Source organism: Polyodon spathula, chromosome 14 (genome assembly GCF_017654505.1).
Source record: "Polyodon spathula isolate WHYD16114869_AA chromosome 14, ASM1765450v1, whole genome shotgun sequence".
NCBI lineage: Eukaryota > Metazoa > Chordata > Actinopteri > Acipenseriformes > Polyodontidae > Polyodon > Polyodon spathula.
The window spans coordinates 35,518,575-35,590,663 of NC_054547.1; the positions used below are offsets into that span (position 1 = coordinate 35,518,575).

The following is a 72,089-nucleotide window of genomic DNA, read 5'->3' on the forward strand; positions in this document are numbered from 1 at the left end:
CGAAACAGCTACTATCCTCCACACTTAAACAGGAGGTTTTTGATATTGTTTCATCTATGAAACAACTAACGGCCAGGCAGGATATCACCAAAGCTGATCTTTGACAACAGAAAGACAAGATCAATCAGTGCAACGCTCGTATTGATGTTATGCAGGAAAAGATGGCGGCCCTTGAGGAAAGAAATCGTCTCTGTAACGTCAGACTGCTGGGGATTTCTTGAGGGGTATGAAAGCAATGACCCCATCCACTTTCTTCAGCAGAAAATTCCGCATTGGTGTTCTAACCTTAAGTGCTCTGTTGTTCACCCTTTTCTGGAGTTAACTAGAGCGCATTGCATATTCGCAGGTGGCCCTTGGGATTCCAATAAGCCACGCACCATGATATTTCAATGCCTTTGTTACACTGATCGATAACGACTACTACAGGCTGCTCGAAAATACGCTCTGGTCATCGTACAGGGGCAAAAGCTTTCTTTTTATGTGGATTACTCTGCTGTCACCTCAGCGAAGAGAATGGCCTTTGGTGAAGTGAGAGCGAAGCTTCGCTCACAGGGAGTGGACAGTTTCTTGGTGTATCCAGCTGTTTTGAAGATTAATCATGGAGGGGAGCATCTGGAGGCTAGGGAGGTGGAAGTAGCGAAGGAGAGGCTGAAATTTTGGGATTGGGGGTTAGGTAGGGAGCGGAATCTGCGATTGAGAGGAAGTACAGATGTTAAGTGTGGTTTGAGCTTTCTGATGTACGTGCTTCCTCTGGCTCTTCTTTATCACCTTAAATTTTTGTAACAGTGCACCCATCTCTGTTTATTTTGCTGCGTTTTTGTCATTGCTATGCTGCTGTCCTATAGGATATTGCTATATGATGAGTTCCGAATCGGATCTTTCTCAATGTCATATTTTCTTGCTCCCTGAATGTTACTTTTTTCTTGTTCATTCTCCCTTTTCTGTATTTTTGACCAGGGTAGTGCTGCTGATAAAGAGGAACAGTGTTGTTGTAGAGTAACCACAGAGCTTGTTGCGTACAGTATAATTTAAGGTGCCATCTCTGTCGTACACATACCACTCACTCACTGTCTGATCAGCATTTCCACTCTGTCCAAGCTGGTCCTGTTTGTTAGAAACACTAAAATTGTAAAACTTCTCTTAATTCCTGTATGTCATGGATGATTCGAGATCGGGCAGTAACGTTTTGGTTCGTCTTTTCTCAGCAGATTGTTGCTTGTGTATTCGGCAGACTTCTTTTGTCTTTTTTGTGTTCTATTTTGGTCAAAATGACTGGTGGTAAATGTGTAAATCCATTTGTGCACATTTATATATTAATATATTTTCTATTGCACACTACCTGCACCCTGTTCTCTGGAACAGCATGTACTTTTATAGGAAGTACAAATATAGAAATGGAGCTAAACGGCACACTGATTTGCAGTTTTAGGCAACCAAAAATTACATAGAACACTCTGAATTTAATACACACAACCACAAAGTATATAGTAACTTAGTGTCTTTGATAACTGTCTCCATGCCTGATTGCTTTCTGTCTCGCACAGGCGATGGAGGTTTTTTAAACCAGTAAAGATTTTACATTAACTGTTCCATGTTAAAAAAACAAAACAAAAAAACAAAAAAACAAAAAAAAAAACATTGTATGTGCTATAAAATGATTATTCCTCTTTGACTGGAGACAAGCTTAACAATGAAAAAATCTATTTTGACACTGGGGAAGTGTTATATGTCCATTGATATAAGCATTACACATTGGAAGGTCTGTTTTGCTGTTGTTTATTGCACATATATAAGTATGTAATGTGTGTTTCATAATTTAGATGCAAATGTTGTGTAATGCAGTGATATGACAAAATATGAACATGAAAAACCAAGAGGTCAGAAAAATTATCGCAACTTTTAAAAAAAGGGGCTTGTTGCAGGCAAGTTGGACGAATAGAGAAGTGTGGAGGCAGACAGTGCTGACTGCATGATGGAATTATGACAGAACTGCCTTAGTTACAGGTGAGGTTTAAGTAATGTTTCACATTCAGAATAGGAGTTATACATGTGGTACGTAGCACTAACATTTTTAGCTTAATCTTATCTAATGCCCATGCATTTCTATTGTTTTAATTTCCAAATAACCGATTTAATTGAATAATTGATCTCCTCAGTCGTCTCCCCACTCCCCTTACTGTTTTCGTGTTAATGTTAATATTATCCATTTTGGACTCACCTTTTTAATTTTTTCAGCTGGTGTAGACGGGCAGGTTAAAATATGGACAAAAAGTGGAATGTTGAGATCCACTCTGGCCCAACAAGGTAGGTATCCTTTATATTGGGTTAATTATTTAAAAAGCAAAATATAACGCATATACCCAAAAAATAAAGCATTTACAGTTATACAAAATTGTTTTTTCTATGTCTTAAAATTATACTTTATGCTCAAGAAATGTATAATCAACAAGTTAAAACACGTGTCATTTGACTTCTGACTCCATCGCTGTAAATGCTTGTAGCTAGGTGAGTTACAGTTTAAATATGTTGTTTTATTAATTACATTTTTAAATATCTTTATAACATGTCTGTTATACCCACCCCACACACACACACATCTCCCCCCTATCCAGATGTGTATCTGCCAGTTTCCTGCCTTTAAGACTTACTGTTAGACAGTGTTGTGTGTGACTACCAAAAGACCTCAAAACACAGTTAATTGGATTTGACAATGTGCAGTGCTTCTGTCAATTTTCAATACAACTGTAATATCAGGTGCTAAGCTGTTTTTGTTATGCTTTCACGCAAGTATGTACTGGTGCAAAGTTAGTCTTAACTTTTTTTGCATCCACCTTATTTTTAAAAGCAATATACATTTTATATGTTGGGTTTCTTATTTTTCTATAGTTGTGGAAGTTTGGACAAAAACAGTGTGGAAAATAAACTGTTGGATCACACAGGTTTGGCTTTTCAGCTGTCCTGACATTGGCATGTTTCTGTTTGTATAAAATCAGTAAACATGGATGTTGGTATTTATAGAGTTACAGTTAAAACTGCAGCCTTGAAGAGGTGGAACATTTATCTGAGCAGATGCATTTGAAAATGAATGTAATTCAACAGTCAATTTTGGTTTTAGAAAGTATCTAAAATACTTAACTGTTATTTTGAAAGATTTTGGAAGGAAAGAAAGCCTGAAAAATACAGAAAAGCATTTCAGTAGATCAATAGAATGGAATAATTTTGATGTTTAGGTTTATAGTAATGTGTACTATGTTAAAATTATGCTTAAAATAAGGGTTGTGAGTAGATGTTTTATATTAACAAAACGTACGAGTGGTATTGGTGAAATATACAGTAATAATGGTATTAAAAAAAAAAAAAAAAAAAATTAAAAAAAAAAAACTTGGTGTTACATGAGAATAGTCAGGTGGTGTCAGTGGCATATATATCTATATCAGTTACCCTCACATGAATGTTTTGTTTCTAATACAGTGGCTTCTGCCACATGTTTTTGAGCTTATTAAATACTGAATGAAATATATTAAACAAGTATATTCTATTATTCCTCATGAATAAAAGGCTATACTTACTTTCACTATTAAATCTTACTGTATATTGTCCTCCAGAAGTATCCAAATGAAAAGAAGATGTGTTTGGTTGAAAAGACCTTTTTAAAATCTATGCCAACCAGATGATTTTATATAAAAATATCCAACAACAAATTTCCCTTCTGGCATTAGCAAAAAGTGCACCATTTGTATTTCATTCTGGTACAGTTGGATCTAAAACAACTTTTTAGGGAACAGTAACTTGCCAAGCACGTTATACTAAAATTGTCAAACTTTTATAAGGATTAATGGTTAAAGTTTATGAAAGCTGTAAAAAATATAGTAGAAGATAATGTGACCAAGCCTGTGTGTTAGTTCTAAAAATAAGAGTATTTAAACAAAAAAGGCATATTATGTTAGTTTTGTTGAATAATTAAATAGATTGGCATTGTAACAGTTAGATACAATTACAGCATGTTTAAAGTCATGGTTGCAGTAAACAAAAGAAACATTCTGCTCTGAAAAAAACATGAAAACATTTCTAAGTGACTATTAAGAACACACATTTTACTTGATAAATCATCCTGATCCCATTGTAATAAACATATCTTATTGGTCTGTGATCCATACATTACGTACATAATATAAAACTTTATAATAAGTAAAGCAAAAAAATAAAGCTTTTCTAGTTTTTCGTGAAAAATACTAATATAGCCCCACACTCCGCCTGTTAACAAACATTTTGGGTTTTGTTCAGCAATGTACTATGCTACCATGTATAATTCAATAGAGTCCAGGGTTTTACTTATTTTTTGACTACTTATATTAAAATATAATTTCTCAGTTAGGCTAGCTTAGTGAATTTTGCAGGGATTTTTAAAATTTAATATCTTTTAGAAGACTTGAGTTGCTCTAAAGATATTTTTCTTGGCTTTCTTTCAAAGATGATGTAAATGTGACTTTTTTTTTTTTTTTTTTTTTAATCCGTGGTAAAGGGAGGAGCGTTTAGGCGGCTTAGCCCTGTTTTGTTCTATCTTTGTTAGCTCTGGATCATGTGACCTTTTGACATTTCTGAAAACCACAAGCACCTGGAACTGGGTTAAATGTCGAACCCTTCTGTATGTCTGAAGCAAACCTTCTGTGCCGAGGCGTACACTTTTTTTCAATTTCACAATATGTTGTGAGATACAGTAGTTTTAGTGTGGACTGCTAAGGTGTTTCACAAAAGTTGAATCAGATTATTTTCACCCATTTGTTCTGTAGTGTGCGGTAAAATTATTTTATTTGTAGTGCATCGTCTGCCTGCAATAAGATGAATGTTTGACCCTGGAGTTATATCGAGTGAATTGCAGTACACTGATGCAGCTGCAAGAACAAGAGTACTGTTATCCGTTCTGTAAAATTAAAAGGGAATTCAAGACCTAAGGCTATTTTATTTTTAAAAACCCATTAATGTTGTTTTTTTTCTTATTTGAACAGTTTCTAAAAGGTAAAAATGAAATTGTGGAAGTATTAGTAACATTCATTAAAATGTAGTATAATAAATAACTGATTTAATTGTGCAACCAATGTGTGTATGTTTATGCATTCTTTGACTTAGTCCTAATTCATCCTGTAGATATTGTCTAAGTTCATCAAAACTTGCTTGACTCTAATATTATGTTGTGTCACTTCTATCTTTGCCTTTTTTTGTATACAATCAGTGATAAGATTTTCTTTCAGGTTCAACAAGATCAAAATATTTAAATATGTTGCTGATGTGATTTATTTGTATTTTTTTAATATTTTCTTTTTAAAGGAAAATCAGTTTACCGGGGACCTGATTCTGACGAGATACTTTACACCCCAAGGAAGCAATTGAACATTAAACCGCTTCAGCATAGTACCAAAGTTTTACAGGTAAAATGCTAGTAAGTGTTTCTGTGTCCCTAAACTATTTTATATATCGATGTTCAATCTGTGTATTGTATATTTTTTATAGTTACATTCAAGACTCTTAACCATAAAAATCACTTTACTTTCATATTTATAAACCATATAACTAATAAATCATGTTAGCATTACAAACAGTTTTTAAGTTAAATATATTTGCTAGGGTCAAGTAATTGGGTATAATTTAAGTAACATTTTCCAGCAGATCTGACAGGTTCCAAATTATGTTAGTAGTGAACAGCTGAAAGAAACTACCATACTGTATTCCTAAATGCATATTTGAACAATTTACACCTTGCACTTTTTTTTGAAAGTTGATTGTTCAGCAATTGTGTCCAACAGCTAACTGAACATGTTTTCAGTTTTAAATCAGAACAGTTCCAAAGAAGTTATTGAAATTACTGTAAAGGAGAGCAGATTTTGTAATCTGTCAGCTGCTTCAGTGAATTAATATTTTTTTTTTTATGATCTGTGCTGTGAAAATGCATCTGTTTGTTTTTGCCAAGGAAAAGTTTCTTACCATAGCCAGTGTGTTGTTTTTTTTTTATGAATATGAATGAGGTGAAGGAATGCTGCACTTTACTCTTCACTTAAATTCATCTGATTTTAAATTGTGATAAATGTAAAAGGTTCTGATTATATTTGGAAACAAAATGTATGCAGTGGTTATTAACAGTGGAAAGCTCATGAAGGGGTCATCCTGAAAGTGGACTGGAATTGAGTTAGTGATCTTATTCTGTCAGGCGGTAAAGATATAAGTCACAAAGACGGTCACAAAGATGGTTGCAGTGGGTGACGTCGGACCAGAAACAGGAACCAACACAAAATAAACAGTGAGGTAGATTTTGCTTGCGCTCAGCATTTACTAAATGAACAAACAGAAAATAAAAGGTTGCAAGACAAACAAAACACAGGACACGGCACTTTAGCCAAAATAAAGAGACAAACAAAACGGACTAACACTAAACAAACAGTGGACTAACAGACAAACAAACACGGTGAGTCAAGCCAGTTCTATTTACAGTTTAAAAATGTAGTTTTATTAATTACATTTTTAAATATCTTTATAACATGTCTGTTATACCCACCCCCCCTCCACACACACACACACACACACACACACACACACACACACACACACTTCTCCCCCCCATCCAGATTTTACTTTGTTTACTCTCCTTATCCACACCCGTACTCCACTCACCAAACACACAACCCCGGGTCAGTGAAAACATGTTGATTTTATTACATATTACATCCCGTGTACCAATGACTATACACCAACACACTACACGCAACATACAACACAGAAATACACCCAGGAGCAGGAAACATTGCCACAATAAGGTACACTTTATTTAGCCTGTAACCTAAAATTACTTTACTGCATAACTCAATCAATAAACAGAATGCATTTGGACCAATATCTATTTTGATTGAGTAAATACAAAATCAGTGATGTAGTGAAATGAAAACTGATTCACACTCGCTCTGTTTTTCAAGACTATGTATTATCCTAAAACTCCTGTTTTCCAAGCTAAATGTTAATTGAGTTGGGCCCTTTGTTATGCTATTTTCATAGGTGCTCTTAAACCCCCTTTTTATTTTTCTATGACCCAGGTGCATCTAAATGGGGCCTTCCTAATTTTATAAATACCATCATAAAAATAGCGAGTGAAATGGTAAATTCTAAGATACAAACCCTTTTAATCATACTAAAATGATGAGTAAACTGAGTAATCTTACCACCGTTACAGGTAAACCTCACTGTTTTCGAAAAATATCTTTTATTCCTGTACCTTATGGCCGGATTTATTGTTAATTAGTATTTTATTTATTGAAATTTAAGGTGTGGTTTGGTTATGGACATCTTTACAGTTCCCCCTAACATGACTATCCCATTACTGTTTTGGCTTGGGCGCCTGATGGAGAATTATTTGCATTTTGAATACTTTGTGTCTTTGTGACAGAACAGAGTTAAGTAAGTGTGTCTTACTGAAAATAAAATGTATTATGTTTGAAACCATTATCACCTCCAAATGTGGATCAGTTTGCAAATTGTAGTTGGTCTTTAGCACCTTTTAAGGTCAAGACTACATTTGCCATTTTTAAATTGCAGTTAAGTTAAATATCTCCATAATTATTGCACTTTTAAAAAAGTGGAATTAAAAAAAAAAATCTGTGTAATTGCTATAGGTTAAAAGATGTGTCAGCTGTTTTAAAGATTAACAAATTATTTGAGTATGTACTACTGAAGTTTTTGTGGTTGTCTGTATCCTGGCTGGAAAGAGATCTTGAACCTGATTTCGGCTAGGATAATAATCTGTTTTCCCCTTATGCTTAACCTTTGATTTTAGCTGCAGTGCAATACTGTTAATTCAAGAAGTCTCTATTGTTTTCAACATAAATTGAGTATTAGTGGTATAATTATTCAGTACAAACTACTCTGATCTATCAGTCAGAAAATAATATAGAAAGTGAATATCAAGAAGCTGCTGGTTAAAGATTTAAAACTATTTGCCTCCGAAGATCTATGTTTAATCTGAATGTGTTTTTCATTTAGGTTCAATTACTGTAACATTTAATTTTTTCAAGTTCTAATAAGTGAGCCAATGCAGATGCCTTAGGAGGCTAAAGTAAAAATAATGTAGTTTCATATTTTCTGTAAAAAAATAATACAACCCTTGTACTTAATCAGGCTTAATATAACACATTGTAATCGTTTTCTTACTGGGTTTTTTTTCCCATCCATCACATGAGCCATTATCATTGCACACACTTTGGGTTTGATTTATCAAGCTGTTTGAGTCCTTTTTGAAGTTCTTTGTAAGAGCTGTGTTGCTGTTTTATTGACACTTGCAATTTATTAACACTAATTTAATTATGTCTCCGCTTCAATTTGTCTGCTGTGTCGCCTGTCATACTATTTAGGGGATTGTTTGCATGCATGTCACATAGAAGACACATTTTTATTAAAACGTGTCAATAGCATCAAGTGGCAGTAATAATTAAACGGTTTCTTTCAGACTTTATATGTGAAAATTATGCTTATTATTTGGCAAAGATGACTACTACTTTTGTTGTACTCTTCACAAACTGTCTGCATAATGCATAACAAAAACCTTGAGAGGAAAATATTCCCCTTTTAACTTTTCACCCTTCCCTTCTTTGGTCAGGGGATATTTATATAAAAGTAGCACATTTTCCTCATGGCTTTAATCATTCATGTTGCTCGACGGCATCAATTTACATATCCAGATGTGCACTTGACAGTTGCAGAAATAAAGCAAGCTACTTATGTTGCAACTGTCTAAATGAAAACCTTGTGTATGTTTAATAATGAATGTTAAAAACCTAACCAATGAACTCTGCACAGTTCCCTTGCCAACTGCCACCAACCCTAACCTCTAATAAGCATCTTGCTAATAACAAGTTAATGTTTAATCCTAACCTTAACCACTCAATGGATATATGGACCTATTACAGCTGTGCCAAATATTCATATATTTTTCTATTTCCATGCATTGTGTGGTTCCTGTCATGTCTGTTTTATATTTGAGTTCTAAAAATAAAATCTGTCACATTATTGCACCTCAGGAGGATCATCAAACCCCTGTTAGAGACAGTGTCTCAGAAATGCCTGTCTGTTACATGAGCCTAATATTATAAGTTATACAATAAGAGACACCCTTCACATGACATACTAACTTATTACAAATCACACTAACATTCAACCACCCCTTCTCCCCGTCTAATAATGGTTTGGTCCAGGATCGACTGTAACTGACCTACAGTAGCCGATCTGTGCTGTGTTTTCAGGCTAGTTAAACATGATAAATTTATTAACCCAAAACAAATGTACTCATCCAATAAAGCATGCAGCACTAGTATGTAAGTGTCCTGAAGCATCGTAAGTAACTGGAGAGTTGAAACTGGTGCTGTGATTTGGTGTAGGAAAGGTATTAGGCATCGCAGCAGGGGAGGGGGACATATTTCTGAAGACTTGTGTGAAGAATTGAATTTATTTCCCTTTCTCGCACTTCATCCGTGTTTTCCGTTTTGCTGTTTTATTTTTAAAATACTAATCATTCTATGCACGGGATGACATTTATACATAAGATAAGAGGTATAGGAATGTTTGGAAGTGCTGCTGTGTGATTGGCTGATTTTTTCATATGTGATTTATACTGATGTTACCAATGTCAAGAGATAGGAAGCTCTAGGCTCTCTCTAACAAATAATGTGCCTGTGGTTCAAATGAGCAGGTTCTGTGGGCCAGATTTATTTTACCCCGAGCACATAGCCTTTGATTTACAGTCCTGTTGGCTGCTTCTGGCACACCTGATTCGCCAGAAAAGGGGACACCTTCCACCTACAGCTGGTCATGAACTTGCTATGAGCTGTTTTCACTTGTGATCCCTGTACCTTGGCTTAGCTCCAGCTTTTCTTTACACTGAAGAAACTGTGTGCAGAGCCTTTTGTTAGTAACAGGTGTGCATGATATGGAGGATGGAATTATGGCAGGCTCAATAGCATGCATAAAGGGAAACACAAGTTGTGAATTTAATTTCAATGGCTTATATATATATTAGTTAGTAAGGGCACAGCCACTGCATTTTTAAAAAATATATATTTGAGGTGTAGGACCCTTTATCTAAAATATAGGATCCTGTATCTCAAATCCTAGACTCATAAACTGACATTGATTGCACCATTCTACTGTGTGTTCTTTATGTGGTGATGGTTTGAATGAAATTACATATTCATTCTAAACTATAGTGTGATTTAATATAGACATTGGATGCATACCAAATATTGGCTTTTCGCACAGTAAAGGGCCAGGGAGTGTTTAGATGACAACACATGAAGCACGATATTTAAGAACATCCATAAATACACAGTACATCAGTCGGAACATAAACTAAATGCACAGTATGGCTGAAAAAAAAAATCTTTCGTAAACTTGGATGTTGTTATTTTGTATTCTGAGTGTCCCAAGAGAGTTTGTCTTGCGTACGTCATGACTTCCTTTTTGACACATGAACTAAATTACTAAAATGCATATATCGTTTAAGATGACGTCAGATATAAGAAGAATGCAACTATCACAACATTAGGTTAACTGGGTCAAAATAAATGTTTTTCAGTTCCTTTTATCGAAGTAGCTTTGACAATTTTCAAGTTTGTTAAAGTGAACCAGCTTTCCCGAAATGTAATATATTCCTTAAATATTTAGTAACGTAAATACAAATACTTTCAGAAAACACCATATTATTATGAATACATTATTAAATAATAGTATAAATACTAGTTTGTGTACTTTTTCCTTTTAAGTAAACTGTATTTTCTAAGATTATCAGTTGGTTTAATCTACTTTATTGTCAGTTACTGTTTAATGGTTCTGCAGATTGAACACCTGAATCTTGATTTGAAAGAAACATTTGTTTTCAGCCTATGTTCCTAACTGTGAATGACGTCTACGTAAGTAATAGTATTTATATGTAGTATTATTAAGGTCATTTTATAAGGGTGTTTATCTTAAGTCCTGAAACAAAGAGGTATAACACCTGGATCGTGCTGTTATCAAATAAGTGACTATAAGGCAAGCATCAGGTTTTGCTTAAAACTTGCATTAATGCCACAACACATGGATGCAGTCACAAATACAAAGGATCAGGTCACAGAAAGTCCTTCACTGAACTAGATGGGTTCCAGATGAGATAAGTCTGAAATCTAATCACTGGTGAAGGTTTTAACTTTCTAACTCTTGTGTGTGTTTACTTAATTAACCAATGGTTAAATCATGATATGGTGGCAAATCTGCCAGTCAAATGGTCTGTAACATATGACACTAAGAAACAATGGTGTTAAAGTGACTGGTTCTCCCAACTTAATTGTAACACATTTTAACTCACAGTGAAACGCTTGATATACTGCTTGTTCAAAAGTTGAAAAAAAAACAGCAGTTTGATTCGTAAACACTCTGTTCTAGGGAGTATACAGTAAAACTGGCAAGCTTGCAGCATTAAAATAAAAAACTACACCAGTGCCTCTTGTACCCATCAGTAAAAGACTTGGTGTGGTTCTTTTATGCTGTGTGTGTAATATTTTGTTTTATATACATTGACTTTTTTTCCATCAGTCAGCTTTCCCGCATTCCAGAGACTTAGCTTCACTTATAAGCATGGAGTGGTATTTTACACAGAAAAAAATTAGCCTTTTTGGAACGGACACGAAATTGGCTTTACATTAGAAAATGTTCTAAGTATTTTAGAAACTATCTTTGAACTAAAGAAGCACATAAGGAGTTAATGACTTTGAGGCATCTGGGGATTACTACCGTGACTAATCTCCAGGAGTTTCATTCTGTATCTTGTACAATGAAACCTTGCACTTTAGAGACTGCTTGCTCAGCAGGAAAACCAAGAACTCATTTAACCCTTAACCTACCCCAGGACTGTAAGACCTCGGTCACACTACTGGGCTGGCCCAGGGCTGCCTCGGATTTAGGTGTGCAACACCATTCACATTTGCGTTTAAGGCGCCTTTGTGCATTCACATATGTGACTGAAAAGCAAGTCTAAAATGTGGCGAACTGCTTTTTAAAATTTTTTTATAGGGAACGATAGCCTGCATGCAGAATGGAAGCGCTACCGGAATATACAGTAATGTTTTTGTGAACGACAGCCACAAAACTGGTACATCTCTATGAAAGCACAGGTGTAGCTCCCTTTCAACTGGTGGCACAAAAGGAATAGACAGGTATTTTATAGTGAAGTAGAGGTAGATGGTTAATGTTGTGATGTTAAAAAAAAAAAAAAAATACCCAGACCACTAGATAAAGCTACCACGCTGTATCTGTGGAGAATGGTAGAGATCTCTGTGTGAATGTGAGAGTGTCAGTCAATGAAAGGACAAGGGTCAGGTTGCAGACTTATTGAAGCGGGTCGGTTCGGGTTGCAGGCAAGAAGACGGTGTTGCACGGGTTGCAGGTTCGGGTCAGGTCCTGTAGTAGGAGGGCCAGGTTGGAAGACTCTACAGCAGTACACCTTTGTATAGCAAATACACTTTGCTCAACAACATGCACCGTCTAGAATAAATCGCTGCCCTATAGCCAGTTTAATAACATTAACAATAATAATCACGATAACAGGCACTGAAATATTCTAGTGAGGGTCTCACCCTCACATGGTTCATCAGTGATCTTAATAGTTGTGGATGAGAACAGTATTTTTTTGTGTGTAAAAGCAAGCAGCTAAACAAATGATCGGCATTTTAAAGTAAAGAAGCACACTTATCTAGCCATGTATATCACTGCGTGCAAAATAAACAATAGTAGCTGAATATGCTAAGACACCAGTATTATTAATCATTATTGAGATCCACAATCCTGCAGTTTTTATGTTTATCGCATAGTTACTAAATAACGGGAAGAAAAGGTAATTGTGACAAGTTAAGCGTAAGTATGAACGCACTGCAACTCGTGTATTATGTGAAAGAAACAACCTGGATGTTAACCCGCTAGATTTGTATTTAATATTTTTATAATTGAAGTTGTGTGATTTAGAAATAATTTAATCTAATAGTGATCCACTGCTGTCTTGGCTAGCAGAGCAGTCAACTTTCTATCCACTTTTCACATGCGTGGGAGTATGGGAGTGTCTACTGAGCTATGCAACCACATTGCTCATGTGATACGAAAAGGCCGGCCCTAGTCTGATTTGCTTTCATACATATGGTCTCGGATTGCAGGCCCTGGGCCACATTGAAACAGCGGCCTAAATCTGGGCTGCCATTTCTTTTTTGGAGCATTCACATGTGAGAAAAGGCAGCCCTGGCCATCCTTAAATCACAAGTGTGAACGGGGTCTTTAAGTTAAAATGAATAAATAAATAAATAAGTAAAATTCTGTTGTTTTACCAAGATAAAATATATTATGTTTGTAGTAGTTTGGCAAGATAAACAATTTTATTGCTGTAATTTTAAAAAAACATTTTTAAAAGTGATTAATATTGGAAGCAATATGTTGTATTTGTGTCATTTAAAATATGAACATGGGCAGCTACACTGATTTTAGCACACTATCGGAGAAGTGCAGTTGAAATATATTAACTACTTTTTTGTATTTTTTTTTTAAAATGTTTTAATGTAAATCCCAGCTGTATTGGTTACATTGGATATATGTTTCACATTTTTTATGCTTTGTACAAGAGAAGAAAAGAGATGTTGTTTATTTAGTAAGAAAGAGGTACTAATTCATTCAATTCTTGAGTTATTAGAAGGGTTTCCTTGCATACACATACAAATATGTGGAATATTTGAATTGGGATTTTTGAACACAAATGTATTTTCTAATTAAAAAAATACATAAAGTAATCAAGTAGAAGTGTATTAGCTGAAAGAACTAACAAAATATATGTATACAGATTTGACATTTTATTTCAACTTGAATCATATTTTTGCATATATTATTGGATATATTTTGCGTGTCTTCTCTAAAAATGTAACTCATAAATAGACAATAAATAAATATTAAGTTGCGCAATATATATGTGTGTATATATATATATATATATAGATATGTGTGTGTGTGTGTGTGTGTATATATATATATATATATATATATATATATATATATATATATATATATATATATATATATATATATATATATATATATATAATATATATATATATATATAAATGAATGACTTCTTACATTTCTGCCCTCCTCTGGTCAACAGACTTATTTACACAAGCAGTTTTTATAAGCCTGCTTGGTTCTGCATGAATATTTAATGTTCTCCTAGAAAGGCTTGGACAAGCTTATTATGTTGAGAGACCAAACAACTTGAGCTCTTATCGGTAAGTTAAAGCAACACCATATATATATATATAAAATCGTGCATCCTTGTTTCGATAATCCGTGGGGTTTAATACAGTACATTATCAAAATGTATTAGTGCAGAAATCATCTGCTATATGCGGAAATGGTTATTTGGATGCTTTATTAGTGCTGAAATCAGCAATCAGCATATCTGTGCAGAAGCGGACAGTCTTAATGTCATTCTTTTAAATTGAGTACAGTATAGTGCAAGCCAATGGACAGTACTGTACTGTATTGTAGTTACTGATGTCAGTGACAAGCGAACAGAAAGCAGTCTTAAGACTCTGTTCTCCTGGCAGTATGACAATTAAACACTGAGCAAGATCAGTGACCGTTGTAACCAGCTCTCACTGATTATGCACAATATATATTTTGACCATTGTTGGGACATTGTATTTGTATTATTGCATTAGTTTTCAATTAATTGTGCAGGGATTTACCAAACAGTAAGTAAATAAATAAATAAATATATAGTTAAGTGTATTGTGTAAAATATAGCTAGTTTTTTTTTTTGTAAATAATAGAATCAATATTGAACATGATCCATCTTATTACAAAGTTTGTTTTGAAAACAAACAGTCTTTAGTTTTAAAACCACCTGGAACATAACAAGTTAAAGACTGTTGGATGAAAATGTCACTGGTGTAAGTTTTGACTAGAAAAATAAAATGTGTGGAAAAATAGCAGATGTGGAGGGGGCTGGACAGGACTGCAGTGAAACAAAGAGAGTCCTGAGTCAGCAGTAGCAGTTAAGTTTTCTCCCCAGGCATTAGGGCTGGGTTTTCTTTGCAATAGTGCTTTTAAGATTAGGTCTTGGGTTGCTAGAGTTCTCAAAGTACTTAGAAGTGCTAACTTCTAGTTTACTTTTAATACTGATGCCATTTTGTATACTTTCTTTTATCAGGTATGTGTTTATTTAGTGGTTATTATTTTAATAATAATTATTATATATTAATAACTATTAATAGTTATTATTTACATCAGTTAGACAAAGTGTCCTTTTAATTTAGCTTTCTGTCCTGGCTTGCAAAACCATTTTTTCTTCTTCCCTACGAATGTTTCCGTCAGTGACCGATTGTGCCTTTTACAAATTATGCATGTAAAGTAAAACATGTCACGTACAACAATATGTTAAAAAGAATACATACAAATCTATTATAAAGTTCAATGGAGTGAAACATGTTTTCCCTAATTTATGACTATATTTGTATATTCCGTATTGTTATACGTTTTACTTTTGTGCTTTGTTGCTGCCTTATACAAGTATAGTAAAAAATTTTAAAAATCCAGAAAACAGTTCCTTATTCCCAGGTTAGACTGTAACTTATACTACATAAAGGGATCATACTTTACTAAAATACATATTTGTTTGGTAAAGATAAAAAGTTTTATGGATCCTTGAAACTAGTTTTGCTTTTTGCACATGTCTTCCGGTAACAATCTGGACAATAATTAAAGAACCTTGGTTACTGTGCAAAGAGCTTTGGCAGAGTTTTTGGAAAAAGTTAGTTGTATGCAAAAATATGCTTTTAAAATTCAGTTTATTCAGCATATTGAACATATTTTAGCTCAAAATGAACAATACTTGTTGATGTGATGATATTTCTACACATCTCCCAAGCTTGGTTTCTGTTTTGTCATGTTTAAAGAAAGTGTGCAACTGTCCAATATTCCACATAACTTGGCTTTAGAAATAGCCTGGGTGGATTTCTTTTACTATAAATACCTGTGGTTTCCCTTCCCCCTCTATTCCCCAGCCACCAAGAACATGGAGAAGAGATAAATGACAGCCTCAGACACAACGGGGCCCAGCCAGGCCCTCTGGCAGAGTCATTAGTTTCTAGGCCATTAAATCATTACCTTCACAGACAAGGCAAACATGCTTCTGAGAGTACAGCCCATCTTCTGTGCCAGATTCCTTGTCTGACAGCAGATATTCTTCCTGATAATGCCAGCCACATGTGACATAGAAAAGCACTACCAGACATTAACCCTTAGTTATTGTACAATAGTGTGCAATATATACTGCCACTTTACTCTTTAAAAAAAAAAAAAAAAAAAAAAAAAAAAAAAAAAAAAAATGCCTATACGCAGCCTGGTTCATTTTTGGATTTGTCTTTGCATCACTGATGCATTGTAAATGAAATGGTTCTAAAACACACCATTACAAATGCTACAACCATAACTATTGTTCATTGTCTTGTAATGTGTAAAATATGTAGGGAGTGCGTGGATCTTGTAATCTAGTAGGTAGTTAATCCATAACTTTAAAGACTCACTAAGATATATGGTGAATAATAGTAATCTTGACACACTTTTCCACCAGAAAAAAAAAAAAAAAAAGTTCTAATTATGAAGCATTCCTTAAACTGGTTTATGATCAGAGTTCCATTATGCAGTGGATGTACAGGTTCCATGCATTGATACATGTAAGCTCTCGTTGCAGTAGGTGGGTAGATGGTGGTAGTTTGCACAACCCACAAAAGTTCTGTAATGTTATATAGGCATAACACTTCTGCCTATTTATTATTTAAATAGATGTTGACTTTTATTAATGCTCCTAACATTAATATTAATGTTTTGTTGTTAAATAAGTGTCACATTTTATTTTATTTTTGGAGCATTACTTAGCTAAGTAGTTACTCTGATTTTAATTTGTTCCTGCAGCACATTTCAAATCTGTTCCCTGGGCCTTAACATGAAACATTGATCTAAATTGGATCATAATGCAACATCTTTCCTCCAGATATTAAAAAGACAGCACATTGCATCTTGGCTTTCTTTCATCTGCTTACTTGCACGTTAAATTCACCCTCTTCCTCCAATAATCGTTCGTTGTGTTTTTTGTTGTTTTTTTTTCAGTCCAGTCGGTGTGAGGCCAAAAAGATGTTGCATGCAGAAATATAATACAAGCTTTCATCTGGTGGAGTTGTGCCATAATTAGGCTTTGCATTGGCGATTTGCTGTTTCTATTTACTTTTGAACTGTTCATCTTTACTGTCAATATGCACATCACACGGTTGTTGTAGAAATCTAGAAAACTCATCAACTCATCCTAGTAAAACTGCCCATTCTTGTTGGTACAGTAATTTTGCCTTCTTCATGATCAGCATGCTGCTTAAAGGAGTGCCTATCTGGTTGCATTGCATGTATGGTTGAGTGACTGCATACATCTGGTTTAAAGTGGGGTTTTCGATTGACTTGTCAGTTCTTAGTTTGGTGTTCTTACATCTGGGGTTCTACTGTACTCCGTTTTAAGCCGTTAATACTGTTTATTTTAATCAAACTTCTTAGTAGCCTGGTGTGAGGTTTCTGTTGCACATAGTGGATCTTATTTCAAAACTCAGGAGGCCAGCTGCACCACTAGAGTGTTTTTTGTGTGTTATTCCTGCAGGCCTGAGAATAAGTCCTTCTGTACCCTGTTATGTGTTTGCTCATAAAAGTAAAAAATAGAACACTCGGCACCTATGCACTCCTTTTAAAAAGTATTTTTTTGTAATAGTAGTTGCAAAAATTAAATCAACTAAGGCAAGTTAATTTTCAGAAATTAATTCCTTACTAAATAAAATAATGGCAAATTAATTACCTAGCAGACAACATTTAATGTATTTTCCTTTCACACCACTCAATAAATAACAAAGATTTATATTGGTTCTTGGATCAAGACACTGCTCATTTTCTTCTTCCTTTTTACCAAAAGTGTTCACTGTTCCAATTCCACAGATCAGGTCACAGCTGCATCAGCTGTTGAGTCCAGAAAAGGCCAAACATGTGTCTATGGTTATTCTGCTGAGTTGGTATGACTTGTTTTTTCGAAGGCCATAGTATAACACTTGAGCGTGTAGATTGGATGGATCACTAATGGGAGAAAGGTGCATATTGTTAACCCATTCCTTTGTTCCAAAATTCTGCCTGTGCCATCCGAGAGAAAGTAATGTGGTTATTTTTAAGACAGCACATGTATTCAGTTTTGAGAATTTCAGGGTATAATTCTTCATAATAACAGAATTAAACAACTCCTGCAAACCTCATTAGCATTTTTTAATGCCATTTGGTTGGAGGGATTGAAATAAAGACATTGTTCTTCCACTTTCACACCATAAATGCAAACAAAATTCTCCAACTTTAAGCATTGCAGTTATTGAACTTCGGTAACGTTAAATTGCAATCCATTATTTTTTTAACCTAAGTGATATATAAGAATGAAACTTGATAACATTAGTTCAAGACAAGATGTCAAAGAAAAACTTTAACTAACTGTCCCTGGAGGTTGGTGCAGCCTTTTTGCCCTAAATTTATAAAAAAGGGCTGAGTATTGTCCCTGAACAGTTCAGTTGTTGATTTTAGCTTAGCTCCAAACCAATCTGATGTGCAGATGTGTAATCTTAACTTTGCCTAACCTGCCAAATGTAGTGCTGTTATTTCTGTTATTCAATGCATGGAAATCCTTACTCTGTTCATCCAATTCCAGTCTTAACTGGGGTTACTGCAAAGGCCTTTTACAATGAGTCTTAATTTACTGGTTAGATTAATAGCCTGTGAGAACAAGCTGCTGATTTTTGCTTATATTCCTCTCTTGGATAAATTTCAGTTTCTGCACAAAATTTCAAGGAAGTAACAGTTAAACTTTTGCATAATTTTAAAATTATTATGTCTGCATTTGTGATTTTATATATAATATATATATAGATATATATAATATATATATATATATATATATATATATATATATATAATATATATATATATATCAGTCAGTACCTCTCTAGCCAGGCGTTCCCATCTTTTAGGCCTTGACCCATGGACCTAGAAAAAACTACGATAATTATATATATATATATATATATATATATATATATATATATATATATATATACACACACACACACACACAATCTCACATATACTAATGTTTTAAGTGCATGGTACATATTTAACTTATTACACCCACCTGTTCTGCGGGCGGAACATGGCAGTGCAACTACACATTATATTTAAAAAATCATCTGTAATATTATTACAAAAGCAAAACAGCAGACAAACTGACTCAATATCAGAAACATTGTTTTCCTACCGTCAAACAGCGATGGAATTTTTCGAATTCGCCATTTCACAGATGAGATATTCCCTTTGCAATGTGTCTAGTACCTCGTGGTTCAAAACTCCGATCAACTAGCTGTGCGTTTCGCTGCTGTGGTCTTACATGTATCTGTTGATGGTGAAATCTCCCCAATCACGTTGTAGGGGAGGTCACAAGCTGTCCAATCATACCTTGACTTTGTTTGTAGCCTAATCCATTGAAGAGTAATCGATGTGTGTATGTAAACAAGACACATATTTGCAAGCGAGAGCACAGTATTATGCACTTAGGATCAAGGTTTCTTACCATTTTCTGATTCTTTTTCAATTTGTAAAATTTATAAAATCGAACGAAATGGCGAGCAGTGTTCCAAAACATCCCAAAAGAAGTCGATTCAGTCTTTTTGAAATTTTGGAGGAGATGGATAATAGTGAAAGTGATGGCAAAAATGATGAACTTTTTGGGTTGGAGAGCGCTGATTCAGCGTCTGTGAAGCAGCATTTGAAGATTGATTGGAGACTCTTCAGGATTTGCAAGTGTAATGGATCCACACTACATTTATTATTATTATTATTATTATTATTATTATTATTATTATTATTATTATTATGCGTAATTTTCAATATGCATTTTTACTGTAAATGTTATTAGAAAATGCAACCATTTAACTCTCAAGGGGCACATAGAAATAACATTTTTTTAACAATTTTTATTGCATAGTAAAGAGCAACACCATGTCTCATCTGTGCTGTGCTGCTGTATACGGTCCCTGATCTTTACGATGCAATACAAGTTGCAAGAAGTAATTGTTTCTTCCTGGCGATCTTTATTATTTTTTCACTGGTGTTGATTGATTTAGATTATTGCATGGGAGTGTTTAGCAAACTTTTTTATATTTCCATGATTACAAGGAGTGATGTTACTCACCTAGACACAGTGTAGGTTTCTTAGGTTTTCAAGATAAGCTGCCTGCCTGCTCCAACAATCACTCACTCAGTTCGTTTGTTTGCCACATGTCAAAGTAAAGATGAAAGGAACTGAGGTGTTTTCAGTCTGGCAGCCTGATTTAGAGCAGCAAAGGTGTCCGCAATCTCATTATTATTATTATTATTATTATTATTATTATTATTGTAGACATTTAGCAGGCGCCTTTATCCAATAATCAACACGTTCACTTGTCAGCTGTGCTTGAATGAGTGTAACCACTTTATTTTGAAAAATAAAATCTCATTATTTTGCTTCTTGACATTTACATACTTTCAAGCAAGTGAGTAACAAAAATACAGTCAGGTACTGAAAATTCAAGCTACAAAAAAATCTCAGAAGCAACATATTCTCCTGCTCAAACACACTTATGTGAGAGCAATGTGCCTGACGGTTGTGGCATATGAACTGAGAGTATTTGTCATGCATACTCATCATGGGTACATTTCGGGCACCCCAAAGCTCTCCAAAAAGGCCACCTTTTGAATGAAATATTGGACAAATAAGTAAAAAAGAGGATTACAAAATCTAATTCATGTGGCAATGTATAGCATGTGAGGTGCCAGAAGGTAACCTCCCTTTTAGAACTTGCTCAAGAAACTAGTGTATAACTGGCCATAAAGATTTACACAATATTTATTTTTGGAGAAGTTTGGGGACCATTGGACCTAGCTTTGTAAAAACTCATATAGAATTTGATCCCTGTATTCAATCAGTTTCATATTTTATCCAGTGTAGTAGACACGTTCGGGAAGCGCTGGCTGGCTCTTTTCATGTGCTACAAGGTGAAAAAATGACGATAGAATAAAAACAAATGAAAAGCGTTTCTTGTTTTTTATGTGTTTTTTTTTTTCTGGATATCTCCTTCCAGTGTGGGTAAGACTTATATCTTAGTCCTAATGGCCAGGGGGTTACCTTGAATTCAAGCCCTGAACCATGCCTGTGCTGTCTGTACTTTGGGAGATAATGTGATTTATTTAAGGCCATAGCCCTCCAGGTGGAAATTGCCTGTGGGGGGCTGAGGGTTTAACAGGTTAAATACTATTTAGTAAACATACATTCAGTCCTTTCAGATCTGTAGACTTCTGTAGCCTTTTTCAGTACTGCAAACATTGAAATAATAATAAGTTATTAATGTTAAATGTGCATTAACTTTGCAAAATGTATTAGCCATATTCCATTGTTGTCATTGCTAACATGGCTGTTATGTTCAGTTTTAAAACTAATGCAGTAGTACAGCACTACTATTACGTTATGGACTATCGCAATAGCTACCATAAATTGAGCAGTCGCAAAAGAGTTAGTGGGACATGTGCGTCTGTTTGGTTGTAACAGTAAAGTGCTGTTCCTAATCAGTAAATTCTTATTCTTGTGAATACATAACAAAGGCATCCAAGCAAAGCATTGGGTGGAATTTCATTACCAAGCAGGAGAAAATGGAATTTGCAAACTCTGCCAAGGAAATACTTCATTCAAAGGAGGAAGCACACTTACTTAATGTGCTCCACATTATTTAATTTTTATTTACTTATTTATTTTTAAATAAAGGCTTCTTATTTTATGTTTTTGGTAACAAACTATATCTGTGCAATAGCTGTAGATAAAGCATTCTGTATTGGTGGCCACCCGGTTATTATTAATGGAACACAGAGTTATCACTGACATGTGTTATTGTTTTTTGTAAAACATTGATATCTTGTCAGTTAAGAAAAGGCTTAATGCAAAAGCTTGTTTTACCTGCACTTACAACTATATTATCATATTTTCTAAATTCTTTAAATTTTCAAATATATAAATCGATACCCGAGTAGCATCGGGTAATTTTGTAACCTGACTGGTACCAGTGCCAACCTCCATATACAGGCGCTCCTCGACTTACAACGCTTCGACTTAGGACTCTTTTGCATTATATACAGTGCCTTGCAAAAGTATTCAGACCCCTGACCAATTCTCTCATATTACTGAATTACAAATGGTACATTGAAATTTCGTTCTGTTTGATATTTTATTTTTAAATACTGAAACTCAGAAACAATAATTCAAAGGTGACATTGGTTTTATGTTGGGAAATATTTTCAAGAAAAATAAAAAACTGAAATATCTTGCTTGCATAAGTATTCAACTCCTGTGCTGTGGAAGCTCCCAGTTTGCACCGATGAAAGAAATTGCTCTAACGAGGACACAATTACCTTACCATTGGCCTCCACCTGTGAACCATTAAAGTTGCTGTCACATTTTCTGGATAAAAACCCCACTGTTGAAGGATCATTGGTAAGGCTGTGAATCTGAAGGAAAATGAAGACCAAAGAGCATTCTGCAGAAGTTAGAGATAAAGTAATACAAGATTTGGGAAAGGGTACAAAATAATACCCAAGCGTTTGGATATCCCAGTGAGCACAGTTGGATCAATAATCAGGAAGTGGAAGCTGCATCACACCACCCAGGCACTGCCAAGAAAAGGCTGTCCCTCAAAACTCAGCGCTCAAACAAGGAGACTTGTGAGAGAAGCCACAGAGAGGCCAACAATCACTTTGAAGGAGCTACAGAGTAGCTAGCCTGTATGGGAGGGTGGCAAGAAAGAAGCCGTTACTCAAAAAGTACCATCTGAAAGCATGTCTGGAGTTTGCTGGAAAGCATGAGAGTGACCCAGCTGCGATGTGGGAAAAGGTTTTGTGGTCAGATGAAACCAAGATAGAGCTTTTTGGCCAAAACTCAAAGCGCTATGTGTGGCGCAAACCTAACACTGCCCATGCCTCAAGACACACCATCCCTACAGTGAAGTATGGTGATGGCAGCATCATGCTGTGGGGATGCTTCTCATCAGCAGGGACTGGGCATCTTGTTACAACTGAAGGAAGAATGGATGGAGCAAAATAGAGGAAAATACTGCAAGAGAATCTGCTTCAGTTTGCTAAAAAAAACTGAAGCTTGGGAGGAAATTCATCTTTCAGCAGGACAATCATCCCAAGCAGAAGGCCAAAGCAACATTGGAGTGGCTCAAGAACAAAAAGGTGAATGTCCTACAGTGGCCCAGTCAAAGTCCTGATCTCAATCCCATTGAGAATCTGTGGCACTATTTGAAAATTGAGGTCCACAAGCATCGTCCAACCAACCTGAACAACCTGGAGCAAATCTGCCAAGAAGAATGGGCCAAAATCACTCCGACACTGTGTGCAAAGCTGGTACATACTTACCCCAAAAGACTTAAAGCTGTTATTGCAGCGAAAGGTGGCTCTACCAAATATTAATGTGTGGGGGTTGAATACTTATGCAAGCAAGATATTGTTTTTTTATTTTTCTTAAAAATATTTCCCAACATAAAACCAATGTCACCTTACAATAACTGATTTTGAGTTTAAGTGTTTTAAAATAAAATACTTCATGTGTACACATTTTAAAGTATCAGAGGTAAACAAAATAACAAAATCTTTAGTTCCCAGACTTCGAAGAAATTTTCAGGCACACACACCACACATATTGATATATAGAATATGTGTGACAATACACATATATATATATATATATATATATATATATATATATATATATATATATATATATATATATATTATAATAGAAACTGCTATCCTAGGAGTACTGACACAAAAGTATTTTATAATGTTTTCTTTTATTGCTAAAACAAGGTAAATAAATGTACATTATGGCTTATGGAGCATAATAATTTCCATTTTGTCTACCTTAATAAACTTAATAAGATTAATTGAATGGAAAAAAAAAAAAAAAAAAATTGATGCTTTAAAAATAACTCTGTTGGCCAGCCTTGCTGCTTGCATGAAGAAATGTCCCCTAATTATTTTTTTAAAAAGTAAATCTTGCATGTTTTTATCAAGTTTTGCTCTAAAAACTGGAAGATGACGACAACCCAGGAAAGTGCCAAGAAAACTCAGTAATAAACAGGTTGATGTTTTCACAGGGGAAAACAAAGCTTTTCAAAATCATTCATGACAGTTCCCTTGCCAGTGATCACTGTGTGTTTATGGCTTTAGAAAGTTCGGCAATACTGTGTGTTTGTGTGGAGACATCAGTACTTTATTACCCTTTATTTTGAAACAAGAGGATTCTAGCTTTGTTTTTCTGATGTAGCCAGTGGACAATGGCATTTTTAATTGTTCTGTGCAGTTTGTATATTGTTATGAACGACTTGGAACTGCTGTCAGTTTTAAAAATATCTATGTGTTGCCCATATATTTTAAAAACTAAATTGTAGTTTGGTTGTCTCTGGCTAAGCAAGTGAAGATGTTCTCTTAGCCAAAGTGTTCTCTGTGATGGAGTTCACCACCAGACACAATATCAATCAATAGATTTAATAAAAATGTATTACTTGCCATGATGCACATGCATCAACATATGAAATGAACATAATAAGTAAAATAAAAGCAATAGACAAGTGTATTTAATAAACTACAATAACTAACTTTAATGCCAAACTAAATTAACACAGCACCTGTACACAAAATATGTACAAAATTATTTACAAGAATGGTGAAGCAACTCACCAGAATGGGAAACATCAAATTGCTCGGCGACTTGTGTGCAGATTTAGGTTTTTTTCAAGCGCTCGAACAATTTCAAACTTTGTAGCAAGAGAAACAGTGACACGTTTCGGCATTTGTTTGTAATGATAATTGAAGGCGTTTCTGGAAAGATTGAATAAACCAACCAGTGTGCCTCAAGACTCTCGCGATGGCAAGTCAAGTTTTAAAAGATTGATTAAACCATTTGAATTTAAGTTTGACGATGACAAGGTATCAAGCTACAAAACAGTTGTGAATGAGTAGCTATTGGTGCCAAAAAGATGTTCTTGTAAGTGAAGTTCCTGTTCCTTTAGGCGGAGCATTATCAATGAGAGAAATGTGTTTCACCACAAGGTTGTTCTCTTAGCAAACTGTTCTCTTAGGAGGTGTTCCTATACGCGGAGACTACTGTAGTTCAATTTTAAAAAGTGCTGAGGAAATTGTAGTATAAACTCCACTAATTAACATATGATCGAGCCTGACATTTAGCTTGTTTTCATTCCGTTCCCATTCCAGTATCAAAGTGAACAATATTTTAAACCAGAGTAAATGTGTGCTGCTAAACTATTATTGTCATAAGAAGAAAGGAGTTAGTGTGTGTCTGTGTGTGTCTGTGTGTGTTTTGGCTGTTTACACTTCAGTGTATTGAATTTGGCTTTTATTCAAGACATAATAAAATTAACTAACCAGTTTTAAAATTAAACTTTTTAAAATTTAAATGTGCTTTTGCGAAAACCTTTGGTTTTTTGCTTTTGTACTTTAAATCTTCAAATAGGAAGTGTGAAACAAAGAACGTTACACTTCTCAAGCTGCATTGGAAGTAGTATAGGATAATTGTCATTATTAAAAATAAATATCTAAAAGTTACATTTTTTGTCTACATTTTCTGAACTCTATTCTGTGTCAACATCGTAACACGTTTTAGTCTTGTGATGCTGAGGATTTACACTGTACCTGGTTTGCCAGGCAGTTCAGTCCAAGGAATAAAGAAGCTAACTGGAGCCAGCTGGTGTCCTCTGTGCAGCAGCCAGCAGCTCTGATTTATAAGGTTAGCTTGCACAAGCCTCACTTCATCCCTCGAGCCTTCTTTCCTGACGCTGTATGTAAACAGTGACTGAAGAAATAGGCACACTAGGACTTGAAGGGAGGAGGATCTGGAGTGAGCAAAAGTGAGTCACATGCCACCAGAGTGATTAGTGTTTGAAGAGAACCAGACCTGGCTTACCGGTCAGCACAGACATTTTTAATGTGTCTGATGTAATAGGGCTGAATCAGCAGATTGTTCCACTGGGAGCCATTAGCTGATGCACGTATCATTAACCCTTCCCTACCACATGCATCTTGTTAAGGGGCTTAATGTAATCTTGGTCTTTTTTTATTGTTTGTTTTTAAATAAAAATAAATAAAGTCTAACTCGAGTTACTTGAGATAAGATAATGCAGAGTACACATATTGAACATTTGCTTTTATTCACATCAAGGTTGTGGTTATTGTTTTGTTTGACTATTGTATTTTTATTTATTTATTTATTTATTTATTTGTATTGATTAAAAAAAAAAAAATTAGTGGTAGGAGGTCTTGTCAGCTGTTGTGCCTAGAGGTTATCAGTTTTAGTAATAATGTTAGAATATAGTCTTTGAAGTCTGACAGTCCTGACTCTGAATAGCAAACTGGTGTGCAGAAACTTAATTTGTGATGTTTATCAGGACCATCACATGTATCTGGTATTATGAATCTCTTAGCCGTTCACTTTGTTAATAATGTTGACATAGTACTTGTCTTGCCGCATAGCTATAACATCACAGACCAACTCACCTGATCTATTAATATTACTATGCCATAATAATAATAATAATAATAATAATAATAATAATAATAATAATAATAAATGAGTGACTTTCCAGAAGTTCTTTTTGACCTTTTAGGGGGCTTGTCATTTGAACAATTTCTTAGAGTGAAGCAGAACAAAATGTCTCTAAACCACAGAAAAAGCTAAAATACTGAGTCTGTAAACAGACACCTTAATATTTCTAAGACAGCTAGATCAAATTGAGATGAGCAAAACTGTTAAGAACACTAGAAAAACAACTGGGCAATGAATGTTTTTAATGACTGGTTGAAACAAAAAAACGTCAGCTTGGTCTGTAAAACTGGGTCAAGTGTTCAATTGAACAACGTCCTAAGGCACTTTTATGCAACGGTTAGAAACCCTGAAGGAATACAGCATCTCAAGTTTTCTGGGTCTAAGAGCTGGCATGAATTGCTATCTAAACAGTGTTTCTGTAGGTAGAAATGTCAACATAATAACTGTAATGGAGTTCAGATCATCCAACAATGTTTTCATCTCTGTCACTAAGAATTACAGAAATCTATCACATCATATATTAACATTGTATATAGTTATTTACATTTTTATTTATGTGAAAAGAATAAAAAATATGGAGGATTGGTTGGGTTATCATTGTAGTCCCACCATGAAGAACATGTTTCATTAAGTGCAAGATCCAGTTATAATGTTGGAGAGAATTAAAAAAAAAAAAAAGTGTTTAAAACAATGCTATTATTTAAAATACTAGAATTGTTTGTGTCTTGCGGCCCTGCATTATTGCAACATCATTTCTCAGCACAGGATCATGTATCTAGGGTCATTTGAATCTGGTGTATAGTATATATTTAACTTCAGGCAGATCTTTTTTTCTGACTTCTTCAGTTCTGAGAATTTGTGAACAGAAGTTTTTTCAGAAGAATAGTATTATTATTATTTTAAATGCATATGTTTTAAAACAGTGGAACCAATCCAAGTATAGATATGCAATATTTTTTAAAAGGTATATAAAAGTACACTTCAGAAATATAGGCCTTGCTTGTATACTGATTATTTTCTCATTGCCATGTGGTATGGACTCAGTCGATAAAGGACTTGCATAGTGCAAAACCCATCCCTCTAAGTTACACATCAATAAGTAAAGTTAAACAAGGTTTTAGAGAAAGTTAGGAATGCACTGTTTTAAGTTTCTAGATTAAACATACTATATAAAAAGGACAACTTTCAGTTGGTAAGCATCACAGAAATAAATGGCGCTGACAACTAGTTTTAAAAATAAGTGTAGTTTGTTTTTGTTTTCCCTGTACATGATTGGTTCTTTTATGCCATAAGTGTTCTTTATATACTGTACAAAGCAACGGAAAAGTTAACTGTGGAAGGGCAGAACAATTGAGGTTTTCTTACAAATTCAGAACAAGCTTTGCGGCAACAATACAGTTAAATTGGCAATCTTTTAGACAGCTTAGTAACTGCCAGCCACCTGCACTTATAAAAGCGCTGATTCCATGGGTCAGAGGTCATCAGATAGATGTCAGCTGTATTTGTGGTGAGGGAACACGTGGGGGACTGCTGCAGTGCAGACAACAGAAAGTGATTGTTTCATTCCCTCCGAGCGTGTTGCAAATCAGCCTTAAGGCGCTCCATTTGTTCCAGTTATCCCGCCTCTCAGTTTGGAAACTTTGAGTTTGCCCATTTTAGGGGTCAAAGATGACTATTGATTGCTAGGACACACTGTAAAAGTACAATGGCCCTTTGTTAAAGGGTGCAAGGCAATGTTACAGACAGTGAATTAGGTATTTTTTCTAGTTAAAGTTGCTGACTTAATTAGACATGGTGAATGTTGTGAATCTGTCTGCTGAGGAGATTTTACAGCAGGGGGTATGGCACTTTTGTCTTGTGTGGCTAATACCTTTTCTTTCTGTTTGTCCTACAAAATTGATTAAGAAGAGTGAATTTTAGAAACTGGAATGATGATTTTCATATATTTATTTTTACTCTTAACATGAAAATAGTGTCTGAAGATCATTTTCAAAACTATTTTTATTGCTTTATTCTCTGTACATTTTATACAGAACATTTTTTTAATATTTTGATAATGATTGTTTATGGTTGGTTGTAATAAAATAAAATACATTAATAACAATGATTTAATTATGAAATTGAATTAAAAAATTCAGTAGTTTGGCGAGAGATACTACTGTATGTTACAAGATTTGTGGTCATTATTGCAGCTTGTAAGAGTCCCAAAGTTCCAAAACCGTGGTAATAAACATCTGGCTTTGTATTCTACTAAAGATCTCAATTTCTTTCCCTAAAATTGGAATACAGCACTGAATCAGACCAAATATTAGACTCCTTAATTCAGCCTTGGCAGGCGCTCTGCTATCCTTCATGATAACATTCTGGCAAACCAAGCTGATCAAATTCGAGTTAGCACAGGTCTAGTTGCCTGTCTGCTTAACTCTGTATGAATCATCACATCACATGTTTAAAAGAAACATTAAAACATTTGGCACAATAAGTTAAACTAAACATGTTTTTTTTTTTTTAATCTTGTGTTTATTCAGTGGTCATATGCATTGGAGAAGCCAAACACTGGAAGTATTTTGCCTGGTCTGTGGATGGAACTCAAGTAGCCGATGCCTGTGGAAATGAACAAGTGATTTTTGCCCACATTGTTGAACAGATGGGAGTGGAAAAACTTAGAGATAACACTGACCATGCTGTTATAGTTTTATTAAGTTTAGTTGGAAATGTAATATTTGTTTTTGTATTAATTTCAAGTTACACAGTGGTGCCCATAGTGTTTTATGCCCTGGGGGTTTAGATAATCAATCATGAAGCTGTCTAAATGTTCTGATACTAATTATTAAATATTGGGGATATAAAGAGATGCATTTTTGTCAGTTTCACAGTTTTTGCAGGGATGCCAAATACAACCTGCATTGTGACCAGAATAAATATCCATTTAATTAGTGGTCCAAATTTGAAATTGATTTATTAAAAACTTTTTAAATGCTTAGTAACCCCTTGCAAGAGATGCATGTCCATAGTGACATGGATATAGTGAAGGTACCAATATTTGGAATGTGTCTGTTTTACACTTGCAATGCTAAATTGGATTCAGAATCTTGATGTGTTCACACACTGTTAAAGCATCTATTCAAAATATACATTTATTCCATGCTACCCTTGAAACAAATGGAGGGTATAGATATTTTTGTGCATTTCTGTATATGTAAAAATTACAAACAGTTTTATTTTTATAAAGCTATATTTACATTCTCTTAACTTCATCTGAGTTGTTTTTCTGTCATTTTGTGTCCTTTATAATTGATTGTTCTGGATTATCAATCTGCAAGTTACACCTTTTTAAATTATGTGATTATTTTTGTGTTTGATAAAAATATGAAAATGTTCCTAGCTGTTTTATATTGTGAATATTAATTACACATTTGCATTGTGCTGAGCGGAGTGCACAACATTCTAAATTGATAAAAATTTATTTAACCACGTTCCATTTTTGATAAAGTGATGTCTGTTTTAAGACCTACTGCCTGTAGCCACCTCTGTCTATTTCAGGCTTCTATTCTCTGCTGTGCTCTTCTTTTTTCTGCAGTGCTTTGACTAGCTATTTCACCACCGATTTTTTAGTTTTGCATGCAAGATGTCTGGGCTGCATCAGATCCAGGCATTATTGTGACTTCCTCAGTTTCCATAGCTTTCATAGCAAGCAAGTGCAGCGTGGGACCCAGACAGAGATAATACATTAAAGGAAGTTACACACTGCACATTTGCCAGGAAATAATTTTAAACATTTATTGCAGGTTTTTTTTTTTTTTTAATGGACATGCAAGCAAAACTATTTGTCCACATTCAAGGTTTAGTCCTGGGAAGAGTAATTTTTTATTACAGTATTTGTCAAATGAATACCTAATCCTTTCTTTCAAATTCATGATTATAACTATACAAAGCAATTTTAATCTCTTCCTTCTTTCTTTACAGAATGTTAACAAAAAACGTATTTGCAGATCTAGTAATTACTAATAATAAAATATGTACATTAAGCCAATTTATTTTGCTGCTCAATTAAAATCCATAGTAAAAAAAAAAAAAAAAAAAAAAGTGTTAATGTAGTAGCTAAGTGATAAATAATTTACAGGTAGAAAATTCCCAAGACATCAGCACTTCTAACAATACATTATATTATATGACTTCTACTGTACCTACATGACAATAACCTTCTTGTCTTCAAACCTCAGCAGCACTACATGTTTAAATGAGTAAAACCACAAGGTACAGTTTACATGGTGTAAGCTGGAGTACAAGGTTAGCAGAGACATTTTACAGAATACTGTTTGCACAAACTAAACAAACCAATGTCTTAACCTATTTATTTTTAGCTGAGTTGGATTTTTTTTGTGTGCACATCTGCCAATGGTTTGTGATTTAGGCAGCTAAATTTATTGCTTTGTGGTTCTATGTTGATTTCTTTCATTTCTAACAATATGATGTTGGAAAGCTTTCAGTGTCCTAAAATACCCCTTAATCTTTTGTTCTTCACATATATGTAGTGTGCTATTTTCAGTATGTGTGTTGTCCATTTCAGATGTGCAATATTCATAGTTGTAATATGTAGTCTGGGAATACACACGTAATCCAAGATGGGCATGAATGGAAGGAATGTTTTGAAACATCAATCTGTGATCATGTTGATACATTGGAAATCCTAGGATTATAATTTTTTTTTTTTTTTTTTTTTAAATAATTAAACATGTTCCATACAGAATTTGGTGCCAACAATTAGAGGACCAATTTGTTGTTTATATATACACACGCACAAAATTAAACAAATTGGTACACACACATACACATGCACACAATTATATATATAAAAATTGCATGTACGTAAATGTCACTGATTTCATTGTATATTGTTGGAGGGTAGTGTTTAGAATAGTTTTTATTTTTTGGCCCCATTAGGTGTGGAATGTGCTGAATGATGCAGTGGATGTCTTGGAGTTTCGTGATAGGGTGATTTAAGGCTTTGTTGTTCCACTGCCACCTGGTAGTTGCAGCCTCACTGCAGCGCTACAGGTAATACATTACACAGCTAATACAAGAAGTATGTTCATTTATTATAGTGTAGTTTTTTATTTTGTTTATTTCTGTTTGACATTAGTTACTGCAGTATAAAGCATTTTCCTTCACATTTTGTTTGTATCATTCTTATTTTTAATGGTGATGTTTTTAATGTCTGTCCACATGTTATGTGGCTTATCTAGCCTATATAGAGTGCTGAATTTTACTAGTGGCTCAAGCCATGGGAAGCACAATGATCCAATAAAAGAAAATTGCCTGTACCACATGATTAATAAACTGATTGTTGACATTGTGAGTGAATCATCTGAGGCCTCATTCACTTAACCATGTTATATGTATATATATATATGGGCTTTTTATTCTTACTTCTTATTAGCTTGACCAAATCTTGGTTTTAAATATTGATATACGTCTTCACTTTTTCAGAAACACTACAGTATTTTGTACTTTAAAACTTTCTTTATTACAGTGTAAAGAACTGGAATACTCCAATGATTTTTGATCTGAAAGAGAGAACCGTTTAGCTTGATCCTGCTTGTAGAAAGGTAAAATAAGCTCATTGTGCCAAGAGTGACTTTTTTTCTCCTACATGGCCAGCAAGGAGTTTCATGACACATCCTGTAATAAGCAACAAAATCTTTGGACGCCATATTAACATATGGAAAAGTGATCATATCTGTCTTTTTTTTCCCCCCTATCCAGCAAATATCATAAGTTTATAGTGTTGAAAGAATGACAGATCTAGAGTTGGATGTCTTTTTCTTATGCAAAGCTAGAGTGAGTACCCTTTTTTCCATTATTGTTCTATTTTTTTAAAATGGATCTCATTTGCAAATCCAATGGTGTAATGGCTGGACGTATTATACTTTTTCAAATTGTGTTTTGTTGCTGAACAAATGCAGTGTTTTGCATAAGGAAAGTAACACTTCTTTGTACCATTGCTGTTTTTAAACGGGCAGTATTATAAGAGAGTAGAAAACACAAAGACTGTTTCCTTTTGAATTTTACTAGCACCAAAAGCTTCTTTCATAAATATTAAATTTTCCTTAATTTTGATTACTTATTTTTCTTATTGATTCCCTGTCTGGAAAACCACTCGGTGACAGCAAACCTCTTGCACACAAGGTTCAGATTTTGTTTTTAAGTTACATTTTTACTTCAAACCCAAAGCGTTGAGCCCTTGTGTGTGAAACATCCACAGCTCTTGGTTAAGGTAGTCTCGGAATTTGTTTTTTTATTTGAGAATTCTACTGGGGGGGGGGGGGCACCTGCACATTGGAAATACAAATGTTTACTGCTTCTGTGGGTTTTATATTTTTCTTCATTGAAGTATGTGGCTGTGGTATTTTGCCAGATTTTTGCATTCTTTTTTCTATTTTATGTAAGGTTTTTTTTTTTTTTTTTTTCACACATTAAATACATCATGGTGCAAAATGAACTAAAACTAAAGATTAAACATATCCTTAATCTTTAATCCTTGAAAGTGTGCATTTAAAAACTGTTCTGTACTTAACTTAGCAAGTTAACAATAAATTATTTAAACCATGAATTAATTTTGCCTGTTTTTTTTGTTTTTTTTGTCCCAAAAGCAATACTGTAACTAGTGCTGCATCTGTACATTATCAGTGTTTTTGTTTTGTTCTATTCGGTTTAATTAATTTATTTTAAACAATTTAACAACAAGTTTGTACTTCAAGCTCACAAATGGGCATGCAGTCATATTCATGTCTCCCACCTTAATTGTATTTATTTCAGACAATGACAGATTTTTTTTTTATTTTAAACAACATTTTTTTCAATGTGTGTGTGTGTATATATATATATATATATATATATATATATATATATATAATATATATATATATGAAATCCATCTGTTAGGTAGACAAATACCAGGAATTAAATTTGAGATTGTTAGAAAAAAGAAAAAAAAAAAAACTTGCATAAACAATTATAAGTTCTTAACTGATGTTCTTCTACTGTGTGTGAAATCACACAACTTCAGACAATTATATCATCAAATATAATTCAAAACACAATATCATCAAAAATCAGCTTCTAATATTTTTGCCAGTGGTAAGGAAACAAGGTTGAGAAATTGAGTAGTCATCAGTTTCAGATTGCTTGTTGATTAATCCAATAAAAATATGAATGTTTCACTTTGTATGCACAGTATCATACAAGTAATAATGTTCTTATCTTGCCACTTTAGGAAACAAAAAGATTCTGACAGTGAAATTTGTGAAATCATTTGTTAGTTTCAAGCCCATTTGAAAACTGACTTAGGTGTTGACAAAAAATAAATCCAAACGACATGTCATCAGCTTAAAAACCCTTTAGGTTTAGCTTCAACATGTTATTTTGTTTGTTTAGTTTTTTTTTGGTTTGTTTTTTAAGTAGTATCTAAAACTAACCCAGTAAATTACTTTTTTCTACAGATTTTATGTAAGCTGCACTTAAGCCTCGCCTTTTCTGTAATTTGACCCCAAACTTTTTTTTTGCAGCCTGCCTGCTGTCTCTGCTCCTTGTGTAGCTAAAGAATGAAGCTCTGACAATAACAGCCTCTTAATCTGTTAAACCAGACAGTGAAGAATACTGAGTAACTCAACTAGGTGCTGCAGACATACTTCTTTAGGTCTGTCAGTTTGAATTGCCATAGCTGTTTGATAATCAAAGTGCTCATTGACTTAACTTTTGAAAAATTTCATTCAAGCTAAGTGGGCAATAAGGTCATCTAATCTCTGTTGGAAGCATCATTAACTGTTTTTAACCGAGACTAAATTGAACAACAGCTTTTTTGTTATTCTGCATGTTTAATGATGGTTAAATTTGAAAAAAAAAAAAGACTGTGTAATGTACAATTTTTTATTACAGCAATTGCTGTAATAGATAGGCTTGTTATATTGATTGATATTTCTACTGTAGTGGTAAATTTGCTTTGTCTGTTTTTCCCCATGGTTAGCATTCTGTGCAATATCTTTAACATATGTGAAGAAAGCATTATTCTTTTTAATGTACATGGCATTCTTGTTTATTACTCATCCATCGTTCTTTTAAAATAAAATAATTATACTACCATCCACACTCTGTCCCTTTACTCTTCAGATGGTAATGTGTTTCAACTGAAGACTGTTTTAATGGTCGGTTTTAATGCCTATATTCAAATCTGGTTTTTATACACACTAGGGATGTGTGACCCCAGTAACAGGCATATAGTCAAGATAGTCAAATTCATAGGATCTGGTTATTTCAGTTGTACACATAAACAAGAGGAGTTCTGAACTCTGAAACCCAGGACTCTTCTTAAAACATTCTATGGGCATAACCATTCACATGTATGCATTGTTGTAATGGGATAAGTTCTATGGATGTCTATACTAAGTACTTGTATCATTGTAGATGGAGATAGTGGAAGTTGCTTTGGACCAATCACTGATAAAAATCGAGACTTGTACATCGCCTCAGTAAGACGATTTAGAAAGGTGCAAAAGTTCATCAAAATTGGTAAGATCATTTAACTAATTTTATTTTAATTTCTGAAATATTGTACGTATTTTGTTGGTTAAGCATTAAGAAAAGGCAGGGGGGAAGGAGACCTGTTTGTTGGGAAGAACAATCAGCCTTTATAAACTACATTGGAGTTTATTTCCAAAGTGCTTTAGTATGTAGGAAATGCCAGCTTTTTTTCCAAGAATATTGTTTTTCCTAAATGTACCTTGAATCTCATGGGGCAACAAAATCAGACTTTAATTGTATGATGAATATAATTATATTGCTGCTGAGTTTCCCTCGTGTTTGGAAAGGGTTCGCTTTTTATTCAATGCTTATATATATAACTAGTTTCAATTTGGAAAATGGAGGTAAAAAGTAGATCACTTTTTAGAATCTAAAAGGGGCAACCACAAGTCCAGTTTTATCTAGGTCTTTATGCCAAAATGTGTGGGGTTATTTAAAAATGCTTTTAGGACATTGTGGCAAAGTGGCTTGCAGTGTTTAATTAGGAGACATACAATTGTAATCCACTCAGAACTGGTTTTTAATTGTAATCCTGGTGTGGTGACCAAACAGTAATTCCAGGCAATACACAACAATGTGTAATGCACTGGAATAGTAAATGGGTTGCAGTCCCAAATAATAAACACATTCAGTAGTACACGCACAATACACAAACACGATCACCAGTCCTGGATGAGTGCTGTAGTGCTCATGGTGCAAAATACAATTAATCATGGTAACAAGTGAGGTGATGTCTGGGTTTGTGCTGACCTCTGGCGATAGCTCCAGACGTGTTTAGCCATCTACTAAATAACAAGTAACAGTTAGAGACAAAACAAAACACTCACACGATATTACACAGGTCCTTCCCTTCGATTCCTTAACTAAAACGAAGGAACAAATTGCGTTGCTTTGTTCCCTTCTTGTACCCTCACACATGACCCCTTGGTAAACGATTGCAGCCGCATCTCCAATCCGCAGCTGCCACATCGTTTCCCTTCTGAGTCGATGAATTAGTGCACTGAAACTCCACCCCCTTTCTAGATGACAGACTTCCTTTTAACCCCGGGAATGTCAGGCCAAACATTCCAGGGTACTCTGTTCCCGTTACGTAGCGCCCTCACAGGTCAGGAGGGAGATTTAGCACCAAGAATCATTCTATTTCTGTCACAGACATACAACATTCTCAATCAAATAGTTGTTTTTTTTTAAACACTTTTTAGAACACAGGGCCATCACAGATTAACATGCATTTAATAATTTGTATCTACAGTTATAAAACTCCAGTAAACTATTTGAGAACTCTTTAAAGCCTCTCAATTGGGAAATGTGAAGGTCGTGTAGCATGCAAGGTTATGACAGACACTATTGGAATGCATGAAATTCAGAACAGCCCCTTAAATCCCTATTGATGAAACAAGATTTGTATGTATGCATATCTGTTACATTAATCATCTTTCATTTCATCATCGGCTGCAGATGGCTTCTGGAGTTTACAGTGTTATAATATTAAGCACAATTTTATGTTTTCTTACACCACTGCTTTTTTTGTTTTCTTTCTAGGTACAATGGTTTACACTGTGGATTGGAATGACTCTGCAAATATACTCTTACCCAAACACTGTACATGTGGACAAAGACCATCTACCACAAAACATATATATGAAAGATGCAAAGTACCATACCATCCATTTTAAGTATTCAACTTATTTTTTTTTTTTTTTACAACTTTAAACGCTTGTGTGAACCTTTTAGAAATATTAAATTATGTTGCTTTGCTATATGCCAAACGCCTGTCATTTTTCATAGGGATTTTGTTGTTTTTGTATCACTTTCTCAAGAGATCCATTAACAAAACACAAATGAAGCACTTCTATTCATTACCCTGGTCTCAGCATTCAGATACATTTACTGACTGTAGCGAACTGTAGTCCTTTCTTTTAGATGAGTGAGGCCATTGGGAAATGTAATGAGTTGAAACAGGTAGGTCATGTCCAGTGTTGAAGGTTTCTGTGCTTTGATCATACTATATTAGCTTGTGTGTTGTATCTCCCTGCATGGTTAAATCTATTTTGGATGGGCATGTTTTAATTATTACATGTATTATTTTGTATATTCAGAATGAATGATGTTAAAACAAGAAACATCAATACAGTATGTAATATAGTCTATAATCAATTAACTTATGGAATTGTATTACAGTACTTACGGGAAAACCTTTCCAAGTTATTTTAATGTAATATATCAACACCAGACTTGTAGAATATTAGAAACAATGGCATTTAATCCATTTTACAAGTTTACACATATGATTCATGGTACCGTTGTTCTGTTAAAACCCTTCTCTATCCCTAAGTCTCCTTTCTTGCTTTCACACTTTACTCTGTGTTGTAGACTACTACTTCTGATCTGGTGAGTTGATTGCTTTCTGTAGTTCTTTCTACTCAACCTCCCTTCACTCACTTGGCTTTCTACATTAAACACATTGTCCTACAGGTTTGATTTACACTTTGCATTATTTTTACCCTTCATTTAAGAAGGATTGTGTGCCCTGGTTGATGTAGTAAATGCCACATTTAATGCATATTGTTTCTTACACCCTGTAGTCTAGGACAGGGTTTCCCAGCCCTGGTCCTGGGGGCCTACTGTGTCTGCTGGTTTTCATTCCAACTGAGATCTCAGTTACTTAATTAAACCCTTAATTGAACTGATAATTTGCTTAATTAGACCTGTTTACTTGTTTTCAGCTCTTAAACAGTTGCAGATTTCAAGTTAGCTATAAGATATAAGTTAGATATAATTTTATAAGTAACTTGAACTCTGCAACTATTTTAAGATCTGAACACAGTTAAAAAAAAAAGTATAATTAAGCAAATTATCAGTTCAACTAAGGGTCTAAAGGGATTGGGAAACCCTGGTCTAGGGCAAGGGTTCCCAAACTTTTTTTGCTACGCAACCCCACATCCCCTTCTAATAAACAGTACAATATTTAGAAAAATATGGTATGATTTTCCTAAAATAACATATTGTAACGTCACACGTAAAGTGAAAGCAGACTCCACACAGGCAGCATCTTTGTGCTTGAATTCAGCAGTTTATTAGCACAGGTCAAATAAACAATTAAGACCCACATCAAAACAAAACAAAATAATAAAAAGCTATCTCTCTGTTCTAAATTCCAGTCTACCTCTCACTCTGAGACATTCTCTGTGACTCACTTGTTGTCCAACTGTGCTCAAGCATGCATCTATTTGTCTATTCGCATTAAACCGCACCCTCCAGTTTACAGTGCAGATGGGACAGTGTCAAAGGTGCAACATTTAAATAAGTGACTAAACTTTAATAAAGTATTATTTTTAAAATCGCTATTAGTAATTGTATTAACATCAGTACATAGTCACTTATTCTCATTCTTCATTCCACATTTAAATGAGAAAGTAAGAATGTGGAGGATTTAATTGTTTCACAGCCAAACCTCATAAATTAAATTGATTGTACTATTATTACAGTATTGCTATTACAGTGTACCTTTTTGTTTAGGTCACGGTCTGGTTTTACTAGTAGTAGTGCCCTTACTGCTTTTAATCTGGTCATTTAAATTTCTGTTTGGTTTTGTTTATAAGATAAAAGGTATACTCGGCGTCGTAACCCGAGCTGACATTCTACCGAGGTCACACTGAGGTTTCAAGCTATAGCTGGCAGTATTTATATGACTGCTTGGTTTTTACTGTTCATCCTCCTACAAGGCAAACCAATACCAGAAGTACATGAGCATCAGCATTGATGATGCAATAAAACAACTGAGTGCACGACCTCTCTGTCCTCATAGCTAGTTACGGCCATAGGTATACTGTTAGCAATACTACAATAATAATAGTAATAAAATAATTTAAATTTACTGTGAAACAAGTAAATTAGTGAGGACAAGTGAGCAAGAGAGCTTTTAAATTCCCCAAATCCTTGCTTTATTACTGTTAGTGCAATTACGAATATTAATTGTATTGTTTGTCCTTCTTAATATTAACTTCATTATAACTTCATTAAAGATTTATTTAATAAAATGTTGCAACCTCGTTTATGTTTCTACATTATGCACACAGCAAAACCCATAACTTAAACTCAAAGCTAAGACCCCTTCTATTTATAAACTGCAGGTGTATCTAAATCCTAGTTATTTTTTTGTATTTTATTTGTGAAAAAATGTATTTGATATTAAAACCTACCTCACAATGCAGATTGCATGGCTTGCATAGCTCATAAAGAAGCTCTAATTTTAAAAATGTCGGTGGTAAAATTAAACTGTTTCATCCAGATTTTACGTGGCTTTGTTTTTTCTTTAGGGTATATGGCATTTAAAATAACAACAGTTGAAAAAATAATAACAGCCAACTATTCCTCGTTAATTACTGGACACGTTATGACCTGACCAAAAAAGTGTCACCTCAGTTGTCAAAAAAATAAAAAAAGTAAATACAATCCTAAACTTGTAGACACAGGACAGTAATAATTAAAAAAAAAAAAAGATGTGTGTCAACTCTGTTGTCAGAACCAAAAACAACTACTTCACCTTGTAGATGGGATAAAAATGTAAAAAAAACAAGTTATCAGTTATCATAAAAAAATGAAATGTAGATGCAGGAACCTTGTTGCACAAGTAATTGCCCAGATGTGGACACAGCAATTGCTTCCAACTGAGTTGCGCAATTTCAGGAGCAGTTGGGTTGCGCAACTGATCACTCAGGTGTGGACCTGGCTTAAAATGTCAGAAATGGGTAAATCAACATTTAATATGTATATATAAGACCACACTGGCAATGCTTCAATAGAAGAAAGAAATGTTCACCCAACACTTTATATAAAAATTCTGCAAGAAAAGGGCCAAGTCATTTCAGATGCTGTGCTAAAATGTATTTTAACTTAAAAAAGTTTCAGCTGAGGTTTAAGAAATCATTAACGGGAAATCTGTATTAGTCACCATTTTCCATAAATGACCCCTCTATTTCTGGTAAATGCCTTGCCTATATCCAAACCTACAGGAACATGAATTTGTGCCTGGTGACTAGGCCAGTTTTAAGTGTTTGTCATGAGAGAATTCTGACAAACCTTTTTATTGCAAAAATCTGTCTGTAATTACTGTAACATGTACACAAGAATCTTGTGACTAAATGTTGTAGCATGTTACCTTTTACAGCATGCCAGAGGTCGTGACTTACATTGTATTTACTGATTGCATCAATATTTTGGTTGTATGTGTCATTTGGGGTTAAAACAAAAAAAATCACTGTTTTCGTTTAATGATGAAACCTTGAGCAACCACATTTAGTTATTTATTTATTACAAGAGTTAGAGGCTGCTCTTAATTAATGTACTATTTAATACAAGTACCCACCCCATTTGTGGGTCGGTAATAAGGAATCCAAGATGCTCTAGCTGTTTTGTGTATGTTAGAGCATCATTGCTTCTAATTTCGAGCACTGTGTGCCTTAAGTGAGACACTAATAATTCCAAACTACAACATTCAGACAGAATACTAGACCCCCATCTGACAGACGCCAGTGTAATGATGGTCTTGTCCCTTTTAATAATGTTTTTATGAGTATAAATGTCAATAGTATCTATATTATTTGGGCATAGCTGCTGGACAGGATGTGCAGTGTAAGTGGATTTTATGTAACAGTAAGTAGTTTGTAAAGAAGTTTATGTGACAGACTTACAACTCTTCTCCTGCTCAGCTGTTGAGAATATAAGTAGATGATGGTTTGTGTATGTAATCAGGAGTATATGATTCTTCAGTGAAGTTTCCTGTCGGAATATATATATATATATATATATAATTTTTTTATATATTTTTTTCTTTACTTATTTGTAGTTGTGTGTTTTGTTAGTCGACTTTAGAATTCCTCCTTAATGTTTTTTGTCATGGTAGAATGTAAACTGTGGCATTTGTCCAATTTTTCACTGAGTTACAAACAAGTCATATGAATTCAATATTGATAAAACAAACCATTAAATGAAACGCCTAATGACAACATAAACGCAAACATGTAAGTCACGCATGCCGTTATTGTATTTTATTAGATGGCCCCTTAATAAAATAACTCCTTTAGATTTGTTTTTGAAATACGATATGTTTTTGTGGGTTATTTTGAATTGTTGGTCACTTTTCCTATTAACAGAGGAGCTGCTTATAGAGTAAAACTGTTCCGGCAGTATGGGTTTAGTTTGGTTTTTTTGTAAATATGGTAATTGATTGATTTATTTGTATTCTGTTTCTTTCTTTGCAGGAACAAACATTGTGGGCCCGCCTTGCTGCAATGGCAATAGCCAATAAAGAACTGACAACTGCAGAGGTTGCTTATGCAGCAGTCAGAGGTATGAAAGCACTTTTAATTATTGATCTTCTGATTTTGTGTTCTTTGCTGCCCTTAGTGTTAATATTGTACTGCGGTGGTTTGTGTCACAGATTGAGAATTATGTTTCTCTAACAGATCATAATTCGATGCACTCTGTACAAGGGCTTACATGCAAAATTTGTATTGTTTAGCATGTATTTCCACATTCATTGTGAATAAAGGTTACAGTGAAGTCCTTTTTCAAGGTATTGCGTTGCCAATCGCAATGGGTATTATTTTTTTTAGAATCCATTATCAGGGTTTGTACGGTCGTGGACATCCTGGAAAAGTCATGGAATTTGAAAGTGGTGATTTCCAGGCCTGGAAATACCATGGAAAAATAATACATTCCAAAGTCTTGGAAAAGTCATGAAAAAATTGCTGAGAATTTTTAATATTATTTGAACTGCACTATATGTTAAAGACTACTGTTTTTTGTTGTTGTTTTGTTTTGTTTTTCTGTCTCTGTTTCCTTGGCTGCTTGCACAGATTTATTTATTTGTTTATTTATTTTTATGGTTGCTAAGTAACAAATTTGGCAACGAAGGCATATACATCACTAGGATGTACAGTACACATAGGTAATAAAAACATTCCTATGATTTGTGTAGAAATGCCAATGAAAACAGTGGTAAGTACACATTGAACATTTTTATACTGAAACACCTGCCCAGTTTTGTAGGTTTACAATTTACCAAAACTGTTTGCTTGGTTTCTTAGAGCTACTTACTTTTTTTTTTTTTTCTTTTTTTTACAAATTAAGTAAATAAATAAATACATTTTCCTCTCTATGCTTGGTAGTTAGTCCTTCCGTTTGTCGCCCACTTTTGAACAAAGTTAGGCACCTATGTTGGACAATTTCTCTGACACTGATTAAAACACTGAATTGTTATACTGCTTTTAGAATGAAACAAGTATAGATACCAAAACTGACTCTGTGTGGCTGAATAAGAAAGAACCCTGCAGCATGTTTAGAATCGTTGTTTATACACCACACAAGCCCTGCACTTTTATAAATGCAGCATTATAATGGAAACAGTGTCCTTCAGTTTTGAGAAAATAAATGGGCAACTGGTGTAAATGAGTAATGATCAGACCTTTACTAATTGTGGAAATGTAATTTTATTCCTCAGATTGACAAAGTCTAGTACATCAATTCTATAAAGGATCTACCATCCAAAGAATCACCTGTGGCTCATTTGATGATGTTTAGTGGAAATGTACAAGTCGCAGAAGGGGTTCTTCTTCAAGCAGGTCTTCTATACCAAGCAATCCAGGTTCATATAAACCTTTACAACTGGGACAGGTAATAATATTTGTTTTATTTATGTTATGTGTCCACATGCAATGTTGTACCGTGCAGAGGGATGGCCAGATATCAAACTTTTTTTTTTTTTTTTGGTCTTGTACGTTTTTTAATAATTGGGGAAAGTAAATATTTCTGTGGCAAGGAAGTGGTGTGTTTGAAAGTATTTGCAGGCCTAGTTATAGCTAGCATCTTTTCCTCTCCTAGGGCGCTGGAACTGGCAGTAAAACACAAGACACATGTTGACACTATTCTAACTCACAGGCAGAAATATTTAGAGGATTTCAGCAAAAAAGAAACCAACAAAAGATTCTTGCAGTACTCAGAGGAAGTAAGTAGCTCAATTTAAAAAAAAAAACAGGTTTAATCCATAAATACATATCCAACTGCAATGAATATTGTGCATTTTAAACTGTTATAAACTGGTCAAACACATATTCTTTTGAAATTAGGATAATCTTTTTTATTCATTAATTTATTTTGCTTTTGTCTGACAGGAACATCATAATATAGTTGACGTCACATGAATTATAAAAGTGAATGATTTGTTTCAGCTATTTGGAATCAGAATTGTAACATCTTGTTTTTAGAAATATTGTCTTGATTTGAAATCCATGAATTAGCAGCAAAAATATTTCTTTTTTAGTATTATGTATTAACAACCAATGCAATGCAATAATTGACTTCATTGGATTCCCGTAGTAATTCTTAATTCATCTGTATTCTGTATGTATTAAAGTTTGTCAAGATTATGTTTTTTTTTTTTTGTTGTTGTTTTTTACAGAATATTCACACTTTGTCTTGTTCTTCCTTTAGGTGGAAGTAGATTTGGGAAAAAATCAAGCCAAAATTGAAATGGAAATAGCTGAAGAGCAAGAAAAGGCAGCAACCACTTCAGCAGCTTCAACAGCGAGAAGCAGCATATCCACAAGATGTTAACCTGTGATAGAATTACTCCTCATTTCATGATATAGTGCCCTTCTTCATTTCACAGACTACTTAGAATTACACTTACATTAAATCTAAAATGCCAGTGTAACAATTGTAATACCAATATGGTCTATAATTCTCTTGTGGGCAAATCACAGACAATTTGCAATGGAATGGCAATTTACCCACAGTGGAAAACCAAGCCTATATATACATGTGTGTGTGTGTATTTCAGATTAGAACTAATTGAAGTTAAGAACACTATGTTAAAATGCTGCATCATATATATATATATATATATATATATATATTCATTATTATATATATATATATATAATATATATATATATATACCCACACACCACACACATGTACATATGTATATATATATATATATAGTATATATATATGATATATATATATATATATATATATATATAGAGGTTTAGGTTCTACATTTAATAAATTAAAACGTCAATAGTAGGATTGTACTATGTATATTTTTATATATTATGTATTTGTATTGTTGTTATATAAAACTCAATTTTGCTGTGTTACAATACATTAATTATATTAAGAGAAACTGAATGCACGTTTCTACAATAATTGGTTTTTATTTGCACTAAAATGTATTGGGGGTGGAAAAATAAACGTAATCACAAGCAGTAGTTCCACGGCCTGTCATTTCAAGGTCGAAACCATTACAGCATGCCCATTTCTGTCTACTTGTGCAAGCGGTATGGATGAAAAATTAAGCAAACTCCTCCCTTTTCATTTTCTACCTGTTGGACCATACATGTTCAAAAATGGTTTGTTTTGGGGGCTGAAGCCAGAATATTCAGAGGTAATTGATTTTTTTTCACTTTTTTATTTTTAAATAAATAAATCAAATAAACAATCATCTGCTTTTAAAAACAATATTTACACGTCATTATTAACAACAAAAACTTCTGAAGCAGAAACTTCTGGAAATTTCAAAAACTGACCGTAAGTAGCCTACGTGGCAAAATGCTTTATTAAAGAAAATACAGGATATTGGCACTGGTGTTTTCACTACAACTTTTCCATTCAGCTGGCAAAGGTAATAATGGCAATTCAAGGCCCATTTCAATTGATTTAATGGTTTAAAATAACCGTGGTTATAAAAGCACTACCTACGACAGTGCTATGTGATTCACTCACTGGTATTTTTGATTGGAAAATACGGTTGAATGCAATAGATGGTAGTACTATTTAAATGGTGGCTGTATATAAAAACAGCAGTTTCAATAGGATGAAAAATGCCCAGAGTAGTATTTGTCACATTGCATTTTGGGGAGGGTAGGACACTATCTTCATATGCGGTTATGTAAAGGATCAGCACTTGTGTTAACACCACGATTTATCAAGTATTACATTTTTTTTTTTAGTTTTTTTTTTTAGTTTTAAACCTATTTTAACTGTAAGCTGTAATTGATTTTGATAACATTCTTAACCATGCTCATTCTAAGGCAATGGTTCTTCTGGAGCATTTAACCTTTGCTGGTAAAATGTTATTTTATTATTATTTTTTTTAATCTAAATCTAAATGGACTAATATTATTAGAGTAAGCTGTACCATTTAAATAGTGTTTCCAGCTTATTGTGAAAGGACTGGCAGGAATACCATCTTGTTTAATTATTCCCAGGCCTATGTCACATTACTGTACTCTCTCTCTCTATCTCTCTCTCTCTCTACAGTAAGTCCAGCTTTAGCAGATCTTAAGTTATGTGTTTGATTGTTTTGTTTTTAAATATGTTCATATGGAATTGATACCTAAAAATTCTAATAATGGCTCCATATAAGTGCTGAAATAAGATAAGGTTATTGCACCTGGTTGACTAAGACCTGTACACCCTAGGCTGCATTACTATGTAATATGTTTCATTACTTTGTTAGCGCTACCGATGTATGAAATATAAAGCTTATATGTATGCATTCTAAGATGTATCCAAGTCTCAACATCATTGTTTGTATAATAACAGTTTTTCTCTAAGCAATGCTCCCAGCTAGCGGGTTACCTTAGTACTGTGGTGTTGATCGATTTGCTGAGTTTGCCAGGCTCTGGCTGAATAACTGCAGCTGACAAGCAGAGCTGTCCCACAAACTAGAAACCAAAAAATCCATACCAGTACTGTACAGAAATGTCAGGGGTTTTTTTGTCTTTTATAATATATATATATATATATATATATATTATATATATATATATATATATATATATATATATATATATATATATATATATATATATATATATATAATATATATATTAAAAAATTAGGTGACTTCCGAGTGGTTAACAATGTCAGACAGCATTGGCAAATATAAATTGCCAGGACCACATGCAGCTTATAAAATGTTTATAGTAAGAGCTGTCCACACACGTGGCTACAGCAGATAACCTTTAGAGACCTTTACCGGACACACAGAAAGCAGCAAATAGTTCCTATATAGATGCATGTTGTATTGTTTTTTTTTTAGTTAAAATAAAATTCATGCTGAATCATTTTTAGCAATCAGACTAACAAAATAAATGATTGTGCAGAAGGACAATGCACATTAAGTCATTCAATAATTTATTTGATATTGTTTACCTGTGCATAAGAAGATATCTGCCTGTTATGCACCGAAATAAATGATCCAGAACCGATCAAAGTCTTTATAAACATCAGCTTTAAACAGATTTGCCGCAATATCTCTTAAACAAATGTCCATTACATATTGCGTAATTATACTTTTTTTTAATATAAGTGCTTTAAATTATGTTGTTTTTTTTTTAAATAAAGGTCACTTAAACCGTGCTCCAGGAAGTTCTGAGGGCATGGTCAGTGTTCGAGCTTTCTTCCCTTCGCTCTACCGGTGTCGGCACATTAAACTCTGCAGAAACTAACAAATCATCGTCCGAGCGGTCTCTGTCCACCTGCATTGTTTCCTCGTATGTAGGAAGATATTTCACTTCATCATACGACGGTAGTTGCAGGACAGGAGAAATGAAGTATCCTGCATCGAGCTCTGGGCATCGGTCGATCAGAAAATCCTGAGAGGCAGTGATGTGACCGTTTAATAAAGATGGGTCTTCTGGACTATCCTGGTGTCTTCGAGGTCTTGGGCAAATGATCCTCTGCACGAAATAACCCATAGCAAATAAAAGCAGGAGGATTAAAATCCCGGATAATTTCCTCGTTATCCAGGCAACGCTGTCAATGAAAGTGTGTAGAGGCTGTTTGCAGCATCTGATCTGTGGGCTGGTGGTATTCCCAAACACGCAGCATCCCTGGCTTTCTTCACATGTTATATCCCCACAGATCCTCAATGCTTCGCAAGTCTGATAGTGCAGCATTAGAAAAGTACAATGCAGTGATACATGTGTTGAGAAATAAACCATTCTCTAGTTTTAGATTTTTTGTTTTTTTTTGTAATTGTTTTCTCGGTGCTCCTGAGTTGTACAGTAGCAAACCAGCACACAAGCAGATCGTTTACACCAGACTGCCGTATTTGGCAATGCGCTGAAAGAAGTAGGACCGGGTGAGCTGTTTTCCTCGTTTGATTGCAGCGTGGAAACTTGAGCTCGATCTGATATCTGAATTCTTACATCACAATGGTGCAAACGTTCTCTAATATAACACAACTCATTTGGCGAGTTACGTTGCTGCTTTGAATCTAGGTTGTGAAGCGTGACCGATATAACAATAATAAATCCATTAATGCAGCCGATCTGTCCTTTTTTTAAATCCCAACAATTTAAATTAAGATTTAGTTACCATCCAAATTTTAAATTCCCAGTTTAGCTAGTTATCGGCTGCTTTTGATCCTAAATGAACGCTATAGCTGAACAGAATGCAAGCGACAACAGTTTATTTTTCCAATTTACAATGTATAGTGCCTGCTTGGTGGTTTTTAATGCATTTTCTAATGCTTCGCCTTGTCCATTAGGGCTCCAGACTCATAAACGTGTGTAACAATCCTGCAGAATTTCTCAGCTCCAGCATGTCTAGAAAAGCACGCTGTCTCACAGTGGCCAGTTAAAGAAACTGGGATTCGTCTCCTTCTTGATGATAATAAGCAACGGTGTCTAGAGAACATGCAGCAGGTCTGCTATTCCACACGCGATATACAGCATTTACAGCTATCGTGTTAAATAAAAGGCACACAGAGTAATTCGTGAATTAATAATTATGACCTTTAGTATCCCATTTATGTTGAAGGTCATTTTAGTTCAATACATTTTCATGTCAGATATCTGCGTATACGGTTCTAACCTCTTTGCCTTTATGTCATATTGATATTGTTTCCCTGCCATCAGTTAATGTAGAAATGCCTCAACGATTTATTCCGTAAAAGCTGCATCGTTGTGTTTTTTGGGTCGTACAGTGCTATTTTATAGAGAGCAATAACAAGCATCCTAATTCTCAAATCGAGATTCTCGGTCACTATTGAGATCCAACGGCTTTGGAGTAAGTTATCATGTGACATTCAAGAAGTCTGAACAACTAAACAAAATACTACTGATTTCTGTACTGGCTAAACCTGATTTCTGTACTGGTTAACCCTGAGTACTGATGACCACTAGAAAACTACAGACGCTGTCGCGCTATTTTCGAAAGCAGTTTATGGATGTAAAATTAAAGCTACTATCCTTGGTGCTGAAAAATACTGGGAATCACTAAACAATGCTAGTACTGTAATATACACTGCCTTCATAACAGCTGCTGTGGCAGATAATGTCCTTTCGAGAAACACCTAGTAGCATTAACTAAAGGATAATCTTCAGCTCTAGTGTACATTACTACCAACCCGCCAGCGCCCTCTCTGAAAAATGTGCTTTAATTGGTACTATATAACTTTACAGACTTATCTTTGGTCCTCTTGTCAGTGGGCCCACAGTGTGTATTGAATTGCTCTTCTATGTCTCCGGTTGTTTTATTTATTTATTTATTTATTTATTTATTTATTCATTTATTCCTTCTGTGAACTTGTGAGGCTAAGGTCTGACCACCTCATTTATTTATTTTTGTTGTTGTTATTTTAATAACAAACCGTTTCCCCCAAACACCCTTACAAACTCTACTCACTGGCCATTATAATAGCCAGAATCATTTACGAGACCAAGTGTGAATTTCAGACTACAATACAGTTCTTTCTAGTTTAAACTCACCCTGTAGGATCGTTTTGTTCCTTTTTGTTGTTGCTTTTTCGGTAACACTTTAGTTTAGGCATCCGTTATAAGTGGTTATAAACAAAAGCAAAAACAAAACAATGGCAAAAGTGTATAATAACTGTATTGCAAAAACAAAACAAGCCCATACAATTGGTGAGACAGACATATATTGACAGTAGACACACAGGCAGAGAAAGACAAACAGACCTGAAAAGACTCCCAGACTATATCCGTTATAAGAGATTATAAACAATAGCTTAAAAAAAAAACAATGACAAACACTCTTATTATTTCTATTCATATTCTATAATTGTTAATTCTAGCAAAAATGATTTATAGAATGGCTTTTAAACAGAACTATTTGATCCAATAAGGAGAACACATTATGTAAGCAATAAGACACGACAGTGTGTGGGATATACTCTAATATCCACACGCCCGTGTGCGTTATAAGTCACAAGGCGAAGCCGAGTTGCGCTTATAAAACGGATCAACCAACATAACAACCCCCCCCACCCACCCACCCCAAAAACCCGTAAAAACATGTTTTAATTAACAAAAAAAGTAATTTTTTATTAAATATCATTCCACCTCTGCCTGAATTTAGAAAAAATAGTCCTTAAAACATTAAAAAAAAAACTCAAAAATGCATTAATTAAAAAATAATTTCAGATGTTGAATTGAACATTGACATTGGAAGTGCAGTTTTGATTCGTTACGCTTCTTGTAATTCTTGGTTTATTCATTACATTTCAAAGTAAAACATTACTGCCCATTTTCATCATGACACAGCACAAATGAGTCTGCCTTTAAATCACGCAGCACAAATAAGACTGCCTTTATTTTAAATCACGCAGACCCTTCCTCACAAGACCTGCAACAGTTATTAAAAAAATAATAATTTGTTACCAGGGGTAGTGACGGGAAGTATCCATAACAGATTTGTGCTGCAGCTTCAGAGTGGCGAGAAAGACGTTATTCGCATGGAATACCCGGTTACTTATCAAACTGACTGCAATTTACAGCTTGGTAACGTGGAGAACTACTGGGCCAGTGTTAAGAAACTATTTGAAACAATGTAGGGCACAGCAGAAAACATCATACCATCGTACCTGGACACATTTAAAAGGTACGGCAGGAACTGTCGAGATGAATTTATAAATGTTCAGCTTCAGATCACACAGCTGCGCAGGGGGTGGGTCCAGTGGCAGCAGGCAGGCAGACCGAAGAATGGACAGCGGGAGCAACGGCAAAAAAACCTATTTTAACCCCAAAGTCTCTTTTAAGAGGGATCCGAATATTTTGTGAAAAGCTGAAAAATATTTTTTAAACTATTCATTTTCAAAATGGGACAGGGAAACGCCGTAGTTCAGGGAGAAGGAACAGAGCGGCCAAAATGGGGGGTTTGGAATTTATTTGAATACACTTTTGCTTTTTTTTCACACTACTTTAATTAGTCATTGGTCTCCGATTCAGATTCATTCAATATCTCGTGTACACTTCGGTTTCCCAAACGTTCAACATTTACATAAATCTCGTGGTCATGTTTATTGCGATAAATTTCAATACGTCTGCCGTTTTTGTTTTTAAGTTCTAGTGTATGGATATCTGCCAGTGATTTGCCCGTTTTTGGTAAAAGTGCCAACCCATGGTGATATGCTGTAATATCAACACCGGCATGTGACCTGTTTTGACCAATCAGGATAGAATATTTAAAATGCCCATTTTATAATACACATTGCGTATGATTCCTGACTTTTTTAGGATCCCTGAATCAGGGATTTGTAGATCTATCTTGGACTTGTTTATGCATTTTGTGACGTTGAACAAATGCATTAAAACAGATAATAGTATTACTAAATAACTTTGCCCCATCAATTATGTTTTTTTAAGCATTTTTGCTTAGCAGTCTGTGTATATGAAAAAAAGAAAAAATATATATTTTAGCATACAGCTTTTTTTGCGATTTGTCCAAAATTTATAAGGCGAATGGCACTTACAGTATTTACAAACCACAATACCATTAACACTATTTAACTGTAATGGGCCATAAAAATGATGTCATTGCCACTTAGTATTTACTGGCTTTGAGAAATATGAACATGGACCACTTAGTCTCCAAAAGAAAACAAAATATGAATGGTGTATAGTATTACTGTGACAGGTTCTTTAAATTGTAGTTTGTCAATAGTTATCAACAAGAATCAAGTGACATCATACCAAATCACAAGCAGGCAAGTGGGGCTAGGCCACCTCTGTTTACATAAATAAGGTAGGGCCCTTTGATTACCACGGTTACAAAAATCAAAAATCCAAAAGTGCATGTGAGCCTCTTAGGTTATTTCTGTATGTAAAATAGGACCCTACTCCAGTGATTGGGATGAGGCTAGTATTCCCACAGCTGGTTAGATTTTTTTTTTTTTTTCCCTAATCGATACAAAATAAAAAATATAATAATATGAATTATATAACTGTGAGCAACTGATGCATATTCATTTCTAAAAGCATTACACATGTTTAAACTATCCTCAGTCAGATTATGAATGCATTATTATTAGGTTGGGGAGCAATAAAGAGGAAGAAATCTGGAGAAGTGGCCTTTTCACAGCTGAATGAGGTCTTTTACTTGTGAACACTGTGTTGATCCACTGCACCACCAGTAAAACGTTTGCTGTTTGTCTAACCCAGATGTCCAGTTACTGCTGTTAGGAGTAGACACATTGTTCATTATGTGAACAAAGCGTCTGCAGTGTTTCCAGACAAGACTCAGGGCTCTTTTCTTACAAATATGCATGTTGTTTTTTTTTTAAAAGGGCTTATCACAAGAGCTGATACCAAAGACACATCATGCCTCTTGGGATGGTTAGACATGTTTTTTTTTTCTAAATTCACCACAAAGCTGCCAAACTTATAAATGACTAAAGAATTGTTTATTCCAGATGGTTTGTGATGCCTGAACCAAAATGTTAAGCTTCCTGGAAAAAACGGTTCTATCTATCTTTGTGGTTAAAAAAAAAAGACAAAACAAATCAAACAGGGTTCATTATGCGCATCATATAGAGCATGCTGTGGAGAAACAGTAGGATAGGGAACCACCTTGCCGGGTTGGTAATGTCCTTAAGGGTTTAAAGTACTTGAGGTGGTCAAAAGCAGAACTAAAGCTAAGCATGAACCTTTTACTGTGTGGCTGGTTTGCTAATGTGAGTGACTCAATCAATTTCACTGTGCCAAGAAACTAAAGAAATGCTTCCTATTCTGATTTCTGTAGATAATGTAGCTTTCATAAATAATGTATTATATGGCAATAAAACTCAGCAGTGTAAAGCACCTGGAACCTGTCTTTTGTGGAAGTACAGCTGGCACACAAGAGTGTAACCGCTAACCTGACCCACCTGCAACACTTTGCCCCCAGTAATAGATACCACATTTGCTCTGTGTTATGTGGTGTTTCTTATCGCTGTATTTATTACATCCACAAGGGATAGAGCGTTGAGGTGGGACAGATTTTTTACTGGTTGTCGACACATTTGTAAAACCATGTTATGCCAAGCTAAATCTATCTGTGGGCCTTGTTAATGGCAGGCAGGCAGAACTAATCAATTTTCATTGATGTGGGGGAAACACATTGTGGGCCTCTTATTCATTGGGGCTAATTAATCATACACAAAAACACAGGAAAACACTATACTAGACACATTGACAAAAGCAATAATGACGTGATAAGCTCTTAATTTAGTTTAATTTAATTGAACAAATCTCAGGAGCCATATACATTATGCCAAGCATAGTAAAATAGTGAGTAATGCAAGAATGATGTAGCTTCTCTTGTGAAAAGAAAAATTCTGTTTGGTAAAAAAAAAGATAATGCTATACGAAAAAGTAAATTCTGTGAATGGAAAACTCCCAGACCACTACTGTTTTACACCCACTCGCATTCATTCCTCTTATCTGAGGACTTGCTCGTTACCTTCCTGCTGAATGCAGTCGCTGGCAACAGATGTGTTGAGTGCTTCTACTTAAATGTTTCCACCACCTTCTAATAAATCTGTAACCGTTTACACCTAGCAAACCTTTCCCAGAATGACTGTGCTTGTTGGATTATTGGTTGATCGAAACTGAAGTGTTACAACTAAATGCAATCCGGAATGACAGCATTTTTGTGGCCCTCAGGAATCTGTGCTGATATGCACTCTCCTGCACAGCATTTTGCAGTGTGCTCCCACAAGAATATCACCAATTAATCAACCTGCAATGCATGTGACCCCAGCATCCGATCACACTGAAATCACAAGGCCTGCATTTAAAAGAATGCCAAAAGGGATGCATGGTTTACACAGTTGAAAAACACTCTGGCATGAGAAACAAGGGGCGTGCAGATGGGAATACATACCAGTGTATACTGGAATGCCCCCAGAAAGCCCTCACCCCTGTTAAGAACATCCAGTTTATAAGCTGCCCCTTAATTTCCCTCATTATCCAATAGGTTGTCTTCCCATGCAATTGCCCATAAAGCCATAACCACCTGTTTACTCCTTTATAAAGCCACCACATACATCTGGTCCTTTGTCTCAGTACTGTGGTTACTATTTCTTCTGGAAAAACATGTTTATCTTTCTTACTGCAGTTTTCCGGTCAATAGAGATCATAAAGGTCTCCCTGTGGAGCTTTCTTATGTACACCAGGTTTTTACCCCTAAGGAACACTGCTTAATATGGGCATGAAATACTAGGGCTGTCTAAATTAATGTGACCCTCTCGTCATTTAGATTTACTTGTATTACTGACTGTTTGGCTTTTTCAAAAACTTTAAAGCACTCCTGTAGCATTAGTGGAGCTATCATGTTTAACTCTGAGTACATCTGGTATATCAAGGTGTAACCCATTTACTTGTCCCTCTGCAAGATTGCCCCTAGTGGAAATACATCAGTAAGAAATCACACATAGAACAAATGTGGTGTTTATTGTATCTGCCGGAGCCGCGCCGAGCCAACCGGAAGGAGCTGGTTGTTTTTCCACCGCAGAGTCTGAGTCGTGTAACTGATGTCCTTGCAGTGATCGTGTTGAGTCACACGTAGATGATGCAGTATTAACAGGCACTGTATCTGAGTTGAGAATGGCAGATCCAGGGCCTACGGTTGTGTTTTTCTGCTATAATTTTCTCTCCTCTGACTGCACGCCATGTTGTAACGTCTTCATTGAGTGTACTGACTGACACAACATAGTGACGAAAATCATTAAACCTGCCCCTGGTCCTGCTCAACTCTGAGATTCAGATGTGTTGTGAGGCCAGAGTTTCGCCGTTTGGTTCTCGCTCGGCTCGACGAACAGCCAGTACTGTGAAAGTCTGGGGCCGTCATGGCATGGATGTGCCAGTGGAAAATGGGTATAAGACACAGTACTCAGAATCATGTCTATCCACCTTTGACTTTTTCCTTGAGTAAGGCTGACACCTTAGGACCAAAATGAGTCAGCTTGTCTTCTTACAAAAAAAGACTTGTCAATCACCCATTTCTTACTGTATGTACTTGTTTCTATCCAGGTCCAATAGCATAGCTTAAACCCCCAGCCTTCATTTCTGTTTCATGCACCTCTCTGCAGTACAGTTCATGTGAGATTGTTCTGGAATAAACAGCTCATTACAAATGAGTTAAGTATTTTCCCATAGATGCTTTCACTTGAGAAGAAACTAATAAAAATAAAAAAACATGTTGAATTCTTAAAGGTATAGTCAATTTAACAAAGAAAGCTATTAAGGCAAATTAAGTAAGCACTGGGGAGCCTTCCTTCACCAGAAATATTTCTTACACTAACAGCTACCACAAAAAAAAATAAAATACCTATTTTTTTCAGTTACTAATAGATAAAATCTAAGGCAAATATGTATCACAATAATTTACTGTACACTGAAGGAATGTAACATATGAAACACAGATATAGAGAATAATTATATGAAACATAATGGTCATGAGGTGTACTAATTCCAATTTGATGTAAGAATATATACTTTTTGAAGATTTAAACACAAGTAGTCTTTTGATAATTCAAAAATAAGCTGGTGTTTTAAATAGCAAAAACTCTCCAAACCACAATGCCATTAGACCGTGAACATTCTCATCAGGCAGTAATTGTCTTGATATAACCATCAGACTTGAAAAGATGACTTAACTCTTATGGATTTACTGCCAACCCCAAACTCTGACCTTTCTGGTTACCTACTGGTTAAGTTTAGAAACAGCTCTGCTTTCCCACTGAATTTCTCAGGAATATCTTTGTATCCACCCACAGAGAGAGGATGAATCACAGACCAGAGGAGAGAGAGGGTCTCCCAGCCAGACCTGATGCAGTGTCTGTGTGCTGCCACCCAGCACAGTCATTGTTAACTGCGGTTGGCTGGTCACTTTCAACTGCCAGATATCAAACAGTCTTTTCAGAAAAAGTCCCTTCAGGCTTAGCATTTCAAAGGATGGAAATATGCTGCAGATTTAGTTTTTTTAAATTATTTTATTTTTTATTGAAAGCATTTTACAGAAAATACAGCTAGATTAGTTAAATGCAAGATAGGTATTCTTACACAAAAGCATCTGACTCTTTACAGTAATGTACACCTACTAATAAAATACAGGAGACATGTGATTACCATGTTTTTTTTTTTCTCTCTATGTGCGAGATATGGAAATAACCAAATGGTATTTGTGTAGGGATCATGTCCCAGTTACATCTTAATAGCTTAAATGTAATTTTATATTCAATTAAGTGAAACACCTTATACTGTGTACACAACAATACAAAAAAAACAGTAGTCTTGTATAAATCAAAGTTTTACTTGATGTAATATTTGCTCAAATGCCCAGTGTGTGCTAATGATGGAGCACACTTAATTTCTCGTCAAGTGAAGGGTTGATTGGACTTATATCCCTGTTTTTTTTTTTTTTTTTTTTTTTTTTTTTTAAATAAAATTGGTAGAACAATAATACAACATAAAGACACCCAGAAGTAGACAGTTGACTTGATACCAGGCCATTAAAACACATTGTAACCACTGTGCCAACAGATACAAGTTCTGTGTATATGCTCTGATCTTAAAGGTATCTTAAATATTAGGAGACTCTCTTGAATTAAAAAGAAGAGGTGCATTCAAAGAAACACCAGCATGTTTATTATTAAACAAGCAGTGAACATGTGACCCAGGGGGAATGTTCTGTGACACCATGCAGTGCTCATTTCTGCTTTTGACCTGGATCTTTAACCACTGTCAAGGATATTCAATCATTATATGCTCCTGCTGACCTCAGGAACTTATATAGCAGTGTATGTGGATCATGGCTGCAATGTGTTTCCATGATGAAGCATTCATTTAAAAAAAAAGAAAAAAAATTGTAGACCTTGCTAACCAAGTAAGAGGTGCACTCCCTTTAATCACTGGGATATTTGAACATCCTTGTGAAATGAAGTATGAGGGTCTCAGCCTACCTTGTGCTGTTACACTCAAATGGAGTTTAAATGACTAAATCGATCAGCAGACTGTTTAGATCGGGCAATAAAAGCAAACATTACAATATCAGTACTATTTGTTTTATTCCTAACATGGGTATTGTCCAGTAATTGATTTTTTACATCTACAAACGCATTTGGATCTAACCGGAGCCTGGCTTAATGATCTTACAGGACAGCATAGCAAAGCAATAGATCTGCTGAATTGGAAAGCTGATGAAATTAAACAACAAACGATGACACGTACAATTTAACTACAGTGTTGTGCTTTGGACTCTGGATCAGGCGTAGCTGCTTTCTAGCACCTCAGTATTTATATAGTTGTATGGACATTGTTATTTTTCTTTTTTAAAAGGTATTGCGGTCTAGTGATTAACACGTGAACATAGACAGAAGTGCAATCTCAGCAGCTGCGCATGTTTAAAGTCTCAGAGGCACTCTGTAAGAGCTGTTTTATGTGCAATGGAAAACAATGCACGTTCAAAACTAAATTTGGTTCCTGTTTGAAGCAAAAACTACAGGGGTAAGGTTGAAAACCGCTAGTTTAAAAAACATGCAAAGTGAGACATCTTGTGGCCAATGTAGGTTATTACAAATGTACAGAGAGGGGAGAACCTAACTAGAACATGGATTTAGATTGATGTAATAGGTCAGATTTCTACAGCCACTACTGATCACACTGCATGCTTTATTGACAACATCTATAAATTATACCTACATTATTTTAATGATGATGATACTTACTGAATGATTTAAAGCCCTGCACTAACTGAGTTCTAGATTTAGTTAAATAATATGCTCATCCGGTACTTGGTCTTTTGCAGCACTTCATAGTTTAATTTAATCCCATGCCTTCAGAAGTGAAAGGCTAGGGCATTAACCCCAGCATCACCTAAATATTTTATGGGAGTGATATAACCAAAGCTTTAAAATCAATTGTCTTGCTGCTTATCCTAAAATTGGCAACATTATTACTGGTCCCTTAATTGTATCAATTCAGAAATAATATGTATCCAATTAGAAATCATAACAGACTTGTCTTGTAGTTTTAGTACAGCAATCAACTACATTGCAATAACTGTCAATATATTGCTGACCACTCAGGTACATAATTGCTTGTAATCTCTTATTTGCATAGTAATAGCCATCTCCTAATCTTAGTACAGTAGTTATTTATTTACTGACAACAAAGCACTCGTCAGTGTAACCGCTACAAATACAGTTCGCTCTTGAGCAGTGTGTCTAGTCAAGACCCACTGTGTTCCCATCACTAATGCTTGTAACTGAAAAGCACATAAATAATGAGGAAACTGATCTCTCAAATGTTTACCACGAGTCCTGGGAGATTGCGGATTGCAATTTGAGTTTAGATCTAAGTTTAGCATGCCTGCAGGATACCAACTGTGGTGGGACATTTGAGAGTGAAACCCTATTATCAATACCGCAGATACAGCAGCAAGAGCCCTTGTTTGAAATTCAAATGACCAAAACGTGCTGGACTAAACTGGCATAGTTGTTTCAAGACACTATAATGCTGACTCAAGAAAAAAAAAAAAAAAAAAAAATATATTCTGTATGTTTCTTTCTATATCAGGGAAGTGTCATGTTAAGGCTTACTAAAATAATTAGGTGCCCATAATGTGTGGGTGTACACCACCCCACTGGCTATACGTCATTCTTTTGGCGTCATTATGACATCGACCTTAATAGTTCGTTTTTCCCCAAATATGGCGTCAATCTTTGGTTTGGGGTTTTCTATGTGCCTTGGTTAGTGGGACTAGTTATACGACAATAAGGCAAGTGCATTTTAGAATATATATATATATATATATATATATATATATATATATATATATATATATATATATATATATATAATATATAATTCATTGAAATGCAACAGAGAACAGGGGTTGTATGCTTGCCCTGCACGGTGAATCATTTTGTGTCTGAAACATGATCTAGGGTTGAGAGACACCATCTACTGAGTGCAAGATGACGTAACCGCCGTTGATGGTAAACATGGCACAAATCAACAATTATATATACATAGTAATAATTCCTCGTGTTCTCTATTCTGGACTGGAACAATATTTTGTACAATGCCATGCATAGATAGTCAGGATTTACTTTTTACTCTTCCTTCCTGGTTTGGTGAAAGCGAAAGAAATGTTACTATTTTTTGATTAAATATAAGGAAGTAAAGGGGGCTGGGCGGGATTTCTACTACAATACTATCCCACACAAAGTGTGCCGGTTTACTGTCCACGAAATATGAGAAAGATTTTTTTTTTTTTTAAATCAATTTCTGTTAAATTAGTTCACATATTTGGTGTTTCCATGCACCTGAAGTACAACTGTTTTTCCACCCTGCAAGATTTCGGATTTTGCACAAGCTATTTTATATATTGTTTATTGCACCTGAAAGGACGCTGGTATATTTGTATATTATTTTTGGAGGTAATACACGTGCGCACTGAGAATAAACACGAGTTACAGCTCTGACTGTTCACTCATTGTATTGAAAGTGCTCCTCTGCAGAGTGGCGTTGGCTTCTGCAGGTGTGCGGTATTGCAGCAACATGCAGAGTTTACCGCCGAAGAATATCGCACACGCACAGTACGTTCGTGTGTGTCAATATGTTCGGTTCAGCAATTTTTGGTATATAAATTTTTTAATTGTTGTGTGTCTTCACTTTCGATGTGATTTTTACCAAAACGTCTGTAGGTTCGACCACTCCTAGGACTTTCACAACTTCATTCCATTCAAAGCGTGACTTGAAGTAAGTAATATATTATATAATATAAATATATATATATATAATATATATACGTAGGATCCTCCTAGGAAATAAACAGGGACGATCGGTATATACTGTAACGTTTTACCATGAACGGTGATGATCAATTTGCTCTGCATGTAGACCTGCTAGTTTTGTTATGCAGAAAGACCACATTAAATAATTATAAAACTTACTGTGCGTTTTATTTGCTTAGAGAAGCGCGAATTTGAAACCTGTTAAAGGCGCCATGCTTCCCTTTTTTATTCTTCGCTAGTCGGCCATTGCTAATCTATCTAGATGTAAGTCTTTGTTTAACTATCCCAACCATGCTTCTAGCTACATACGCTGAATGTTATAGTATCGTTTCTGTTGTTACATTTGACAGTGTGTCACCTGTACTATACTGTGACTCAAGATTTCTTGCCCGGGCTTTGACCAGTGACGCCAATTAGTCTTCTGACACAATGTGACACGTTTTAAATGATTCGATTATTTCAGACAATGAACAGAAACAGTTACATTCATGTACACAAGCGTGCCTTTGTGATACAGATAATTATTCAGTAATTAGCAGACATCTGAAAAATACCACGAACTTGGATGTGCGTGAGCCCTGTAAGTCTTTCAGGAAGTTCGTATTGTGATCTAGGCAGGAATGTCTGCTGCATTTGGCCGTTAGAGTTACTGTTTTTCAGAAAGAGATTTCCTGTTGTGTTCACACTCAGCCTGCAGCTAAAATCAGCTTTAACTTGCAAATAAAGGCCGGTGCCAGCAGCAGCTGTATTCCTGTACAGGACCCAGAGATAAAGTTACCTTAGCAACAGGGATCATGATGCAAATAGTACAATGTGTACTGAAAATAAATAAATAAATAAATAAATAAACCTTACCATAAAATTGATGTTCAGTGATGTTTAGCAGGGGTTATTATTTCCTTGTGCTGTCCGAACTCTAGCAGGCAAAGCTGTATCAAAGACCACTACTGTAGAAGGAACAGCTGTTTAAAATACCACTCTGACAGATCCCTGTGTGTCTTTCCCATGTTAAATCAGCACCATACAAAACCACTGTTAAGCAGTTCCTTGGATGGTCATAGTAAGAAGACTTCACTAGATAATGTATTTTAGATTAAAATGTCTTCCTTAACCTAATTTTTTTTTTCTTCATTTTTTGTGGACTGAGTTACATAAATAAGTGATCCACCATCAGAGTTTTTTTTTTTTTCACACGGTGTCTGACTATTGAGCGTTTATGAATCATATACCAACTGGAGATAGAGCTGCATCCGTTTTTTTTTTTTTTTTTTTTTTTTTTGAGGACTTCATTGTTGTTGTAATTGTATTGTATTTTGCACGCTGCAGGGTCTATTGAATGGAGTCTGGAGCCTCGCTAGTTCTCTAAAGGGTTGCAATACTGTGTTAAACCTGTTTGACTGGTTTTTCCATGAAAGCAGAATATTAAACATAAACATTATAGCTCTATAAAAAGATTCAGATGAGGAAATAATAAAGCAAATTTCAACACGCTGGCATGTTTAATGAGGACTAGAATCTAGATGTAGCACACACATTAAATATATGGGAACACTAATTTTTTTTTCTTTTAAGTAGCTCATTATTTAGGACCATATTGAAAATGCATGAAACTATATTGGAAAGGATGACTAAATAAAATGCAATTGAATTGCTATGTGTTTGCACGGTAATAAGTCTTTGATTTTCGTCTGCTAATTTAGCACCTTTAGTAAATTTTTAGTCAAGCTGAGAAAGATTGTTATACAACAACAGCAATAAATAGAATAGAAACAACCTGAAAAGCTAATTCAATTAAAAAAGCATATTATCAACAAGTCTAATTTAACAAAATGTTTTTTTTGTGTAATAATAATAATAATAATAATAATAATAATAATAATAATAATAATAATAATAATAATAATAATAATTACAGTAGATTTAGAAGAGGCCACTTAACCAAAGTCCTTTTTTTACTTGGCCACTTTTGTAGATATCACATCAATATATGGCTGATTCCCTTTTTTCAACGTGGTGCATATCACATTCTAGTAGAATAGTAATGCCTAAGTATTTACATAGTACTAGACGTGTAATTACTGTACTCCTAATTAAAAGGGCTTCACTATGTTTTATAGTTTATTCTGTTTTTCAGTAATAAAATCTTGCTTATGTTTACATGTTTGTGGTCAGCTCAATTTGTTTGCTGAAGGCTTTAAATGGCTTTTTTATGCATATGCTACATTTTCTGTTAACAGTTCTGCAAGTTAAGAGTTTTACAAATAGCTGAAACCCTGTGTGTGTCTAATGTATGTCTGTGAAAGATTTTTTGACCCACAGGTACAAGTGAATTGAGTCATGAACTAACTTTATACATGTACTCTGCTTCAGAGCTGTTTAGCATCAGGGGCATTCGAACACTGAATGCAATTCACGCACATCCAGCAGTAAGTTACAAATAACTTCACTAGAACCTTTTCTCTCTTCATTATGGAGAAGATCTGTAAGCACATTGCACCTGCAGTCTTCCGGTGATGTACTTCTTGTCAATTCGTTTGATTTGTCAGTTTCATTAGGCCTGCGAGGTACTGGAGGGATTTCCCCACTTGGCTCTGTGTTATACTAGTAGTACTGCATGTGACAGGCCAAGACCTCAATCGCTCATTTCAGTTTTTATGCATATTTTATCTTCTAATTTGTTGTGATGAATTTCATTTGCCTTTTTTATTTGTATGTATTTAATTTAACAGTACTCAAGAGAAGAAAAAAAAAACTTGGGGTTCTGTGGATTTATTATTGCATTGTAGGACTGGTGTACAATCCTCATTGAAGTTATACAGCACAACCGAACATGGGCTGAGGAAGACTTTAATAGAGAGATTTCAGTTGGTTTAAAAAGAAATATTGGTGGTACATTAGTGACTTGACCACCTCTTTGATTTAGCTTCTAGATACAGCATTGCTTCTATTGATCACGATCGTCACACAAGCGACCCTTTCTCTATATAAGAGCATAACTAGATAACTATGAACAATATGTACAACATGTACAACGCATGCAGTCTTTACAACATCAGCAGTTGTGGTGTATATAATTTGAAGCACTGACAATAGCCTGAGAGTGTATTGATGCAATATGAACCAAAGTTCAACAAAGTTACGAAACCCACAGTATATATTTTCTGTCAAATTATTCAGATGCTTATCTTCCAGCATTATTTGAAAAGTTGCCTTTTTATGGAAAATTCAGTCAGTTTAAAAAGCTTGTGAGTTGCACATGATTTACTTGAAAACATGCTTACTCTTTTAACTGGGCCTTGTATGCACTGGTTTACAGTAAAATACCTGAGCTGTATATGAATAATAGGATTGAATCACTCTTCAGTTTCACTGCATTGTGGTGAACCATGTCTCTACAGTGAATGCCCTTTACATTACATTTGAGCAAGTAATACTATAACAAGACACTGATGTTAAAAGAAACTTCCCAAATCAAACCCTACAGGAATCTTGACACCTGAGTCAATACTGTGCTGGTTTCTGTGGTTTTCAAGACCTTTATGCATAAACCACATTATCTCGACTTGAGTGATCGATCATAATCATAATCTGATATTCATTGCTGTTTGTCAATCTCTTTAGACTTTGTAGAGTGAAAACTGGATATGTTTTTGCACATACATACAGTAATAAAAACTTCCCCACGTACCTTCAATTCAGATAACTCAGAGCAGCACAAAAGGCCACCTGCCACCCTGGGAAGGTTCACACTGTGGTTTAGTGGTGATGTGTGTGGCTAATGCACAGAAACTGGTCTTTTTAACAACCACTAGTTGATTCAGGGCTTTTGGGAGGTGGAATTAAGCCCCTTTCCCAAATATTATCATATGTCCTGATATTACATTTCATTTGTATTTAAAACACAAATCAAGAAACAATTTACAGTGCTTGTGTGCTAAATGGTAAATGTGTCCCTTCTGGGCTAAATCGTCTTATTGGGGAAAGAGGACAAGACAAGACTGTAGCTTTTCACGTCCTATTGTTCATTGCGGGCCAGTCTGTGCTAATGTTTTCCAGAGGGATTGCTCACAGGAAGCAAACAAATGTTACAGGCGGGAAAAAAAAAAAAAAAAAAAAAACACTGTTGTTTTTGGATGCATATCAAATTCTAATTGAATGAATTTCCGCACATCTACTGGGAACTCTTCCTTGGTGATTTGGTCCACAGGTGTTTCAATCTCAATCTCAACCATGTTTCCACTGGCCTGTTGGAATTCTGCCATGTTTACAGCTGAAGTCACAGGACACTGCATGTAGGATAACATGGTTAACCTTTGTGAATTATTCTTTCATAGATGGTTGTGTTCCCAAACGTGGAAACATTGCCATGTCACCCGCATTTTCAGTTGCTCAACCCAGTGACTTCCCATACTTCAGTGTGCTAATTTGCATATAGATGCACATTATGTCACTTTCAATTGCAAAACTTTTTTTTATTTTGTTTTTTTTTAGTGGCGATGTCTCCCCTTCGGAGCAAAAAGGTAAGATTAACGGAAATAATTCTGCCCTAAAACACAGAGCTTACCTGTTTGATAGGGTCATATAACATCTTGAATCTTGTTATCCTGTGATAAAATATTGGGTATAACACAATGCACACGTATTATCATATGATAATGAATAAAAAAGGCTCTTAGGCAAAGCTCCTCCAAATGTATACTCTTCTTCATGATATTATTATAGTTACGTATTAGTTCCTTGGCAAATCAGAAGTTACCTGATGAGTCTTTAGTTCAACAACTCCGGGGGCTTTCAAATAAATTCCATGTTGTCAGAACTGTCTCGCTGTGTCCACTAGATGTCAGTGTGTGAACATTTTTCTTTTCATGTTCCCAGCTCTCATTTACACAGTACCAAAAACAGGGAACTTGTTTGTGACATCACATCAGAGAAGGGCAGTTTATATTATTAAACATGCAGAAAAGAAATTTCTTGACGTACGAAAAAATCTCCCAATGTCTAAAATACAATTACAAAAAAATTGTATGACCACACTCGCATACAATACATTTTCCTAAAAAAAAAAAAAAAAAAATTCCAAGGTAAATGGGAATATAGAAAGAATGTTCATATATAAGTCACAAAATGTTATGCTTATACTGGTGTGTGTCTGTTTATAACAAATATGATTTATTTTAAATTTCTCTCAAACAGCCAGCCTTTTTTTCCAACAGGAATGTGATTATGTTATTTGACTGTAGTATAGATTTATTATTTAATTATTATTTACAGATCCTATCCCTAAAGTAGAGGACTTGTACTATATACACTGGGAATTTGGGTCTGACAAACCAGAACATAGTTTTAAAAAAAAAGGATCTCCCATAGCCTAGACATGACAGTGAAGACCAAGGGCCTAATTCTGCATTAGAGATATTCATTTTGACTGTGCAAAGACCCCATACTCCTTTGGGAACCAAAGCAGAACACTGGCGCATTAGCTGTGGAATTGGTGTAGAATAAATCGATGAAACAGAGAGGCCACTGAGGGACAGACTAAAGGAGCAGCAAGAATGTGTCAGGACAGAAGGAAGACTGCAAAGCAAACCTTCCTCTCCTCTGAACATCTGCACAGGTGACCTAACAAGAGCATGCTGCGTGGGACATATTGCTCAGAACAGCATTGCTCTGAATGTACAGGAGGCATCTTCTGCACGACAGAAGCAAAAAGTGAACCTGTGCAGTTAGAAGAAACCCTTAAAAAAGAAGACTCAGTGAAAAGTAACAAGAGAGAAATAGAAATCCACATCTGAAATCTGGACAGTGCTTTTCCTTGATTTATACTTGGTTTTCAATAAATAAGTACTGTACTGGTGGCACTCCTTGTACACTCCTTTCCAATACCTTTCTGCCAGTTTCCACCAAATATGTGGGTAACCACACTTGTAACAAATGTCGCTATAAAGGTAATTGCAGTTGGTATTTGAAGAGTGTCGCTGACTGACATTAGATCTTCTAGTTGACCTTTTAAATTAGTGCTGCTTGCTTTTTGGAGCTGGATTCCAGTTATGTTCATGCTGTGTGTCAATTTTAAGCCATCCTCAAGTATCACTCATCAAGAACAATATCTTCAACTTCCATCAGGGAAATGCGTCTTCTATGTATCGTAGATGTGTTTTGCATAACAAGTTATTCAGTCATGTGATGGTCATCCATTTGTAGAAAAATGTTACGATATAGACATTTAACAGCCAACATTACTATCCATTAATTTGTTTTCTTCTCCGTAGCCCACACAGAGAGTGAAGCTTCCACAGAAGAGAGCTCAGAAGATGAAGATTCTGGTAAAGGCATATATACATTTAGTTATGTCAGAGCTTTGTTGTACGTCTTATGTTCTACTCTACCCTCTGCACTTCCATGATACCTCTTTCCAAAGCTTTCTGCAGTCTGCTTGCTTTTCTGCCGGTAGCTTAAGTAATTATTATTTAAGATCAGAGATACTAGACCTGTGTCTGCTGTTTAATCTTTTTAAAAACCTGTTTGCTTGAACAGAACTTTTTTTTATAATCCGTATCTTTTTGGTTAGATTCGTGTTCTTTAAACTTTATGGCTTTTGCTATGAAGAGGACTGTGTAGAATTAATATTGTAATTGTTATGAAATGTTCTAGGAGGCACTAATCAGCCATCATCTATTTTTTTATTTTTTTTTTTTTTTTTTTTTTTAAGTGCGGTATTTATAATACAACATTTTTATGTCATTATACAGATGAAAGTGTAGCTGAGAATGAATCGGGTAAATATATATATTTTTAAATCTTTCATTTGCAATACGCCTTTCTGAATTTCTAAATATGTTTTTGATATCCTGTAGTGCCACTGCTTGATTTTCTTTTCCCCAGTGGTCGCTACTTATTTTTTGTCATTTGCAGATTTCGCACAGTAACCAAATATTTAAAATGAACTTTCTGAGCTCAATAATGCTGACGATGTTATCACTCATCCCACTGGTTCCCTTTTTGTTAATAGGATTGTTCAAATACCATACTATTGCTTCTTGTTACCTGATCTACCTGGTTACCTTACTAAAGTATAAACAGAAGATACACTGAAAGCATTGATTAGCACTCCTTTAATGTCAAGTGATAACAGATAGAGTGAATCTCTGCTTGCTGCACACTGGGAGAAGTGCATAACGTACTGCCATTTCTTTTAATAGAAAAAGAAGAAACAAATGTGCGACATTTAAACTCTGGTAAGAAACCCTTATACAAATAAAATCATACACTTGGACACACATTTTAACTTTATAGACCTGAAAATGTGATCATTTAAAGAACAACTTTTGTTTTGCAGAGCACAGTGCATATGGAGAAACTGAGTTACCTACTCCAAAATCAGGTACATGTATAACACTGGTGCAGGACCCGATTCTCAAATGAACTTTTAGCTGTAGTTAGGAAAATACAAAATAATGCACTGGACAGAGCAAATGTGTATCCATTTTAATTTTACTGTAAATAATGTATGCACTCTTTCTTTGGCAGACTTTTATATTAAGCCTACCTGTGAAAAATGCAAGACCAGGCAGGTAATATATTTATATTTACCATGATCAAGTCAGCTTACCAAGGTGAATTATTTCTACAGTTTAACACAGTTCTATCAATATTCAGCACACTGTTGTGTAACTAATGTAACAAAGATGCCACTACCGTCTTTACGCAGCGTTGAGTTCTTTCTTATACCAGACAGTTAAAATGGTATAATTGGTCACAATTATTAGTTATAACAATTGAAAAAAAGGTACTATTATGTATTAAAAATAAAAGAAGAACATGCATATTTAGGAAAGCATGAGTGTAATTGGGCTTTTTTTTGATAAATTCCTCAGAATCAATCCTACGAGCAAGTAACTCCAAGAAATATATCAAAGGGACGATTACTGTGAGTACAGATGCATGAATTCTTGGAATTCAATCAGTATTACCAATAATGCAAAACTTCAGATCGATTTCAATTTTCCTTTCTGTTTCTTACTTTAGCTTAACACTGGATAACGAAGGCTCCTACCAGTGTTCAGTCACGGGTTTGATGTTTGAAGTTTCAGAGAAGGTTAAAATCACGTATGCAACACTGTCCTGGAGCAAGTACGGAACGTATTTGAAAGAACCATGGAAGTTGGTTGGTCCAATATTTGACGTGGAATGTGACCCCACCATTCTCAAAGCCATCCACTTTCCCCATTCACTCTGCTTGGGTGGTAAGGACGTTTGATGCACTTTTTATAATGGCAACCAGTGATGTGCTTGCTTTTGAAACCAATATCCCGACCCATAGTCCTACTTTAATTAAAGAAGCAGTCTAAACTATGACTAGCATTCAGAACTAGGCATTAAAGCTGTTAATATAATCGAGATGGTACGTTTTACAATATTCATTAAACTATACTCTTTGAATGTGTGCATTATAAAATAATGTCATTTTCTTATGCCATACCTTGTTTTGTAATTTAACTACTGGAGGCCTTAACTGTCACATGGAGAGTATGTTGTTTATTACAGATCTATTCATTGTTGCTTGTCATCCTTCTACTATTTTATCATCAGTTCTCTGTTTGTTGTGACTGATTTGTTGCTATGGTGATGACAGGCCTTTTCTTTACAGATCATGAAAGTGACATGAAGTTTGGAGTTCTGCACATTAAGGACAATGCCCCTGTAATAGAATCCTCCTCTGATCACTCTGCTTCCCATATTAAATGGAGTGTCACTTCTCTGTCTCCTGTGGGTCCCGTTGTTCAGACATCACAACACCTAGAACATCATGGCGTGGTTCTTCTATACAAAGTGTTAGACAGTCACCCCTCTGCATCATTTCGTGTATATTTAGCAACAAACAACAACTCAGATATCAGGGTAAGCAATGATCAATAGCAGAAGTTGAAAAGTTGTTTTTCAATTTTTTTTATCACATTCTCAAGCCAATACTGCGTAGTATTCAGCAAAAATGAATTATTTACCATCGCTGGAAAGATTAAGCTGTATAAGTTTACTGGAACCTGGATCAAACCGAAAGAACTTTCCAGCTAAACTTAAATCCTAGTGACATATTCATATGTAAACTCTTCATGATGTAAGCAGACAGTTCTTGTAAAACGTCGAATAACGTGTGCAGAAAAAGTATAACTCAGTAAGATCCTGATCAAACGGTTGTCTACATCTATTCAAAACACTCGTACAGCAATATGTACATACGTATATATGTACACCTGTCTCCAGTATATCCCCAGGCAGGGATCTATCTCTTGGGGGATTAACCTCCTTGGTCATTGAAACCAAAGCAGACATGATTTCAGAACATGCAGTTTCAAAGGGTAACAGTGGTTTTGGTTCTTTCCTGTTTACAGTTACAGTAAAAGCTCACAACGGGAAGTTTGTGACCACAGAAACAATGCAGTGCCTAAAAATGGTACTTCACAGAATCTCAAGTTTTATTAATGACAGCATTTGGGAACAGTAACATTTACAAATATAGATATTCAGTACAGACAGCCACTGTGATCATCATTGCTATTCTCTGAAAAACTTGACCCAGCCCTGAATTCAAGGTGTGTCCAGGACAGTCTAGCTGCAGAAAATCGTTTCTGAGTATAATCCTTTTGTCTTGCCTTTTAGGATATATATAAAGATGTCAGGCAGTCAAATAAAAAATACATCAAAATTGATAAGCCTCCTACCTGTCAGAAACTGCTGGAGGAAAAAAAGAAATACAAACTAATCAGTGATCCAGAAGCCGACATAACACCCGAGGTATGGTTTTCACAGCGTATCAGAAACACAGCGTTCCTTTATTTATCTGGGTCATTTTAATTCAGGGGATCACAATTTTTTGGCATTTTTTATTCAATTAATTAATGTATTTATTTCATCCAAACCTCTGTCTGTTTGTTTTCAGTTTTTTTTGTTGTTGTTGCAAAGCCTGATTTATTGTTAGTATAATTACCAGTAAATGAATTACAGCACCAGAATGTAGCAGCTAGTCACATTCCAGTTTTTGTTTTTGCAGGAAATAGGGTTCACATTAGATGCAGTCAAATTTAAAGGCTACTTTGAGGTTTATTTTGAACAGCCAGTCCCATTTAAACTGTCACTGATAGAAGCCGACTCCAATCTGACTGTCTGGACTACAACACTACGAGAATGTAGGTTTGATTTTATTTATTTAAAGACTGAAGTAGACAAACTGTGTGGCTAGTGTTTTCTTCAGGGTACACAAAACGTGTGTCTGCTTGACTTAGTATTTTATTGAGTGTTTTGCAGTTACAGCTGATGTAAGTAAATCTCATTTGAGTTGTGGCACTTTAAGCTTGTAACTGTGTTTTATTTCCTGACAGGTGATTGGAATACAAGCAATTTTAAAGAACCAGCTGTCAAAAGAGCAGAAAATGGTGAGTCTTGTAGAACTAAGTCAGTTGGAAACGCATCAGTAATGTACTGTTATAGTTGAAAGTGCAAAGATGTGTTTCCTAAAAGGAATAAAAAAAACAAAACAAAACAAACAAAAAAAACATTTAACAGTATAATATAAGCAACAAACTAATTGACATTTTAATTGCAAAGATTTGGAACAGTTTGAGATCTGAAATGTAAATCTCTGATCTTCCACAGGGATTAAGAGAAATAGATCAAGCAGCAGTGAAGAGGAAAACGACAATAAGAAATTCAGATATGCTGACACAACAGGTATTGTTGCTTTTTGTCTCGACTGGCAATTCAGGATTATGGTTCCTTTTAAAGGATGAACAATAGTGTTCACCTCTGATAATGGGAATCCGATTCAGAATTATCCACTCACTTTAAATGTTGATATGAGGCTAGGGTATCTTTATCCCTGGATGCAGTCATGGTGTCTTCATCCCTAGATGTAATCAAGATGACTTCATCCCTGAATGACAGGGATGCTCTGATAGTATATGCTCAATACCATGATGTATTGCACCCTATACAGTGCGCTAAGAGGACTCTGCATTGGACAGAAAATGAAAAAAATCTGTGCATTGAGTAGCAGGTTCTTCGGGCGCATGCCTAAACAAATGGTCAGAGTGAAAACAGGGCCATAATCTTCTTTATCTGAAACACTTTTAATCGTGTGTTTTTTTCCAGATGGATCAAGGTCCAGCAAGAACCTGTGTATTACTGAGCAACAGCTTATGAGAATTGCAAAGGCTTTTGGTAAAGAATGGAAACAGCTTGGCATCAGCTATCTGAATATCTCAAAGAATGATATCGATCAGATTCAAGAAGAAGACAAAGAGGACCTAGCGATGCAAAAGTTTAACATGCTTCTGAAATGGAAAAAGAAGGCAAAGGACAATGCAACGATAAAAGACCTCTACTGCAGCCTCCATGATCCAGAGGTTCCATTTGTTGTAAAGCAGCTCCTTCAAGGTACAATGCTTCAAACATATAATGTTCTGGTAGCTAGTGCTTTTATCATGTTTTTGATTCCAGCATTAACACATTGGCTAGAATAATGAACTTTTTTTTTATTTTCACAGGTTTGTGTAAGAGAGTTACATATCAGTTTAGTTATCAATAAAATACCTATTAATAGTGCTTCAGATAATAAGTATACATGCAGAAAATTAGTGCCAGACATTTTACAGCATTAAATCAAAATGATAACATGTAGCACTGTAGCATCATGGTTCCAGATCTTAACTGTTTGAAGACAGATGCATACATGCTGGCTGTTTAGAGAGCTGAAGGCACTGTAACAATCAGTAAATGGCACAGCATGCATTTTAAGCGTGTTTAGTAACTACATTTTACATATTTTACAGACATGATGAATGAAATGGGAGTGGAGCCACTAACATTCTCAGGGGCATTATGAGCACACAAGAGAAGAATCAAGCTGCACATCATGTATTCATTTTGATTGGAAAAGAACTGTTTTTATACACTTTATTCAGTTTAAGCATAGTTGTCTTTTTGCAATATATACTTTACACTAGCTCCTAAAGGGACTTGCTAATATTTAGGGCTTAAGTAATGCAGTGTAGTAGCATAAGAATGAAATGCATCAGAACTGCAAGTAAGAGAACCATTGTGAGCTGTGAACTATCCCCACACTTATAGAGGGATAGGAGTGAAAACTTCCATCATGACAAAAGCATTGCTTTTCTTTTTGATGGCAACAAACCAATACCTTGGACGGGGAAGTTTTTTGAAGTTTTGAATTTGTTATTTTCCAAGGGGATGATCTACAGAAGAGTTGAGAAGGTACAGGAAGTTTTGGTCATTTATGACTGGTAAATAATCAAAAAAAGGGCTGGTAACATTGACAATCAAAGAACTGATTTCAGCAAAGGTTTATTAGCCAGTTCTAATTAATGGTTTTCTAACCACTAAGTGGCCACATTTGTATCGATAGAATGCACGGTTTACTTATTTTCAGGTAACATGCAAACTATGCAGCTTTGTGAAGAACGCAGCTATTAGCATAGATGAATGCAGGATATTGTTGCTGTTTATATATATATATATATATATATATATATATATATATATATATATATATATATATATATATATATATATATAATTTCAAAATAATAATGT

At 34.9% G+C, this 72,089-nt stretch overlaps 4 protein-coding genes across 5 annotated transcripts in view; 2 read left to right on the forward strand and 2 right to left on the reverse strand.

Annotated features, from left to right (window-relative positions):
- Window positions 1-513: 513 nt before the first annotated feature.
- Window positions 514-44,269, forward strand: LOC121326606 (intraflagellar transport protein 80 homolog). The gene is made up of 10 exons (XM_041269935.1): window positions 514-673; window positions 1,978-2,004; window positions 2,236-2,304; window positions 5,326-5,437; window positions 29,338-29,422; window positions 41,653-41,740; window positions 42,372-42,391; window positions 42,909-43,066; window positions 43,274-43,397; window positions 43,883-44,269. Exons 1-10 carry the CDS (start codon window positions 514-516, stop codon window positions 44,003-44,005), a joined length of 966 nt encoding a protein of 321 aa, XP_041125869.1. The 3' UTR covers window positions 44,006-44,269.
- Window positions 44,270-46,659: 2,390 nt separating this feature from the next.
- Window positions 46,660-47,437, reverse strand: LOC121326535 (uncharacterized membrane protein C3orf80 homolog). Its single transcript, XM_041269871.1, has one exon. The coding sequence runs from the start codon at window positions 47,401-47,403 to the stop codon at window positions 46,810-46,812; it is 594 nt and encodes a 197-aa protein (XP_041125805.1). The 5' UTR covers window positions 47,404-47,437; the 3' UTR covers window positions 46,660-46,809.
- A 16,466-nt stretch (window positions 47,438-63,903) lies between these two features.
- On the forward strand, window positions 63,904-72,013 carry LOC121326367 (NACHT, LRR and PYD domains-containing protein 1b allele 2-like). Its single transcript, XM_041269622.1, has 15 exons — window positions 63,904-64,003; window positions 65,753-65,806; window positions 66,233-66,259; window positions 66,683-66,718; window positions 66,820-66,864; window positions 67,011-67,054; window positions 67,358-67,410; window positions 67,509-67,726; window positions 68,131-68,381; window positions 69,141-69,275; window positions 69,532-69,667; window positions 69,860-69,913; window positions 70,134-70,208; window positions 70,629-70,913; window positions 71,309-72,013. Exons 1-15 carry the CDS (start codon window positions 63,919-63,921, stop codon window positions 71,359-71,361), a joined length of 1,551 nt encoding a protein of 516 aa, XP_041125556.1. The 5' UTR covers window positions 63,904-63,918; the 3' UTR covers window positions 71,362-72,013.
- An 18-nt stretch (window positions 72,014-72,031) lies between these two features.
- LOC121326368 (interleukin-12 subunit alpha-like) overlaps window positions 72,032-72,089 on the reverse strand; it is a 5,095-nt gene continuing 5,037 nt past the window's right edge. For both annotated transcript variants that reach the window (XM_041269624.1, XM_041269623.1), the window contains exon 6: window positions 72,032-72,089. This exon is cut by the window's right edge and continues 2,795 nt beyond it. The gene's annotated coding sequence lies outside the window, so the exon portion shown is untranslated.

Coding starts and splice junctions, on each gene's coding strand:
- LOC121326606 (XM_041269935.1), top strand. CDS start 514: ATGGCCTTTGGTGAAGTGAGAGCGAAGCTTCGCTCACAGGGAGTGGAC. Junction 674..1,977: donor ATTTTGGGATTGGGGGTTAG/GTAGGGAGCGGA, acceptor CTGCATGATGGA/ATTATGACAGAACTGCCTTA. Junction 2,305..5,325: donor ATCCACTCTGGCCCAACAAG/GTAGGTATCCTT, acceptor TTCTTTTTAAAG/GAAAATCAGTTTACCGGGGA.
- LOC121326535 (XM_041269871.1), bottom strand. CDS start 47,403: ATGGTTTATTTCTCAACACATGTATCACTGCATTGTACTTTTCTAATG.
- LOC121326367 (XM_041269622.1), top strand. CDS start 63,919: ATGCACATTATGTCACTTTCAATTGCAAAACTTTTTTTTATTTTGTTT. Junction 65,807..66,232: donor CTCAGAAGATGAAGATTCTG/GTAAAGGCATAT, acceptor GTCATTATACAG/ATGAAAGTGTAGCTGAGAAT. Junction 70,914..71,308: donor TGTAAAGCAGCTCCTTCAAG/GTACAATGCTTC, acceptor CATATTTTACAG/ACATGATGAATGAAATGGGA.